This window comes from Chenopodium quinoa, unplaced genomic scaffold (assembly GCF_001683475.1).
Source record: "Chenopodium quinoa cultivar QQ74 unplaced genomic scaffold, ASM168347v1, whole genome shotgun sequence".
Lineage (NCBI taxonomy): Eukaryota > Viridiplantae > Streptophyta > Magnoliopsida > Caryophyllales > Amaranthaceae > Chenopodium > Chenopodium quinoa.
Genome location: NW_018743033.1, coordinates 1,219,497 through 1,291,585, shown reverse-complemented (window position 1 = coordinate 1,291,585; position 72,089 = coordinate 1,219,497). Strand labels below are relative to the sequence as shown.

The following is a 72,089-nucleotide window of genomic DNA, read 5'->3' as shown; positions in this document are numbered from 1 at the left end:
TTTACTTGACCTGTTTCTTTTATCACGCTTGTTGATGCATAACTTTAACCATCAATAACTTTATTTCTCTATAAGTAAAAATTATAACAGTTATAAATTGTGATAATACTTATTGAGACGATTCTAACAAGATCTCACATGAATATCTTATTCCTTACATATAATTCACAAAATACGGTCAAAGGAGGAGTGGTGGATAGTGTAAAAGTCAAAACGGATCAAGTAAAAAAGAACGGAGGAAATACTTAATAAATAAATAACTACTTTGTACGAAGTATAACTCTTAATAAAGTGAAAAGTTAGATTTGAGACAAGTACTATGAGAAAGGGAATGCACATAAATAAAAATGGACATTGGGTAAAATATAAGACGAATCACAAATTCTTGAAAAAGGTCGGCTTACATTAACTTAGTGTAAAACCGGCCCACTTCTCTCTTCTGGACTGGGTTCACACGTGCCAGTCCAGCGATTATTTTTTTTCCGTTTTGTTTTGTTTTTCATTTTAGCGCATCTTCAATTTATTTCTCTGTTGCTGCTCTGCAATTTCTCTCTCTTCTGTTCATAATTCTATGCAATTTCTCTTCATCTTTCCTTTGTTTTGTTGATTTTCTTTAGTTGACGAATTGAATTTTGGATTCTCATCGGTTTTTTAGGTTAGTTTTAAATTATTTTTGGTTTTAATCGCATAATTTTTGTTCATTAGTTGTTGTAATTGTTGATTTGTTATGGTTTTTCATTTTACATGTGTATTGTTAACATGTAATTCTCTACTTTATTTCAATTTTTAAGTAGAATTCTTTGTTTTTGTTGTAATTTGTTGTATTCGTAAGTATATTAGCTTGATTTTTGGTTTTTTTGTTTTTGATCGTAATTTTGTTCATATTTTATGGTTTCCTAGTTCAATGTGTTCCTATTAGATTGAATGTTTTAGGTGTTACTAGTTTTTTTTTTTCAGTTTTTTGATGCATTTTCATTCAATTTGTTGTTTATGTCAGTATTTGATTAATTAATCGTTCTTATTTTGAATTTTAGGGTTTAATTTCTTGAATTTGCGATGGTGAAGTTTAGAGGTGGTCTTTCGAATTTTCGAAGGAGAAGTGGTTTGCGATGCTATGTCGGTGGATCTGATGATGCTCAAGGTTTTACCAATTTCTCTATTTACAGTTACAATTTCTTGATTTTTGTACATTTGTTAAAGTTACAAAATTAGTTGTTATAGTTATATAAATGTTTGCTTAAGTTATGCTCTATGTTTTATTATATGTCAGATTGATTTATAAAAGTTATGTTTATTATAGTTATAGTTATACTATTTATAGTTGAAGTTATGTTAATCTTAAACTTCAGCATTAATTGTCAGCTTGTTATAGTTATATAAATGTTTGCTTAAATTATGCTTATGTTTCATCATATGTCTGATTGTTTTATAAAAGTTATGTTAATTATAGTTGTAGTTATACTTTTTTTACTTAAAGTTATGATTTACACTTTAATACTATTATTTTCTATAGGTGCTAATGATGTAAGCAATGAAGTTAATGTTGATGTGGAGAAGGGTGGAAAGAAGGGAGGTAGTGTAGAGGAGGCTGCAGTAAAGGAGGTTGCAGTAAAGAAGGGTGTTGTGAAGGAAGTTGCAGTAAAGGAGGGTGCAGTAAGAAGGGCACAGTAAAAGAGGCTTCAGTAAAGAAGGGTGCAGTGAAGGAGGCTGTAGTAAAGAAGGGTGCAGTGATGAAGGATAAAAGTGAGGATGAGGGTTCTGAGCAGGATGGAGGTGATGAGGATGAGGGTTCTAAGAAGGATGGAGGTGATGAGGATGAGGGTTCTAAACAGGATGGAGGTGATGATGAGGAGGGTTCAAAAGAGGGTGGAGGTGATAATGAGGAGGGTTCAGAAGAGGATGGAGGTGATGATGAGGAGAGTTCAGAAGAGGATGGTGGCCGGTGATGATGAGGAGGGTTCAGAAGAGGATGAGGGTGATGGTGAGGAGGGAAGTGAGGATGAGGGTGATGATGAGGAGGGAAGTGAGGAGGATTCTGAACAAGAAGTAAGTGAGGAAGAATCTGTTGAGAGAAATAAGAAAAAAAGAAAATTGAGTGTGAAAGCAAAGAAGCCAGTAAAGGATGATCGGCGTCCAGCTAAGAAATATCCAGCAAAGGATTATCGTCGTCCTGAGAAAAAGCTAGCTAAGGCATCCAATAATGCTCCTGTTGAGAAAAAACCAAAAAAAAATTATCGTCGTCCGGCCGAGAAGAAGCGGAAAATGGTGAAGGACAATATCTGTCCTGCTCAGAAGGAGCCAATAAAAGATGATCGTTGTCCGGCTGAGAAGAAGCGGAGAGTGGTTGACAAGGCTGTCAAAATTGAAAATAGAAACAGACCGGATTCTGATGCTGAAGAAGATGAAATTGTTGCAAGTATATCAGAGAGAGATGATTCTGATTCTGATGTTGAAATGTAAGTACCCTTTTATGAAGTTATTGTTATTATTTCTAAAGTTATGGATTATACTCTTAAAGTTATGGATAATTCCCTTAAAGTTATGGACATTGTGTTAGTAAGATAGATGTGATAATTAACTTATATGCTGATACAATATTTGTGATAAGTTTATGTAAAGTTATGGGTAATGATATTAAAGCTATATATTAGTACTTATTTATAGTTATAATTTTGTGTTTGCTAAAGTTGCATTTATTATTTCTAAAGTTGTATTTATTCTCTTTAAAGTTATAGTTGTTCATTTTATTTTTCCTTTCTTCTTTTTTTTTATTCAGATTGGATAGGTTTTTCAGTATCCATTGCAGACCGTACACATTAGTAGATCTTATGAAAGATTTTTCTGATGAGCAAGTTAAATCTGTTGTTGAAATAGGATTTGGTGGTTTGTTGGATTTAAAGTTGACTAGAACTGTTACAACTTTACTTCCTTGGTTGGTTAATCATTTTGATTATGTTAGTTGGATGTTTTCTATAAGTCCTGGGAAGGAATGTGTTATTTCTCCCTATGATGTTTATGATGTATTTGAGTTACCTTTGAATAATGGGATGAATGTTGTAGAGAGTACTAGAAGTACTGATCTTCAATTGAAACAAGAATGGAGGAGTATGTTTGATGTTGCTGGTAGTGCAGGCATACCTTTGCATAAATTAGAGGCTAGGATTGTTTAGTTAAAGGATGGTGGGGAGTTGTTTAAGAGACTATTTGTGATGGTTGCTTTTGCTACCTTTTTAGCACATGTTGCAAATAGAACTGCTGATTTGAGTTTTGTTAAAGCTCTTGAAAATGTTAATGAAATTAAGAATTTCAATTGGTGTAAATTCATGAAAGGTTGTGTAGGGCTATTTTGAAGTATAAGAAAAGTAAGAGTCAAGACAGTGTTGGTGGTTGTATTTTGTTGTTAGAGGTTGTGTATTTTCAGCGTCTGAAGTTCAGGAATGAGGCACAAGATTGTAGTTTGTCTCTTATCAAATACTGGACTGATAAGAAAATCAGTGATAGGGTGAAAAAAGAAGTTGAGGCTAAGTTCTTTGGTTGTGGTATTTTGGATACTATTACATACCCTATATCTCAGAATTTTGTGTTCGGAGATAGCTGCCTCTTTGAATTGCACCTGGAGAAGCTAAGCAAACTGCAGTTTCTCAAGTTGATAATGCTGATGATGCATCATTAGGAAAAAGGATCATTAATTTTGGTGTTCTTAATAGTATGACATCTGATGAAGAAATTCACTCTGTTGCTACTGATGTAAGTTAAAAGTTGCATTTATTAATGCTAAAGTTATACTTTTTATGTTAAAAGTTATACTTATTGTAGCTAAAGTTATCTTTCTAATTATTCACTTATTATTTTTCAAGCTATTCATGAGCAATTTTTGTTGATGAAGAGGAATATGGAAGTTGTTACAAACTATCATTTAAAAAAGGTTGAAAGTTTAAAGAAGCATGATGTGGCTCGTGCTTCTAATCGTTCATCTCCTATCTTGCAAAGTCAGGATTATGATCCAAGAATGTTTGAGATTATTTATGAAATTGTTGATATTTTGTTATCAGTGAAGAAATTGCCTGGAGGTATTTCAAATATTGCTTGTGATGTGAATGTCGGGGATGGGGAGAATGGTGGAAGGGTGGAAAATGATCCTGGGGGTGATTTTGTTAATAATATTGTTTAGAATGTGATGGAAAAGATTAACCTGGAGTATGGTGAAAGTTCTTTCTCATCTATAATCATGAATGCTTTGGGTAATGGTAAGGCAAAAATATCTGTTGGATGTGGGCCATGTGATGTTGATGTTGTGTTTGTTGGACATGTGATGAAAAGCAATCAGAATTCTTTGAAAAAATTACCAAATTTGTATCAGGAGATTGCTGATTATTGCTTCTTAGATGATATTCAAGTGCTGAATCCGTAAGTTATTTATATTTTAGTTAAAGTTATATGTTTTTTGCTTAAAGTTATGTATTTATTTCTTAAAGTTATTGTTTTATTTATTTATTTTATTTTATTTTTAATTTTTAGTTGGTTTTTGTTTATTTAGGGAGTGTTTGGTGTGGTTTGATCTTACTCATAGTGTTCCAAGAGAAGATATGGTGTCTTTAGATGCTAATTTGGAGATTTTAATTTCCAATCTGTTATTGAGTGTTGGGCAATGTTGCTGAATGAGAATGAAATAATGCGCGACGGAGGTCCTAAAATTTTTTATTTTGGTGTTGAATGCAGTGTAAGTTTTATGTAAAGCTATATGTATGTTTCTTTTAATTGATGTTTATATAGTTAAATTCTTAAGGATTTCTTTTTGTCTTATTGTTATTTAGGCTAACTTGGTAAAGCTTTAGGATGATGAAAATGATATTGATGTTATGGATCAACTTCAAGTTTGTTGGAAGGAATGGATTCAAGTCACAAACAACAAATTTGATATCAGTGTTGTTGATTTGGTAATAATTATTTCTACTGTTGTGTATTTTAATTCACACGAGTCATCATTTTTTTTAATTTCTAATTCTCTGTATTTTAATCAAATGATAGGTTTTTGTTCCTATTTATGCGTATCACCACTTTTGGGTTTTTGCGTTGAATATGAAGAAAAAAAACCATGCAATTATTGGACAATTTGGTTTACGAAGAAGCTACTATGGAAACAATTAAGCATTTGTCTGTAATATTGGTAATTGTTTAAATTTTTGTTAAAGTTATACTTGTTTTTGTAAAAGTTACACTTATTTTGGTTAAAGTTACATTTTTTTTATTATATGTTTAATTATTGTACTTTGTTCTTCCTTTTGTAGTGTGATAATTTGAGCACATTATTCAATAGTCTTAGTCATCCTGAATTTAGTGAAGTTAGAGATTATGCAATGGAGGAGGTGATGTTCAGTTGGAAGAATAATAAAGGATATGATCAAGATTGTGGAATATATTCTATGATGTGTATGTTGTTGTTTGAAGGTGCTGCTTTTAGTTGTGATACGTTGATGCGGGTTAGTTGCAATTTTTTTAGTTAATTTGTTTTTTTTTTTTGTTTTTTTTACCGTGATTACATGATACTAATATATATAGTTCTTAAATACAGACAAGTTCAAGAGTTGTACTTCGAGCAGAGATATGTGCAACACTGGTACTGTCTAATATGAATGATGGCAGACAATTGGTGTTGAATTCTTTATGCAATTTTAATCCGCGTCGATTGGAGCTATCACTTGAATTTGCTAAAAGGAGAAAGCTAATGATGCAACAAAAAAGGAAAGAGGAAAATGCGGCAAAAAAATTGAGTAAAGAAGTCAAAAAGAAAGATGCTAAAGAAAGAAAAATCTGCCAAGGGGAAGTAAATATTTTATTAGCAACAGTAGGATTTGTTAAGGGGAAGCTAATGTAGTTAGAACTTACAATAATTTCATGCTTTTGTAAGTATATACTGATGCTTTTTTTTTTATGTCTATTTTCTAATTAGAAATTTTGGTTTGGTTAATACCATGCTTTTGTAACTACATATTTATTATTTTGTCTATGAAATGGATGGATATTATGGTAATTCCGTTAAAGTTAATGTAATTCCATTAAAAGTTATGGCTAATTCCCTTAAAGTTTTAGAAATTATTTTTATAAACAGGAAGGAATCAAGATTATTAAAGTGTTAATATAATAGTTATGGATATTTCATAAAAAGTTATGGTTAATGCCATTAAAGTGGTGGAAACTTTTTTTTTGTAAAAAGAAGTTAGAATCAAAAATATTGTAACAGTTATGGTATTTTTATTAAAAGTTATGGATAATGCAAATTAAAGTTAAGGATACTATTATAATAGTTATAGTAATTCTACTAAAAGTTATAGTTTTTTTTAGCAAAAGTCATCATTACTTATACAGTAAAAAAAAGATCAATATATTGTATTTAAAAGTTCAAGAATAATTCAATAGTCTCAAATAGTCTAAGATCAATGAATATAGTTCAAAATTAAAGAACAATGTATCTAAGATCAATCAAAATAGTCTCAAATTAGGGGTTATAGCTCCAAACTCAAGTGGTGGTACTGTAGTCTTCTTTCTTTTCTTCTCCAGTAGTCCTCGTGGCCTTTTGTTCCTTCCTTTTGTTGTTGTACGTTCAGGATCTAATATAAGAGGTGCCTCAGTTGTTGTACTTGATGATGTAGCTTGGTTAGTTTCTACTTCAGTAGCTTGGTTAGTCTCTACTTCAGTATCTTGGTTGGTCTCTGCTTCAGTCGCTTGGTTAGTCTCTGCTTCAGTATCTTGGTTGGTCTCTGCTTCAGTCGCTTGGTTAGTCTCTGCTTCAGTATCTTGGTTGGTCTATGCTTCAGTCGCTTGGTTAGTCTCTACTTCAGTAGCTTGGTTAGTCTCTGCTTCAGTAGTGTTGTTGATGGTTGTAAGTAGTTCTTCTACAAGAGAAAGGCTAGCAGCATAACTGTCCTCGATAAGGGTTCTCGCCTTTTCATTCAATTGACTTTTCAATATTAGATTATAGAATTTTCTAGCCATGGTTTGACGCCAAGGTGTGTATTGATGTTGTTCAGGTTCTTCATTGTCACGTCTTTCCCAAATTGATGATTTTGCAAACTTTGTCCATCTCTTCTTTATATACTGATCTGGTATTCTCATCACTGAATGTAAGTGTAATATTCTGATGCAGTGGTAGCATAACCATCCAGAAGCTTCAAAGTTCTTGCAAGTGCATTTAACTTGGTTGCTGTCAGATTCAAAAGTGACTTTTTGTTGCGACCAAGGTTCACTTTCAATTGTCACTAAATAGAACAAGGTACTACCATTTTTCTAAAGCAATTTTGTGGTAGTTGCAATGGAATACCCAAATTCTTCTTCAAAATCTGTGAATAAAGACAAAGTGTAGAATTCTGATGCATATTTCAGCAGACCAAATAATGGTATTGCTGATGATGCAGTTGATTTACTACATGAGAACTCATCATGTTTTTCCGTGCTTCTCCAACGCTGTATACAAGCTTTGAAAATGCTATAAAATTAAGTCAAGCTTGTTGATCTATTTGCTCTAAACCCAATTGCATGATTGATACTTTCACTTCGTTGGGAAGAGAGGATACCAGCTGAGAAGAAGTCTTTGTTTAGAGCTGGACACCACTTTTCTTTTAGATCATAAATTCTTTGGAACCAACTATCTTCTTGTAAATTATACTTCTCAATCATTGAGTTCCATACAGTTTCAAACTCAACTTCAGTTACACATCGTTTCAAACAGTAGGAGAATGTTCTCTTAAAATCCTTGTCTCGTTTCAATGATCCAAATCTTGTAATAGCATTTTGTTCCAAATGCCATATACATAATCTATGTCTGACCTCTGAAAGACCTGAATTATAATCAGATATATTTTTAGAAAAAAAGGTAACTACACAATAAAAACAAGGTAACTTTAACACCTTTATGTATAACTTTAAATGTTACCTTCTGTATTGCAAAGCACATTGCTTGATCTTGGTCTGTGAAGATTGAGATTGGGAATTTCCCTCCTATTGACTTTTTGAATGTCTCAAGAAGCCATACAAATGATTCAATTTTCTCATCTCCAATAAAAGCACACCCAAACATGCAATTTTCCAATGGTTATTAATTCCAACAATAGGAGCACATATCAAATTGTATCTATTTTTCCTATATGTACTATCAAACACTACAACATCTCCATAAATACTATAATCTTCTCTCATCATCGAGTCTCTCCAAAATATTTCTCTAAACTTGCCTTCTTTATTCAATCTAAATCCAAAGAAAAATTCAGGATCATTAGCAAGTTCCTGGTACATTATTTCAGAGACTGCTTGTGCATCACCACCTTCAATATTTTTCATTTTCAACCTTTTCCAATAATTCAGATGGTCTTTCTTTGTGTGTCCCAAGTTTTCTTCACCTCCAGCTTCATTGCACATAGCTCGATATGAGTCCATAGTTGAAAGTCCTGACTTTTGCAAGTTTTCTATTACTTGTCCCTTTTCTTCTGTCATCTCTCTTTCAGATCGATGAAGATAGTGCCATTGTTTTCTTGTGAGTTCATGATTATGTACCAAAACATGTTGTACTACTTTAAACAATCCATCCTCATTCGTCTTGACTCTTATACAAGCTCTACAATCTGTTCTTGTGATAGGAACTTGCCTTGGTTTTCTTTTCTTTTTCTTTTCTACATTCTCCACAATTGCTTCTATTTTTTTCTTTTTTCTTTCCCCAGTGTTTGTTTTACCTTGTGTAGAACAAACATAGTATTTCTCTACAATAACTTTTCCAGTTTTATCCCTAGTCCTACCTGCATGTTTCCTTACTGAAAATCCTACAATTGATGCATGTTTTTTTGTAAATATCATGCATTTCTTCTAAGGTTTTTGTTCTGATGCCTAATAGTGTTCTCCCAACATCAATATTGGTTTCAATGACTGCAATTTAAACAGTATAGTAGATTTAAGTTTTATGAAAAAAGTATAATTATAATTCAGTAATACAGTAACTTTTAAGCCATATCAGGTAACTTTGACAGTGTTATCACTAATTTCACTATTTTATTAAATTATATAATATAACTTCTAAGCCATATTATGTTACTTTAACAATAATAACTGTACTATAACTTTTAAGCCATAAACAAAACAACACTTATATTTCTTAAAGTTACACTTATGTTTCTTAAAGTTACACTTCTATTTCTTAAAGTTACATTATAAATTAAACAAGCTAGTATGCAACTTCAATTTTACTTGTACTTTTCAATATTAAACAGAAACTTCAATTTAAACAATTCCGCAACTGTTCAAAAGCTTAATGTTACCTTCAGAAATTGAATCTTCATCCTCTGAGATTTGCTCTTCATCCACCGAGACTTGCACTTCATCAGCTGAGATTTGTTCTTCATCGAGATGAACTCCATTTTTCATATGAATCTGCATTGATTGTAATTCATTCAATCACCAGTTTTCCTATTTTTGGTAAATTTGTACAAATTCATATACAAAATTACGTACCTAATTTGAGGTTTTGGTGCATTGCATTGTCATTTATTTCCCAATTTAGGTCAATATTATTGCCACATTGCCTGCAATTTAGGGTTTATTACATAGAATCGTTGTTTAAATCAACATCAATTGCATAATCAACTTCAATTTCTTCTAAAGTTTGCAGATCGTTTGAAATTGGAGCTCGAATTTGTTTTTGAGATTGTAATAATTTGTGAATTAGGGAATCCATCGATGTTATGTAAAGAATTTGCAGAGAATTTGAGAGAAGAAGAAGACGACGTTTTGCATGCAGAGAATTAGAGCGCTATTTATACTCTAATTAGCACGTGCGAATTAGGCCTTACATTAAGGTTACTGTAAGCCGGTTGTACGCAAGAATTTTTGTATGGGTAGGGACTAATAATCCATACTTAAACTAGTAAATCACCTTGTCTATTACTAATTTAATTTAGCGCAACCTAGTGAAAATTTATCAATTGTACAAGTCAAAATTAGCACAATTTTCTAAAAGACTAGCAAATTTGTTCAGACTCTTTTCTTAAACATACTTGCATTTGTCTGTCAACTTGTATATGGTTAGACTTTAGCACAACCTAGTTTAAATTTATCAAGTGCACAAGCCAAAATTAGTACAATATTCTAAAAGACTATCAAATTTGTTAGTCTCTTTTCTTAAACATTCATGCATTTGTTAAAACGGATTAATTAATCTTATTTTTTTAGTATTCCCTTGAAACATCCTCCAACATAATTAATTTCCATTTAAAAAAAAAGAAAAAAACCTATTTATATAAAACGTATCACATTCATACATTTTAAACAATTTTCTTATATGTTCATATTGTTCTAGATGTATATTTTAAATTAATAAACCCATAAAAAAACTAATTAAAGCGTCTTATGATAGGTTATTGAACTTACACGGAAAAAGACATTGATGAGATTTCATTTCTATTCAAAAAATGACCTTAGTCAAATAATTCAAAAGAAATGCCTAAATTCCAAGTCATGCTACAACTTGTAATTATTTCTTAACGAAGTACAAATAATATCTTGTATCTAGATACATTAGACATAATGTGCGTAAGGGTAAATTTTCATTTAGATTCTCTATATGAGTGTTATATTGAAAAAAAAAAAAAAAAACCTCTTAGGTACACATTAGTATTGGTATAAGGGAGCCACAAAGGTAAAGATGTAGACAAGATTTGATCCCACATCTTAAGTACTACTACCCCTAAGACTTAACCAACTAGATTAATAGATATCAACGGGTATACATATTTTTACTTGGATACATAATAATGGTCTTCCAAATCAATTCAGCTGACCATAATAGTTCTAAATCCAATATCACTAGAAAAATGATTATAAATTCATGCATGAATTTCAACATTAATTTAAAGCTTCATTAGCACAAAATTGTGCTTGAATCATAAGGGGTACCAAGGATGTGTTAACATTTATGAGAAAGATGGCACAAAATCTTTCGATTAAACATCCCAATTTCCCTACAAATTTTCAGTGGAAGACAATACCTTTGTGATAATTTGGACCATTTACTAATCTTTCACATAGTAATGATGTTAGACAGGTTTTTCCTTCCTTAATTTCAGCTATTGTGGATAGACAAGATATTTAATTTGGAGCGTCTAAAGAACAAATTTTCACTCTAAAAAGTTGAAAGTTGATTTTTTTTTTTTGAATACTAGTTGAAAGTTGATTTTTAAATAAAACAAAGGCTTTATTTGGGTCCATCTCCTGCCCAGTGCCACCACTTATGCCGACCATTTCCCACGCCCTTCCATAATTCCATGCTCTATCAATTCGTAGAAGTACACCGTTACTTAGCTAGTGTTAGAATCGAGTGAGTTGAGACTTGAGACTGAGCTTTAAAGTAGGTTAATTACACTTTCGTTCGAACTTAAACCGAGTCAAAACCTTTGTCTTGCCTAAATTATCTAATTACCATAAAATTAAATTAATTTGATGTTGAAAGTTAGAGATTTTTTTTATGTTGTAACTATCTATGTGCTAATTTTTTTTATAGCTTCTCAACAATGTTAATATGTTATAATATATACAAGTAGAATAGATAATTCTAAAAAAAAAAAAAAAAAAATAACCAAGCATGTTCACAAGTTTCTCATGCCGAATTTGGCTGTGTTAATCTCTTTTGAAAATTTAAAGACATGTTGAATGGTTCATGTGATAAGTAGGTTGATTAACACCCCATCAATTAGGGATGGTCCAAACTAGATTAATGCACCAGATCTGACCACACCTAATAAATTGATTCGGTCTCCGAGTCGAGATATTTTTTTTTTAAATCTTTGGTTGGTCAATTCCAAAACCCTTTAAAAATTAGTCTTAAAATGAACAGTTTATTCCTTGAATTATGCATAAAGCGCTTAAAAAATGATTAAGATTATCCATAATAAGTTAATATAACTTTAATTTTATGAGCTTTTTTTGTATTATACTTACAAAAAAGAACACTAAAAAAATTATTATTCCTTTATTATTTTCGAATGTTTCATAAAATTATTTTTAAAAAAATTTATTCTTTCAAAAAAATATTCTAAAACTTGTCCAAACCAATCCAGACCAGATTTTGGACCCTTTTTTCCAATCCAATTTGGTTCCTAGCTTAAATGGTCCAGTCTCTGAATTTTCCAATTCTAATTTTTGATTTTTTTTTTTTTTTAATATAAGGAAAGGCAAAAAAAAAAATTTAGGATAATTCAAATTTTCGATCTTTGACAAGTGAAGAGCCCTTGGAAAGTTGGCATCATTAACATCAGACATTATTTTATGTTAAATTTTTATTTACTTGAAAAGATTACCTGCTATCCCCTTTTGTTTGTCTGATTGAAATTTATTATACTGGTACGACTGTCGCGTGTCTACCAAATATAAACCTAACTAAAACCTCCTAAAATGTAGTAGGGTAAGCTAGGGTTGATCCCATAGAGAATTGGATTTATCAAATTATTCCTTGCGAATGTTAGAAACCCCTGTTTTAAAGATGGACTAAAATGACCTAAAATATAAACTATGGACTCGAAAACAAAATGAGTACGGAGAAATAAAACTGACAAAGTTAAATGATCAAAATCAAGAATGACAAAATAGGGATCGGGAGATATATTATAGCATTGGAATATAAATTGTTCATCGAATTACATAAATTATGCATATATCTTGATGTTAACTAATGAACACCAACTAGTATTCAAAACTTCCCTTAACTGCAAATAAACCAAACTAGCTCTTGGAATATTGTCTAACTAACTAACAATCTAGAATAAGCTCTCTAGACTCGATTAATTAGTAGCATTAATAATTAGGAAGTAGCTAACTTAAGCCACAAATCTCACAAGCTCGGATTCGTGCAACTTAAAGGGTTGGTAATCATAAGCATCGGACAAGTTTTAGTCACCTATCAAATATCTAAGTGCTACTAAGGGGTATTAACCCGGACAATTATGAATCACAAGATAATACTCTAGCAATTAAACTAACAAATTATACTAAAGATGGCCGGTCTGTAATATAATCTGACAGTTCATACCAATAAAACTGAATACCAATCCAATCAAGAAATAAACATACTACTGTCAAATTACCACATTCTTATTCTCACAACGCAATCATCCAATGTATAATATATCTCCGTACCCACTAATAATCTAGCTTAACATACTGTAAAGTAAAAGTATAACAATGAAAGCTATATAAATCATATTACTTAAAGGAAATCAGGAAATAAATATAAACAAGTATGAATCCAATAATACTTGAAGTTACTTCTTAATCTACTACTAATGTTGATGAACAGAAATAAACTACCACCAAATCCAACTATTGAAATACACATGCAAGAATTGTAAACTAAAAAAAATAGAATCCAGAATACCAAATCAATGAAATAGCAACCTCCAATGAAGTCCCTTATTCTGCCAGCCCAAAAGACAAGAAAAGCTTCTTTATCCCTGTAGCAATCGAAGGATTACAGAGCAGATAAGTCACCTCGACTTCGTCGTCCTCTCCTTTGCTTCACCGCTGCTGAGCTACTGCACCGCCGCTGCTCTGCTTGACCGCCGCTGCTCTGCTACTTTGCAGCAGTTTCGCTAGCCCAGAAAGCAACTCAATCAGCCTCCTTCGGTGTTCTTCGCTCCCCTGAGTTTGATGTTGTTGTTTTCTTCTGATTTTTTTCCTCAATTCCTCTTCCCAGCCGCTCTCTAATCTCCTCCTTAAAAATCCAATTCTCCCCTCCGTAATTTGCTGCCCAGAAAATACGGAACTCCCCAAAAATACGGGACTCGATTGCCTTTCTTGTTTCGTTGCAGCTGATCTCCAGCTAATCCGAATCTCCCCCTCCAATTATTATCCAATTTCATCTTTATCTCTTCTTGTTTGACAATTTGATTTCACGCAAAAATAGCTCAAGATTTATTTGTGCCTTACTTGTAATAAATAGTGAGAGGAGTTCTCTTGCTCTTCTTTTTTTTTTTTTCTTTTGTTTTGGTTGAGTAACCAGTTGGTGTACTTCATGAGTTCATGGTCCACTTGGCTATTTGCTATGAAACATTATTGGGTTGACACACATGTGAGTTGATTGGGCTTGTGAGCTTTGCTTCGTTTAATCCGGGCGGTAATAAAATATCACTTTGATATCGTAATCTTCCTTCCTACAACTAAATAAATAAAATAGTAGTAAATTGTGTCTTGGGAAGAAAATTACTTAATATATCATTAAACCATTAAATATCAATATAAAATCGAGAGTTTGATAAAATTAAATAATATACTTTCATGATTCTATCATATACCTTATGTCCTTATGTGGTGATGTGTGGGAAACATGTTATATTGTTGAAAGTTAGAAGGAATTTACATTATTACTTTTTTTAAACGATGTAGATAGACTATCCAATTATCCATTTCGTGTTAAAACAATGATTTGTGAATTGTGATACACAGTTAATGTTTAAAAATTTATTCAGGACAACTTAGCTATCTCATTCATGAGTGTAAACTATGGACAATTTTCAAATGGTTTACTTATGTGAGACTGTTGATGAAGTTGACTTTTACTTTTATTATCGACTAATGTGAAACCGTTCCTTTCTATTGACTAATGTGAAACTGTTGATGAAGTTGACTTTTACTTTTATTATTGAAAAACCACATTCTATCTCACTTTCATTCAGTTTTCACAGTTTAGTTATTTTTTCTTTCCCTACTCAATGTCGTGTGCTTTCATTCTTCTTATTAGCATATTTACCAAAAAGAGAGATTACCACCTCCACCATCATCATTATATAAGAATAATTGTTTCCATCTACCTACATGCTCATGATTTCATGAATATGCAGCTGTATGGGTAGTGTTTCAGGGTTTTCTGTGTCCCTCGGGAGAGTTACAATACCAAGACTAGATTCCGGACGCCTGTTCCTGCAAAACAACGGAGACTCCGGTTGGGTGGAGTTTCGCCTCCAACGGTCAAGTTAGAACGTGTATGGAGTAAGTCAAAAGTGCGGAAAGTAAGGTAGGATCCTCTCGAGTTCCGAGATCAGGTGGATTCTCTGTGGTGAGAATGAATTATCTAGCAATCATTAACTGCCTCGGTTTCTGAGTGTTTCTCTCTTTGATTAAGTGTGTTCCCCTTTTCCTAGGTGGAAACATCTCCCTTTTATAGGGTCTTGGGAGATTCGTGCCCGTCTTAGGTTACAGAAACCTAGGACTGATGGGCTGCCTAGGAATTTGGGCCTTAAAGGCCGTCTTTTTCCCAATGATTGGGAATGCCACGTGTCAGCCAAGGAGAGGTTCATTTTGAACCTCTTTTAAGGTGACACGTGTCACTAACTTATTGGGCCACGTGGCCTTGGGTATTTTTACCCAAAACATTTGCCCCTCACAGGTGTGACGTGGCGTGCCACGTGGCGCCTGTCACAAGTATCACATGCGGACGGGTGAACGGTATGTAACCGTTTACCTTTTGGAGTAAAGGTCAGGGGTGCCTCCTAAAATTCTACCCTTCTATATAAGGGTATTTTCATTCTCGCATATTCACGAAAAAATTTTCGGACAAAGAACCTTGACTTTTTTTGGAAAGAACTTGTCTGATTCTGAGAAAAGCACTTGCTGCCTGCAACCTGTTCGTATGTTTCTATAGTCGTCCCAGACTTTTTCAAGCGTCCACAGTACCTTCACACCAAAGGTAACCGCCTGCTTTTCTCTCTTATTTAATTTTGCTTCTTTTCTTTTTGAAAATGGTTTCCCAAAAGCACACGGCACGACCTAGGTTAGTGATCAGCCGGTCACCGGGGACGACTGAGTCTAGAATTAGGAGTGCTGACTGCCCCTTCTTGGACTTCCCTTTGCGAACTTCCCGAATTCGACTGTCTTTGTGTCTGTGCAAGACACATGGCCAGAGTTAAACAAACATCCAGGCAGCAAAATCCGGACGACTCCTTTAGGGCGATTGTTAGTTAACTCTCTGATTTGCCTCCTGGCACCCCAAGTACCCCCAATGATTCAATTTTACAAGAATCAGGGGAAGAGTTAGAGAGTGATGTCTCTGGCTCTATTCATCAGGCCCCCCAGGTGGACGTTAGGTCCAAGTACTTCTGGTAGAGTCTCTGAGGACTCTGATGAAAAGCACTCTCGGTTGGAGATAGCGAGAGAGTCCCTCTCCGTAGAAAAGGGCGAGGGATGGGTTGAGTTGTCTGCCAATCCCGAGAGAAGTTTGCTGCTTACTATCATCATGTTCCCGCGGGCAGGCGGAAAACCATGGCTGACAAAGTGGGGACATTCAGAGCTGACCATGTCATGGAACATGGCTTTATTTTATGCGTCCCGGATGCTGAGGACACCGTAGTTTGGCCAGAAGGGTCAAGCTATGGGGACGAATGCTTTGGCTGTTATGAGGCGGCCATTCAAGCTGGTCTCAGATTTCCTCTCCATCTGGCTGGGAAAAATTATGGATGGATGCCTGCTGGGTATCTGGCAACTTGCCCCCAACTCTTAGGTGAATATTCTAGGGTTTGTTGCCGCTTGTGAGATGCTGGATTTTCACTAAGACTTAATTGTTTAATTCATCTTAACCATTTGCAACTTCTTATACAGAAAAAGCAATGGAGAAACTCTCGTCCTCCAAGAAGCCGATTGCCTACTACCGCTCCCTTTTGGGCAAGCGAAAGACCGAGGAACTGGATGTAGCAAATACGCCCAAGGTGAGCCATACTCTTTAATTTGGATAGGTTGAACTTATTTTTTCCGCCTGCTTTTTACTCATTCTGTTTTATGTGCAGGGCGATGTATCCAAACCTTCTCCTTCTTCTTAGCCGGACCCGAAGCTTCAAAAGCAGACGGCCGGTGATGTGAGGACTCTTGGCAGGGCCAGGAAACATGTGGCCCAGAATACTGGGAGGACCACCCTCCACCAGCCGGCCTCGAGGGAGGTAGGCCTCCAAAAGACCGAGAGGCGGCCGGTGGGAGCAAGGCCGCAAGAGAGAAGGCGGTCGCTGAAGGTATTACAAGTTTTAATCCCTTGCCCTACCCTTGTAGGGTCAAGTTCAATCAACAGTCAACCAGCACCTCTGAAGACAGCCGGTTTATTGGTCGTATTTACGTCAACTACTTACAAAGTGTTGAATGTGCAGATGTCCCCCAAAGGCCAGATATTCAATAGATGGAAAATACCATGCCGAGGGCCCTTTCCCTCGAGGATAGGGAGTCTGTTAGAGGAGTCGACATCCTCAAATTTGATGCCATCCTCGCCCTCCTTGCTGAGCTACATTAACTTGTTATTTTTTTTCTCTTTCTTGCAATTATTCGAGTCGATTGATATTAATGTTTGCCCCTTTTCCGGATTCAAGCTATGCTGCGGGTGAACGGCCTTAAAAGACCGTTCAACGAGAAGACCAAAGAGGTAAAAGCTGCGAATGCTCGGACTGCCTCTTTCTAGATACGGCCATGTTTGAGATTGCTCAAAATGAAAAACTGACCACTGATATACTATATTCTCAGGCGGCAGCCAATCTGCAGGTCAAGGCCAATCTGGACGCAGCGAAGGGGCGGATCTTCGAGCTGGAGAAGGAGGTTAAAGACCTCAAGGCCAAGCTCGAGCTCCTCCAAGAGGCGGATGCTAAAGCAGACGGACTCCGCACCCGGGTGGAGAAACTCAAGACAAGGTTGTAAAACCAGGAAGTCTAACTCGCCAAAAAGTATACTTTAAGGGTTGAGGAGGAGAAGGAGTCCCTGGTTAAGCAGATGATGGACGACTACGACACCATCATGCGGATGACTTGGGAGTCCCTCTTCCTAGATGCTGGCTATGACGGGTGGAAGAATCAATTTGAGGCAGCCTCCTTTGAATACAATGATAAACTTTTGAACCAAGTTCAAGAGGAAGAGAAGGAGGAGGAGTCGTCTGATTCTGCCGAGGGGTTATTCGAGGGGTCTGATCATGAGGAGGAGCAAGAAGGTGAAAAAGACCGGGAGCCGAATGGGGAGGAAAAGGATGCGGCTGTCGGTAATAAGAAGCTCCATCCTGATGCTTAAGCTTTGCTGTTTCTGCGGCCAGATGGCCATGTATTTTCTCCGGCCGGCGTGGCGTGTATTTGTATCTTTACCGACTGTGGAGTCGTGTATCTTTGACAATTCTTGCTGGTTGTACTGTTTAACTCTCTTTTTTAGTCGAACATGGGGTCGGCTAAGTTGATTTATGAATCATCCGGCCATCTGGCCGGTTTTGCCACTTTTGCACTTGCTTTGAATTTTTGAATTACATAGATTTTAGCTAACTATTTAACTTGCGTATTTTTTTTTCTATGAAATTTTCCATTTTTTCATTGTACCGACTGTTTTTGCCCCTAGACGGTTGTGCGCTTGGTTTCAAAGGTAAAGTGATTGCCCCAAACCAAGCGGAGAGTCGACCATTCAACAGGCGGGTTAGTGTTCAATATTAACCAGCCATTGGCCTCATCAGACTATTCTAAGGCGAACAATGCTTAGATGCTAAGTTTTTTGACTTAGCTATTTTTATTATTTTGAATAAATTATGCCGCCTGTATTGCCCCTGTACAACAGCAGGCGCTAAACGGGGTATCCAACCAAGATAATAGCCAGTTACCGTTTGTTATATTACAGGCAGTAACTTTTAGTTATCTTGGTCTCATTAATCTAAGTGGGAATAACGGCTAGATATCGGCTGGTGTCAATGGGACATGCAGTTTTGTCCATGCCGTTTAGTTTCCATTTTAGATTATTCAGGTCAAACAGTTGTGAATTAACCCTTATTGGGTTAATCAATCTTAGCCACTTGTTTTTGAGTTTATAGAGCAATGTACCACCCGGATAGGAGATGCTCTTTACGACGAATTTACCCGAATGGGCGTCGCCGGTTGTCTACTCATGTTGAAGCAGACGATGGTTTTTAACATCATTCGTCCATTGGCCTTATTAATTTCATTCGGCCGTTGGCCTCATCAAGTGGTTCTAAAACGAACAGTGCTTTAGCCGCTAAGTTTTTGGACTTAGCTTATATCTACTCATGTCGGAGCAGACATTAGATTTTAATTAAATCGTCTGCACATCGCACAGACGGTACTCCCATTGGGAGGTGTACATAAAAGCAATAGAAATCATAGAAAATAAAAAGCAACTTTTATTGATGCGCTCTTTATTTACAAAGATTTTACAAGTCTCAGAAGTAATACTTTTTTAAGTTATCTACATTCCAAGTTCTGGCTAGCTGCCTGCCATCTGGCGTTTCCAGGCGAAAGGTGCTGCCTCTTACTTCTTCATAGATCCGATAAAGGCCTTCCCAATTGGGAGTCAGCTTTCTCTGCTCGTTGGCCCTACCGGTTGCCTACATTTTCCGTAACACAAAGTCCCCTACTTTTAGGGGCCGCTGTGTACTCTCTTATTGTAGGCTCTAGTCAATTTCAGACGGTAGATTTCATGGCGCAAGGCGGCATTGCCCCTGCGTTCCGGGAGTGAGTCCAATGCTAGCTAGATGGCCTCCCAGCTTGCCTCTTCATCATATAGCATGACTCGAAGGTCGGCTCATAGTGCTCAATAGGCAAGATAGCTTCAGCACCATAAACCATGAGAAATGGGGTTTCGCCGGTTGCCCCTTTTTCAGTTGTTCTGATGGCCCATAGGACATGAGACCACTCATCCGCCCATAAACCGCCAACTCTTTCAATTTTCTTTTTAATGCCGTCTGAGCTTAGCTTGTTGAAGGCTTCAACCTGGCCGTTTGCTAGGGGGCGGCCGATTGATGCAAAGCAATGAGAGATCTCTTGATCTCCCAACCAATTCTTGAGGGTAGACGTGCCATTGTCAAAGACCATAGACATAGGTACTCCAAACCGGGTGATAATATTTCTCCACATGAAGGAGATGACATCCTTTATCTTAATGCCTTTGACCGCCTCTGCTTCTACCCATTTGGTGAAGTAGTCAACAGCAACTAGAATATATCGCCGTCCGCCTGTAGCAGGCATATAAGGACCCAGAATGTCCATACCCCATTTAGAGAATGGTACTGGGCTGTGAATGGCCGTCAGATCAGTGGCCGAACGGTTTTTAAGTTTGCCAAATCTTTGACACTTGTCACATTTCTTCACCATTTCCATGGCGTCTGCCTCAAGAGTGGGCCAGAAGTAGCCTTGACGCCTGGCACTCTTTGCTAGTAACCTACCGCCTATATGGGAGGCATAGAAGCCCGAGTGCAGATCCTGTAGAATCTCTTGCCCCTTTTTGGGGTGATGCATTTCAAAAGAGGTTGTAGATAACCCTTCTTGAAAAGTTTTTCATTATGAATCTGAAAGTTGGCCGCACGTTTTTTCATTGCAACCATCTCTAGGTAAGTATCTGGCAAAGTGCCGTCTGTCAGATAGGCCCGGATGCCATCCATCTAGGTTGAACTTCAGTCTAGTATTCCAATGGGATCTTCTTCAATACTTCTCTTTTCCATAACTTCCCAAAAGACTGACCGAGGTGTATCACAGGAGGCGGATGATGTCAGTTTAGAGTGAGCAACCGCCTGATTGTTCTTTGATATGGGCACTTGACTTAGATGAAATTCATCAAGTGTCCTTGCCTCTTCCTTGGCCGCCTGCAAATATTTGATCATGGCCGGATGGGTGGCTTAATAGTCACCATGGTACGTACTGGCTAACGATCAATTGTGAATCAGAGCAGACGTCAGTCTTTCTTACCCCTGCCGCCATGCGCATGCAGATACTGGCTAATAGGGCTTCATATTCAACCTCATTATACGAGGCCTTGAACTTGAACCGTAGTGCATATTCATACTTGTCCCCTTCAGGAGACTGACATATAACGCCTGCACCACAACCGTTCATAGTAGATCTCCCGTTTACATACACTTTCCAAATCTGATCAAGATTTTCTGGCTCAGCCGGCCTCGTCATTTCAACAATGAAGTCGGCAAACGCCTGTCCCTTCACTACTTTCCTTGGTTTGAAAGAGATTTCAAGGCTTTGTATTTCAATAGCCCATTTGATCATTTGGTCGGATGACTCCATGGTTGTCATTGGCCGTTTGATAGGTTGATCTGTGGATACCACAACCGGATGTGCCAAGAAGTAAGGTTTTAATTAACTTCTTGACTGCCATGAAAAGAGCAAGGCCAAACTTTTCAACCATAGGGTACCGTAGCTCAGCATTTCGAAGAACATGGCTGATGAAGTAGACCGGGAACTGGGTGCCGTCTCTTTCAGCAAGGAGAACAACACTGAGAGCATGATCTGAGACGGATAAGTACATGTAGAGCACCACTTTTGGCAGAGGGCTAACAAGCCTCGACAATGAGTGCAAGTGTTCTTTCAATTTCTGAAAGACCGCCTCAGCATCCTTCCCCCATTCAAACATAGTCTTCTTTTTGATAGCTTGGAAAAAATAGAGGCACTTGTCACCAAACTGGCTGAGGAATGTCCCCAATGCCGCCAAACAACCTGTTAATTTCTAAACTTCTTTGATAGTGCGAGGTGACTTCATGTCAATGACCGCCTGTATCTTTTCTGGGTTGGCCTCTATCCCCCTTTGGTCTATCAGAAATCCGAGAAACTTCCCAGACTCAACACCAAAGACACACTTCTTGGGATTGAGCATGACCTTGTGCCGCCTGAGTGTGACGAATGTTTCTCGGAGGTCAACAAGGTGATCTGTCTGTAGCTTGGATTTTACTATCATGTCATCAATGTAAGCCTCTACATTCCTCCCAATTTGATTAATGAAGACTATATTAATCATTCGTTGGAAGGTAGCAGACGCATTTTTTAAGCCAAACGGCATCACAATATAGTAGAATAACTCCTGATCGGTGACGAATGCCGTCTTCTCTTAGATTTTTTTTCCACAAGGGTATCTGATGAAAACCTGAGTAGGCGTCCATAAATCTCATCAAAGCATGGCCGGCTGTAGAGTCGACCAAACTGTCGATCTTTGGAAGTGGATAACTATCCTTTGGACATGCCTTGTTCAAGTCTGTATAATCAACACACATGCGCCAGGTACCATTCGACTTTTTTTACAAGAACAACATTTGCAACCTAGTCTGGGAAGTAACATTGCCGAATGAACCCAACGTCTAACAGTTTTTTTACTTCTGTAGATGCCGCCTAACTTCTCTCCTAGCCATGGTTTCTTTTCTTTTGCCTAACCGACTTCTTTTTGGGATCCACAGCGAGCTTGTGAACAGCTAGATCTGGGCTGATGCCTGACATCTCTTCTACTTCAATGGCAATAAAGATGTCTTTGAATTCCTTCAGCAAATTGTGCAAGTCTGCACCTAATTTCGCAAAAGCAACCGTCCTAACTTTAAAAGTTCGCTCCGGACGTGTGTCGTCCAGAGCAAAATCTATGTGGTCACCAGCGGGCTGGGGACGGAGTTCGTCTGACCGTTCCCCAGTCAGTGCTTGTTGTTGCTTCTCTTTTTTCATGGCCACTAACTGGTCGACCTTTCTCTTTTTGCCGACTGCTTTAGGAGCAGGCACGGCTTCCTTGACTTCATCAAGGTCTATTGGCTCTTCATTTTGGCCGGATACGGCCACTATGGGCTTGACGTCTGAGAGGTAGCACTCTCTAGCCGTCTTCTGGTCCCCATTCAGGGAGCCAACAGACCCATCACCCTTCTCAAATTTCAGCAGCATGAGGGATGGAATAATGACGGCCTTGGATTTATTTAGACTCGGACGGCCCAAGATCAGATTATAGGCGGTCATCTCTTCCACAACTAAGAACCGGACTACCATGTGGCATCCCTCTCCTTTTTCCCCCAGCCGGATGGGTAGGTCAATCCGTCCTACCGGATGCACAACTCACCCCCAAAACCAACCAAGGGGTGAGATACCTTGTGCATGCTGCCGGGCTTGTACTTCAATTTTGTCAAGCACTTGTGGCTGATAAGGCCAGACGAGCTACTGGTGTCAATGAGGATCCGGCCTACATTCTGGTTGGCCACTTTGCACTCAATGATAATAGGGTCTTCATGCGGCCGCCTAACCTTGCCCCTGTCTTTTTCAGTGATGATGACCTTAGGAAAAGTGTCAGTAGACGTTTGGCCCTCATCAACTGAGCTGACATCTAGCCGCCGAACATGGTCCTTGGTGCCTCTGATAGTTAGACCCCTTCCAGCAAAGCCGCCTGCTATTGTGTAGATCGGCTCTTCGTTAGTGTCCAAACTACTAGCAGGTTGAGCCTTCTTTTTGGACGATTGCCCATGCTTCGTCTGCAGGGTCACCTTAGACCTCAAAATATAGGACTTCAGCACCGCTTTATCAGCAAGACGGTCCAACAGCCGCTTGAGACTATAACAGTCGTTGGTGTCGTGGCCAATATCCTCATGGAAGTGGCAGTACTTGTTTTTGTTCCAGTTTTTTACGGAACCTTTCATAGTAGCCGGCTTCTCAATGGTCACTCGATCTTTAATCTCCATGAGGATGGAGTAGCAGTCCTTGTTAAACTCGTACTTTGGGACGTACGGTTTAATCTCTTTCTTCTTCTTCTTCTAGGATGGCTGTTCAGAACCATCAGCCACCCAGATCTCTTTTTGATGTCTTCAGTTTTCATAGCCGGCTGAGCTTTCCGACTCTCTTTTTGGTCAGACTTCTTGGAGTCCGACTGCTTACTGATGGAGCAGAGTTCAGTCGCCTGTATATAGGCTTCCGCCTCCATCAGAGCTTCTTGGAGGGTAGCAACCCTCTTTCTGACGAGGTTGAACTTAAAGGCCGACCCGTCCTTCAGACCCTTGAAAAAGTCTGTATAAGCCACTTCGTCAGACAATCCTTGAATCTGGATTCTCACTAGATTGAACTGCCTGACATATGATCATAGCCCTTCCATGTCTCCCTGCTGTACTGCACCCAAGTTAAGACTTGTTTTCTTAGCAGGGATATTCATAGAGAAGTTTGAAGCAAACAAGTACGCAAGTGTCTTGAAGCTATTGATGCATCCGGTTGGAAGGTTGCCAAACCATTGTTGGGCTATGCACTTCAATGTGGCTGAGAAACATCAGCACCAGGTGGCATCATCCAACCCCTTCAAATACATGAGGTTGGTGTAGGCCATTAGGTGATCTTCTAGGTTGGTGGTACCATCATAAGCACCCACCATTACATTTTTAACCTTGGCCGGCTGTGTCGCCTCGGTTATTTCCTTGGAGAACGCAGAAGGTTGTTCTCTAAGTTTTAGCAGACGGAGCTGCCAATCCAAAGGTTGGACCTTTTGCGTCGCCTGACCCCCAAAGAAGGTCGGCTGCATGTAGGGTTGTCCATACAGCATGTATGGCTGCTGAGGCACATACGGGGCCGAATGGATTATCTGAGGGCCAGTGTGGACGGACAGGCCGCTTGACTGACTCTCTCGGTTAGACTCATTGAGGTATTCTGAAAGCTGTCTGGGTAAGTCGATGTTGAAGCCGAGTCTGACAGTTGCTGATTTCTCTTCTACTCGATTAAAAACCGGGCATCAGAGTATGTCTTCTTTGAGCCATTCGGCTGGACATGCCGGATGGTCTTCCTTTTCCCTGTTTTAGAGAATCGGATTCTTGAAAGATTGATCAAAGGCCGGTTCCCCTCTTGATTTAGGATGCGGAGTAGGAACTCGCTCCTCGACTGGTTTGTTCTTCTCAAAGTGAGAAGGCTTATTGGCCGACTGACCCCTGTTGGAGCCAGCCGTCTTCTTGTTGATCAAATCAGTAATCTCCCCCTTTAAACTTGTCATGAATTTCATGAGTTCGTCTCGAGTAACAGGGGTTGTATCTTTTGTCGCCTGGTTTTGTCCAGACGGCTGTTCGGTTGGCTCACTCGGACCGACTTGATCCTCGCCTCGTTCCCTTGTTTCCATGGGACGGGTGCGTTTAGTTCTAAGTGACCCATCCGTGGCCATATAGGTTTCGACGTCAAAGTCGTCACCACTGTCTTGGTCCGAATAAACCTCAGGTTCGGTTGTAGGCCGGTTCTCATTAGGAGGCGGTACAGACTGATGTGAAGCCATCTTAGAAGTACTCTCCCCACAGGTGGCGCCAAATGTTTTGGGGTTTTTTATGTCCCTCAGGAGAGTTACAACACCAAGACTGGATTTCGGACGCCTGTACCTGCAAAACAACAGAGACTCCGGTTGGGTGGAGTTCTGCTTCCGACGGTCAAGTTAGAACGTGTATGGAGTAAGTAAAAAGTGCGGAAAGTAAGGTAGGATCCTCTTGGGTTCCGAGAACGGGTGGATTCTCTGTGGTGAGAATTAATTATCTAGCAATCATTGACTGCCTCGGTTTCTGAGTGTTTCTCTCTTTGATTTAGTGTGTTCCCCTTTTCCTAGGTGGAAAAATATCTCCCTTTTATAGGGTTTTGGGATTCGTGCCCGTCCTAGGTTACAAAAACCTAGGACTAATGGGTTGCCTAGGAATTTTGGCCTTGAAGGCCGTCTTTATCCCAATGATTGGGAATGCCACATGTTAGCCAAGGAGAGGTTCATTTTGAACCTCTTTTAAGGTGACACGTGTCACTATCTTATTGGGCCACGTGGCCTTGGGGTATCTTTACCCAAAACAGGTAGTATTATGATGCGATCGGAAAAAAGCCCTCTACATGAAGTTTGCGGTGAAGACATAGGTCTTAAGTTATATTAGGTCAAGGATCATGAAGACACCATTTATTCATAACAACCACTTTGCATTTTGTACATCTGAAGACTAAACCCACCTGAGTGTGACATTAAAATAACCTTCACCCTTCATAAGAGGCAATTTGATAAATATTATATGATGCGATCGGAAAAGAACATTAATCCAAATATCATCATGGCTAAGCTAAGCCAATTAAAGCAGTAGTAATATATTTGTGCACGAATAAAGAATTTTGCTGATATCGAAAAATTAATCCGTAATTAAGCATACAAATCTCTGCATGGCTCCCCTTCCGAACAATTCCGACATCGAAAAAAAAAAAAAAAAAATTCCGACATCGAAACTCAATTAAACACTCAATTAATGTAGAAAAAGTGAAATTAAGGAGAATGGACACGAAAAACATTGAACAAGGAAAGAAAAGAACTAATTTGTAACAACTGAATGAACGTGGGTTAGAATGTGGGATTTTTTTTATTTTTTTTTTTAACATTTTTCAAAAATCAAAATAAAAAGTCAATTAAATCAACGGTTAAAATTAATCTATAAAAACAAACGGTTGTAATTTAATCTAATACAATGTCTATAATTTTATTGTGGCCAGTCAAAAGTCATCCGTAAATTACCTGTTGTTAATTTGTTGTTTGGGTAACTATAGTAATGTTTATTTTGCATATAAATTTTGGTCAATTAGATATTTAGATACTGAAACTCCACCCTCTTTCTAAAAACACTTAACAATAGATGGACAAAAATGATAAATGATTTACAATCTTTACAATATCATGACCTTGCCGTATACCGTTTCTTCTAAAAAAAAAAAAATACCTACACCAAAATAACCAACCTACACTCAAAATATACTAAACTTTTTTTTTTTTTTTGAAAGAAAATATACTCGAAGTTAAACCTTCATAGCCTTTTTTTTTATTTATTTATTTTTTTTTTTTTTGAGGAAAACCTCCATAATAAGTCCAGCTTAAACATGACCCAAATTCAAGATCAACCAGACTCATACATATTTGACACAATAATAAATTACTAGTAAAATAATTTTTGAGGTTATGTAATAAAAAACTTTACAACAGGTAATAAGTCAAAAGCCATCACTACCATGAGAACCACCACTTCTTTATTCCAATGAAAACGAAAAAAACCATCACTTTTATCTACCTCCCACTATCACATCATATTTCTGAAAACACTAGAAAAAGGCAAAGGTATGTCCCAATATTAGAATTTAAATACAACAAAAAGAAGAAAAGAGCACTAACATAAAAGTGGCCTACAAAAATAATGCAAGTATTAATAAAATTACTATAAATAGATAAATAAAAATTTGGCAATAGTACAGTACAGATTTGTATCACGCTCCTCATTCAAAACTGACACCTAATATTATCACATAGCAGTTGAAATATGACAAAATTCCCACCCACTGAAATACAACTAAACATTCTTAACCTTTAGACAGCATTTCTTGCTTGTTTGATATGCAAGAAACTTCAAAACTTTAGTTTCTTCTACCAAAATTTCATACCTTTGAAAGATGGTGCAAAGAAAGGTGGTAAACAATAAGCTTGGAATTCAAGCTAGTACCCTCAAAACAGATAAGAAGCAAGCCATCATAAAGCCCTCCATCCAAAACCATGATGGCAAGACCAAAGGAGCCGATTTGAAGGCCGTGAAGATGAAGAAATCGCGGTCTGTTAAAAGGTCCAGCGTCGATATTAGTCATCACTCAACACCGGAAATCCAGGAAGTGGCTCGGCAGCTAGGAAAGCCACCTCAATTTGTCACACCGGTGAAGACTCCGAGCCCCAAGAAACCTTTGCCATGTAAGTCTCCTTACATATCTCCGAATTATATGAAGAGTACAAGCAGTTCTGAGGCAAGAAAAGAGAGAAAAACAGCTAAGGAAAGCAGCAATACTAGCATTTCTAAGCTTCATAAAGTTGCAAAAACATTAAACAAGTTATCTAGTTTGAAAAAAATGAGGGCCTTAACAAAGTCACCTAGCTTTAAACACACAAGATCAGGAGCCTGTAAAAAGCTTGTTTTATGTCAGAATGATCTTGATGTACAAAGAGCTACTTGCTCATCAACCTTGAAAGATTCTAAGTTTCCTACTTACCTTAAACTCAAGCCCGGGGCAACTGAAGCCGAAGGAAACTCGGTGTTTAAGGTCTGCCCTTATACCTATTGTTCCCTTAATGGTCATCACCATATCTCTGCGCCCCCCTTGAAGCGCTTCTTGGCTTCAAGGCGGCGGCTGCTGAAAACCCTGAAAGTTAGACCAGAAGTTCTTTCCCCTCATAAAGCTAAGGCGACTGAGAATAACAAGGCCATAGAAGGGGATTGTAACGAAGATTTCTTTGTCGAAGTTCATGTCCCAGATAGAGAGGTTGCTAGTCTTGCTACACAGGTCTCTGAAAGCATATCTGATGGGCCGTGCTCTGAGATTGACTTACAGGATGATCTTAATCAAACTGAAGACACCACTTTTTCAGGCATAAATTTCAGTCTTGAAGATGTAGATTTTCCACCAACTCCTCTTCAGACACAAACATCATTTGAGAGCCAGAGCTCTCCTAGTGAGTTCTTTGGCGAGAACTCGGATATGGAGTGGGAAGAGGGGCAAAGTCCTGCCAGCCATGACAGGTATGAGGATTATGTTCAGACAGAATACAGTAAAGATCAAGATGAACCAAAGTTTGAATCAAACAATGGTTCTAGCAAGTATTTGGAGTTCCTAGCTGATGCATACACACCATGTTTTCATGACGAAATTGTAGAGTGCCTGAGTTTCAGTGATACAGACTCTCTGCCAGATAACGAGTCGACCCAGACAGGTACTTTCTTCGCACTATAAACATATGTCCAGTGTTTACATCCTAGATCAAAGTTAAGCTACACTTGATCATTAGTTTGTCATTAATGATACTCTATAAAAATGGAACATGAAGGATCATAAATCTAGAGTTTTATAAGATAATTTTTATTATGATTTCACTGATATATCTAAAGTAAAAAACTATGGATGTACATTCCCATAGATCATAAAGATACTAATTTGGATAATTATGTAGACATAGTATTGCAACCGAGCCCTACTTCATACAGTGTTCACTACTGATTAGATCAATATTACAATACACTACTACTAGATAGAATTATGGTCAAAATCTGTTCCAATGATCATACATATATAAATTTGGACAGTTATGTAGACATTGGGTCGCATTCAAGCCCACCTCAGATAGTGTTAAGTACTGATTAGATCAATTTTACAAAATGTTGTTGGACATAATATATAATTGCAACCTGACTGTGACATCTGGTGCAGATGATAAGCACGTAAAAGAGCTAAATATGTTCATAGATGATATGAATTTTGAACCAAAAAATGAAATTACTGAAGAGTCTCACCTAGGTGATGAAGCTGTCTGTGCTGCAAAGCTAGAAGATGAGTCCATGAACAAACAGGGCAAATCTTTCTTTGACCTTATTGAGGAATTTGCTGAGGCTCAAAATGAAGAACTTGAATCTTATGAGTTTGAAGTAGAAACAGATGCTGACGAATCAAATGAAGGAAACTACACAGTAGGAGGTATCAGAGAAGAAGATGTTGCTGACTTTGTCTTGGAAGAAAGAGAACCAAGTGAGGAAACTATTAGACACATATCACCGATTGCTGATGATACAGATTCTTCTTGTACTAAGGTAGATTCTGAAACTGATCAGAGTGGTTCAGGGAATGAAGCTGATGCTAGCCATAGCATTACCGATAATGGAAATGTCTTGCCAGAGAAAGATTTTGCAGAATGGGAAAGGATTGAAGCTGACAATTGCGCGAATAAAAGACCAGCAAATTCTGAAGAAGAAGAAGAAGAGGAATATTCAAACAACATAGAGCTTCGCTCAGATGAGAAAATTGATGATAAAGTCAAAGAATCAGAAGCACAAGATCACAAGACAGAAGAAGCAGATGCATCTCCTGCCATCAGAAAAAATATGCAAGAAGCCAGAAAACACATTTCCAACAAAAGAGAATCTGATTGCAATTTAGAGCTCCTGGATAGCTGCAGCAAATTAAAGAGGTTTTTGAGATGCAGGAAAGCAGATGAGGACATTGAGGATGAGAAAGAATTCAACGCTAGAGGACCGAACTTTCTTACAATTGAACCTGAGCCGGAAGCAGAGAAGGTAGATCTCAGGCACCAAGAGATGGATGAGAGAATAAATGCAGACGAGTGGATGCTCGACTATGCACTTCAGAAGACAGTCAACCAACTAGCTCCAGCTCGAAAAAGAAAGGTGGCATTACAAGTCGAAGCTTTTGAATCAGTTCTGCCGATACCAAAGTTTGAGTCGCATATGAGGAGAAATACATCGGGTTTCCCCAATGCAAGACCCATTCAAGCTTGCAGATAATATATTTTCTTATAAAGGTAATCCTAAACCACCTATTTTAATCGCTCTACAGTTTGGTTCTTAAATTATTCCCCTAGTTAGATTATGATACATTTGTTTTTTCATCCAGAAAGAAAATCTGCAGCTTAGCAGTTCTTTGACAATGCATAAAAAAGGTAAGGAGATGCAGGTTACAAGCAACTATGCAGGTAATAGATGTACTGAAGATGAACTGCTGCTCAGATGTATGCTAATAGGCAATCAGAACTCCAAATACAAACTTTTGTATACTGAACAATATACCTGAGGAGGACGTGGTAGCAAATTTAAGTTAGCTACTAGCTAGTGATAACTTAAGTTTTAGTGGATTTGTGTGACGGACTGACAGATGTTCTTGCTTCTGTTTTCTAGGCTTGTTCTGCAGTAAACTAGTAGTGTGCCGTTTTGCTTCACGTCTTATGATTTAGTTGTATGGTATTCTGGTGGTTTAAGTTATGTGCTTCAGTCACACAACTTTTGATTGGTTCATTCTCTGTTTCATTGGAACTTGTCACTGTACTTTAACCTATGTTATTCGGACTCTTCATTTTACCTCAAGTACCCGTGTCGGACCCTCAACACCCGGACATGGGTGTGACAGTTGGACACTTCTTTTTTATGAGAACCATGACACTTGGACACTTCATTTTACTTCAAAATCATATAAAATTTTCACAAAATAGCCGAGTAGGCACTTGGACACGTACTTGTGTCGGACATGAGTACCCGAGTCCAAGTAATATAGCCTAACATAGTATGGAGTAAAAAACTTACATTTCATCCTATTCAGGTATACTCCCTCCGTTTCGTATTAATCGCAGCAGTAGGCCTTACAGAAAGTTTTAGGAAATTTATAGGGTATGGATCATAGGGTGAATTTTATAATATAAAGTATAGTTAGTGGGAATATATTTTATTGTTAGTAGGAGAGAGAAATAATAATAAAAAAAAAAATTAATATAAGTGGGGTTTGTAAGAGAGAGAAATAATTAAATATTTATGCAAATGAAAGTGGGGGAGAAATAATAAAATAGTAGTGAAGTGTTGCAACTATTATGAAACAGATGTAGAAAGAAAGTGTTGCGATTATTACGAAACGGAGGGAGTATATGGATAACTATTAGTCTATTATTCATTGTCCATCCTTAAAGCCACCTTTAACTAGTCTAATGCAAATACAAGTCTACAACCTTGAGCCACTTTGTTTATATTCAATTCCAACTGCACATTGACCAAAAGAAGATTCGTTCAAGAGTAACTCCAGCTTCTAAAAAAAAGTTTTCAAATCATATCCCAAACCACTTGATCATTGAGAGAAGAAGAATCAAACTCAACATTATTTCTTTACTTTTTTTTTTCCTGATTCTTGAGGTGCTACAAGGTATACCTAGGAACAATATAGAGGTGTTGCTTTTTACAAAATCCTAGTTATTTTCGGGTGCACTTACTTCTAAGTGTACCCATGAGTGATTTTTTGCTCATATTATCACTTCGCTCAATAAAAACACTCCAAATGAGCAAAACGAATATAATGAGCAAAAAAAACTCGGGAACAAGAAAGAGGTGCTGAATTGTTGATCCTCTTAGCCAACTCCCCATATCCAAACCATCACAATAACCACTAAAATATAAAACCCGGATGAAAAAAACATCTTATGCAGTATCAATTCGAGGCTGTCTGAATCTATAATTACTCTTGTCATTAATAACAATAACAAGTGTATGTTGGTACTTTTATAAATCACACGCTGGTACAATAATTATAACAACATAAGGTTTAAAAATACCAACAAAGCTGTTTAGGATGGAAAAAATGGGACCTTCATCAGATCCTTTTCAAGGGGGGAGGCTGGTCTCAGTCCAAGTGACAGCTAGGCCGAGGATTTCCTGCATAGCAAACACACGTAAAACTGGCCTCGGGGGTTGTGCCGAGGAAGGCCCCTCCGATGCCAAAGTCAGTACAGTGTTTAAAAGAGAGAGAGAATGAGCTATGCAAGAGATTTTGGTGCTTGAGGCTGATTGTGAATGAATGTAAAATGAAGTGAATGCTAGCTTTTATACCTTTGCTCAATTAAAGGACTAGGGCCCTTGGAGCCAAGTGGGCTTGCCACTTTGACCGGACCATCGACTGACTTGGCACTAGGCTGGAGAGTTGAACCTTGCTTTTGGGCTTTGAATTATATCATTTGTGGACCAGGCCCAATTGAGGATTAATTGGACCCAAACAACTTGCCCCCCTGACCCGATTTGGAAGAGTAACGGATCGGGTTTTGATTTGCAAAATTGGAGGGAAGCAAATGATGATAACTTTAATTAGGAGAAGTTTGAGAGGTTACTGATGCTAATAACCGTTAATTTGGAAATAACTGGAAGAGAAGATTAGTGGGTCATTAATTGGAGGAGAACACGAACAGTCAGTGAGTAAAGTGAGATTAATGGGGTTATTAGTGGCGTGAATTCCGAAAATCTTGCTTCCGGAAGATACTTAAACCACTCGCACCATAATCCTTGCTCACCTTACTCATTTTCGCACAAGCAACCCAGTTCTTCTCTAAATCTTCCTCTTCACCTGAATCTGTTTCTCACATATACCCAACAATCCGAGGCTTTTAAGTGAAATTCATTGCTCTGAACTCAAAGATCGGCAAATTCCGCATGATAGAGGTAATTTTTTCTGAAATTTCCTCAGCTTTCTTTGATTTTTGAACTTCCTTCTTTTTTTTTTTGCTTTTTCGAATTTCCGTTCGATTAAAAATGGCCGGCGACCGGGGATAAGGACCAGCTATGTCTGAATCGAGCACCGGGGAAGAAGAGGAGGAAGTGCCGCAATTAATTTTGAGGCGGAATCGTCCTTTGGCAATGATGCCTTTCCTCAGCGGCCGGAACCGTAATGCTAGGACTGGGCCAGCCGCTGTCTCGAGGGGTGCTGCGCTGAGTGTTGTGCCCCTAACTAGCATTCCCCCTGCAGACTCATCCGAAACCAGTACCTCTGGCCGAAGAGAGACTTTGGCATCAAGGTCGTTGACTCATGAGGAACGGGAGTGGACTGATGTTAGAGAGAATGAGGGCATAATGAATGTTGCGCCCTACTCATGGTGGATTGAGAATAACGCCAAGTACTATTTTGCCGAGCAGCTTGAGATCGATTACGGCATCATGGAGGAGGACGGTTATTGGTGTCGGATGCTCTGTGCCAATGATAGGATCCACCGACCCCGCCTGGGTATATCGGGGTTTATACTCGGCAGTTACAATACGGGCTTCAGTTTCCGGCCCATTCCTTCGTCATAAAGTTGTTAAATGGATACAACATATCCTTGGCCCAGTTGACTCCCATGAGTATCCGAAGGATTATGACCTATCTCTGGGTCTGCTTATTTTACGGGTTGGAGCCGAGCGTACACTGTTTTCGCTGCATTCATAAGCTCATGCCGAACACCCAATCTAACAAATGGCATGGCCCTGGGTGGTGGCAGATCGAGGATGAAAAAGGGTTTCTTTCATCTTATTCGAACGACACTTCGGATAAGGATTTGAAGGGGCAGTGGATCTAGATCCGAGCGCCCTCAGACGAAGATCATTCGAACTTTTTCGGTGGTCCCCGATATCTAAGGAAACTAGATCCCAAAATGTCTGGTATCGGCCCTGATGAGTTCACCGATGTCGATCGCCGCCAAATGGAGTTATTTGGCCGAAGCCGTATGCCCGGGGCTACTGGTCGAATGGCGAATGTGCCGAGTACCTGGTTGCCTTGCTGTCATTACACTTCCAGGAGAAGATTCTCGCTGTTGTCGGCCTCAGACGAAGATACCAAGGCTATAAGGGATTTGGCTGGGGCCGAAGGCTTTTTAATTCTTTATTGTTCTCTGATTTATGATGCCTAACTCTTTCAGCCGAACTAATTCTTACTCTTTTTGACTTTCCAGAGTTGTACGAAGAGAACTCAAGCATTGACTACGAAGTGCTTGGGATTAGCCAAGAAAGGAATCCGATCACAAATACGCTGAAGATCATCGAGTCCGAAGATCGGCCCCTTTCCCTACATCAAAGGAAACTTCAAGTTGTTTGCGCTTTTGAGTACCAGAGGAAGAAGCCTTGGTATAAAAAGATTGATCCCTTCTTTCTCCATTCTGCTGAAGAAGTCACTGCTGCTACTGTTGCTGTTGCAGTTCCTCGAAGCGGAGCTTAGCCCTCTGCCTCAGCTGCTAGGCCGAGAGAAGAAGAGGATTCTGAAGACGAGCGTTTGTTGGAAACTTCGGTGAGTTTTTAATGCTTTTTCAACTTGTGAAAATTGTCTAAGTATAGAACTTCGGTTACCTCGCTTTTTCTACCTAAACTTTTCAACTTGTGAAAATTCTCTAAGTATTAAGTTTCAGCTTGAAGAAGTTTTTTTATTTTTTATGCTTATACTGGTCCCTGCCCCCCTTTTCTCTTTTGCTGCAGTTTGACGAAGGAGAAGAGAGACAAGGAGACCCAACCAAAGCATATCCTATTCCTGAATACTCTTCAGACGAAGGAATGGTGGCGAGAAAAGAAAGAGGCAACTTGTTCGACCTGGATAGTTTCGGGACCCAACTCTTCCCGAGAAAAGGCCTCGGCTTGAAGATAACAAGCCGGAGGAGACTAAGGAGATTACTTCTCCGCCTCCTGAAGTCCCTGCCGAGGGGGTAATTGAGCTGAAAACTCCCCCACCATCTCTGGGCCATGTGGCTGAAGATTTCTTCGAAGAGGTTCGGAGAGAAGCCGATGCGTTACTCGTCAATGCTGAGGACGAAGCGCTTGTTTTAAGCAAGGGTGGTCCAAAGGAGGCCGAGGTAGAAAAGGTAGCTGAAGAAGCTAAAAATACCGAAGTGACATCTACCTCAGCTGCCGGCTCCTTTAGGAATTTTCAGTCCTCTGAGATGGGGTTCGGCTCAGCCCCCTTAGTGCCTGTTCCTGAGCATGCTCGAAACCTTTTTGAGTCCAAGCGCAGTTCGGTAACCGAGTTCTTCGGCGACACCTCAAACTTGCCTCAGCTGGACAAGGCTCGAGCTTGGATGGTAGGCGCGACATCTGGGGCATCCGAGCCACTTGCTAAAGTGCCGGACCCATTTTTAGAAAATCAAAGGTTGCTGATGCAGGTGAACTTTTGTACTTAGTTTTCTTAAGTTTTTCATTCTTTTTTGCACCAAACTTCTGATTTCTTTGCGAAAAAAATATCTTAAGTATTGAACTTCAGCTTACTTACTTATTTGATTTCTTGTAGGTCGTTCATAACCACTTCCTGGCTGTGGAAATGAACGACGAACTAAAGGCGAAAGCTGAGAAGGCTGAAGAGGCTGAGAGCCAAATCAGGTCTGCCGAGCTGAAGCAGCTGAATACTGAGGACGAGGCCTCGACTCTTAGGGCGGATATGCAGACTATGAGCTCCAACTTCCTCTCCTTCTGCCAGGGTTTGGAGAAGACTGTCTTCCCATGGCTAGACGAAGGTCATGCTCTGACATAAGAGTATGGGGCCGAAAGCATCTCAGACTTCAAGGCCCACATTGAGGAGAGAGTGAAAAGGGAAGTTGAGACTCGACGCCTCTTGGTTGAAGACTACCAAAGCCAGATTTCTCTTGTTGAAAAATAGGCTAAGAAAAAGCAATATGAGCTGGAAGCTGAAAACCAGAAGCTGAAGGATTTTCTGAAGGCTGAGAGAGAGGAGAGTGCCAAAGCCAATACTGAACTCAAAGCTGCTCAGAAGCTGTTGGAGACTCGGATATATACTGAGGAAGAATATGCTGAGGGCTTTGAGAATGACTTCAAAACTGCTCGGCGGCTGGCCTTCCTTGTCGAACCTGCGATTAATTGGGATTTAGCCGAGGGCTGGTCTATGGATCCTGATGATGCCCATATGACTGAGGCCAGCCCAACTGAAGTGGCTTTCCTGGTTCGTCAAGTCGAAGCTGAGGCTCGGGAAGAAAAGAATGAAGAGGCTAAAAAGCCTGAACAAGAAGTTGTCCAGCCTGCCTCGTCTTCAGACGGAGCTGCGCCTTCTCAGGTTCCGAGTGCTAATGTTGACACTGAAGCATAGGAACTCGGACAGCCGTCTTTAGAATCTTGCGGATCGACTTGTGCTTAATCGACGGATGCTGCATCTGCTTTTGCCTATGTTTTTGCTTTCGGCTTGCCTTGAATTTGTACAAACTTTTATATTATTTTTTTTTGCACTTTGTACTTAGTTCGACACCTGTGCTTTCCGCTTTGTGGGTGGTTGCCGATGTTAGAATTTCTTCCTTGTTTTTTGACACTTTGAAATCCTCACTTTATGCCTATGAAGTACTTTCTCAGTTTTCTTCTCTCATTGCCTGCTTTTCTGTTCTTTGTAATTTTAGCTGTTTTTTCCAAACTTCTTCAAAATTTGGTTAAGTGTAGAAATTAAATTCGGCTTGGAGATATACTTGGCTGAGAACTTCTTTATCTGAGAGTGCACTGTCTCTGCTTGTATTCCTTTTACCTCACTCTTTTTACTCAGATGCTTCAACTTGTGAAATTTTTTTCCAAGTACTAAGCTTCGGCTAGGAATTTGCCAAATGAGTGCCTCTTGCCCCCCCCCAGAAATCTGAAGATGATGTCTTTAGGATTCTGTGATAATTGCTTTGACTTCCCCGGTGCAGCCGAGGGTTTTGCCTTGGTGAAATTTTTACAATATTCCAGCTTTGAAATTTCAACCCATTTTTCTTTTTCTCTTCTATTTTTGTTTTCAAAGGCTCTGATCCTTGCTCAAGAGCCATAGACTTTGAGAGCAATACTCTTGTGACCCCTTTTAATTCATCCGAGGTAACGACTATCCGAAACACGATGCCGGGGCAACGATCTATCCGAAGTACAATGCTTTAGAAATGCGATCATTACCCGGAACTGATTCATCCGAAGTACAATGCTTCATTAGGCGATACTTCAGGGCTTTATCAGTCCCTATTTTTTAGGCAGTGTTTAAGATGCGCCTATGTCCTCTTTGCCCGGGGGAATGGGTTCGTCCGAAGTACAAGGCCTCACTAGGAAATACTTCGGGATTTTAAAATTTATCCCCGTCTCGGCAGGCTTTGCGGCTTGCCGAAGTATGATGCCTCATTAGGCAATACTTCGGATAGCGCCGAACAAAAACCTTGAATTTTTGCAAAAACCATAGAAGACAGAAAAAATAGAAACATAGTTGAATTTGAATAAATGGTGGCTCAAAGGCCTTTCATTAATTAAAGAGAATGTACTTACATAGATTGTTCTTCCCCGACGGGATTTACACATGATCTTTTTTAGTACATCAGCGGTCCAGTGATTTTTTTGTTCAGTACCATCCAACTGTCGAAGTCGGTATGTGCCTAGCTGAAGCTCATCATATATTTCATAGGGTCCCTCCCAAGTGGCTAAGAGTTTACCGTGAATGCGGCCTTTTTGCACAGCAGCAACATTCTGAAGAACTAGGTCCCCGACTTTGAGAAGTCTTTGATGGACTCTTCGGTTGTAAAATTTGCTGATTCTCTGCTTATAGGCAGCCATTCTGTCTCGAGCTGAATGTCTGATCTCATCCAAGAAGTCAAGGGACTCTTTCATGAGTTGCTCATTTTCTTCGGCTGAGAAGAGGTTTACTCGCAGACTTTCCGAGCCAATTTCGGCTGGAAGCACCGCCTCGAATCCATAAACCAATTCAAAGGGTGAATGTCCCGTTGTCTCTTGTTCTGTTGTCCGAAGTGACCAGAGAGTTTCGGGAAGCTCCTCTATCCACTTGGATTTTTTATCTTCAACTCTCTTCTTGAGAGCGTTGAGGATTTGTTTATTTGTTGCTTCGGCCCGACCATTACTCTGCGGATGACAAACTACAGAATATGCCAGTTTAATGTCGAACTGATCTGTGTACCACTTCAGCGGCAGATTATCAAATTGCCTTCCATGATCAAAGACAAAAACTTTCGGAATCCCGAAACGAGTGATGATGTTTTGCCATATGAATTTCTTGATAGTTTACTCTGTAATGTTCGAAGCAGCCTTGGCTTCGATCCATTTGCTGTAGTAGTCTATGCCGACTATCAACCATCTTTTCTGATAAGGAGCGTCAGGAAACGGTCCCAATATATCCAATCCCCCTTGAGCGAATGGAAGAGGATTCAGGATTGTCTGAAGATCTCGGGATGGCCGATGGATAACTGGTGCGAATTTTTTGCATTTCTCACATTTTTTGACTAGGTCCTTCGCATTTGTGATCATGGTTGGCCAATAGTACCCAACCCTTAGTGCTTTATGAGCTAAGGTTCTTCCCTCTATGTGGTTTCCGCAGATACCGAGATGAATTTCCCAAAGGACGTAATCTGCATCTTTTGGACCCACACACTTCAATAGTGGGGCTGAAAAGGACTTTTTCAGAAGTTCCCCTCTAAAGACAACGAATCTTGAGCTGATTCTTTTTACCTTAGAGGATAACTTTCTGTCTTCGGGAAGTTCTCCCCGAAGTTTCTAAGCCAGGATGGGATCCATCCAGCTCGGTTCATGTGCAACGCAACATATGTCAATTTCTTTGCCACAATTCTTTCTCGGCGCACCTCCTCATATACGGATCGGTTCAACTCAGTTAAAGTTAAACTTGCAAGTTTGGAGAGTGCATCGGCTTGTGCATTCAGACCCCTTGGGATCAGCTCGACTTCAAAAGTTCTTAGCTTCGCAATAGCAGTCTTGATCTTTGCGAGGTAAGCTATCATTGAGGGCTCTTTGGCCTCATATTCACCTCGGATCTAATTTGCGACGAGTTGAGAGTCTGTCTTTAAACAGATGTGCTCGGCCTCCAATGCTATGCACAACTCTAAGCCAGCAATTGCTTCTTCATATTCGGCTTCGTTGTTCGAAGCTTTGAACGAGAATTTTAATGCATATTCAAAGCATTTGCCTTCGGGAGAGGCTATGACGACCCCTGCCCCCGAACCATTCACGGTGGGGGATCCATCCATGAAAACGGTCTAAACTTTCTTTCCTTCGTCGAGCGTCTCTTGATAAGAACACTCGGTTAGGAAATCTGCTATGGCTTGCGCCTTGATAGCCGCCCTCGGCTGATAATTGATACTGAACTCGGTGAGCTCGAAAGCCCACTTTGCTAGTCTACCAGATTTTTCCACCTTGTCGAGGACTTTTTCCAGCGGCTGATCAGTTAGGACTATTATTTGATGGGAATCAAAGGAGGGCCTTAACTTTCGAACGGCTACCAATACTGCGTATGCAACTTTTTCGAGTAGGGGGTAGCGTGTCTCAGCATCTGTCAAAGTGTGGCTGACAAAATAGATCGCCTGTTGAACTTTTTCTTCTTCCCTTAGCAACACCGCACTTATTGTACCACATATAAGTATAGATTTTCTCCTTTAGCTGGTCTTGCCAGTGTTGGGAGTTGAGCCAAGTGCTCACGGAGTTGCTGAAAGGCTTGCTTTTGCTCGTCTTCCCAGATGAGCTCTTTTAATTTTGGGAGTTTGAGCGCTTTGAAGAAAGGTAGCCCTTTGTCTGAGGATTTAAAGATGAATCTAGACAAGGTGGCCATTCTGCCAATTAAGCGTTGTACATCCCTCTTTGTCTTCGGCTCGGGGAGATCAAGAGCAGCTTGTACTTTGGCGGGATTAGCATCAATCACCCTTTTACTGACCATGAAGCCGAGGAACTTGCCTGACTTCACGTTGAAGACACACTTCTTCGAATTTAGTTTCATTTGATCCTTGCGAAGGGTGGTGAAGGTTTCGGCCAGGTCCGTAACATGGTCCTTTTCTTCCTTGCTTTTGACGATAGAATCATCAACATAGACTTCCATGTTAAGGCCTTTTTGCTTGGCGAATACCTGATAAACAAGCCTTTGATATGTTGCCCCCGCATTTTTCAATCTGAAGGACATCATTTTGTAATTATACACCGGAGTTTGTAACGAATTTCGTTTTTGCTCGGTCATCGGGGTGCATGAAGATCTGATGGTACCCAGAAAATGCATCCATGAAGCTAAGCAAGGCATGGCCGCTTGTCGAGTCGACTAGCTAATTGATCCTCGACAAGGGGTAGGAGTCCTTCGGACATGCCCTATTTAGATCCGTGAAGTCAACGCACATTCTCTAGGTGTCATTTGCCTTCTGAACCATCACCACATTAGCCAGCATTCCGGATATTGACAAGGTTCGATGAACCTTGCATCCAAGAGCTTTTTGACTTCAGCTGCGATGTCTTGGTTCTTTTATGCGGAGTAGTTATGCCTTTTCTGCTTAATAGGCCGACATGCCAGGTCGACATTAAGCTTATGAGAGATGAGGTTCGGATCAATCCCGAGCATTTCTTTTGCCGAGAATGCGAACACATCTTTACTGCCCCGAAGGAGTTGGATTAGCTCAGCACGAACGTTTGGTTTAAGCCCCAGTCCAATGCTTACATATCTTTCAGAGTTTCCTTTGGCCAACTCTATTGACTCTTTCTGGTTATCCAGTTCCATAGCTTTGGCACTGGATTCTTCGGATTCAGGCCTGCTGTCAATATCAGCAGGCTTCCTAGACTCTGCATGATCTTCTGAGTCTTTCGGCCCGAACGAAGAACTAGCCTTTCCCCCCCCCCAAAGATTTTTCTTTTGCTGGGGTTCCATGCGCCAAAGCACTTAAGCCTTTAGGCTTTTTTGCGCAATGGTCCCGCTCTTTTTCCTCCTCATCATCCTGGTCGTCGCGGCGACCCTTGGATGGCTTGATGTGGTTGCATCTTCGGGCTTCCTTTTGGCCACCTTTTATTTTTTCAGAGTGTCCTTCGTCCGAAACATATATCATCGTTTGATGATACGTCGAGATAACTCCCTGAATGTTGTGAATGAGGGGTCTCCCCAGGATCACGTAATACACAGAGGGGGCATCCACAACTAGGAATTCAGTCATGATGCTCCGCACTGCTCGGCCTTTGCCGATGATGACAGGAAGACGGATCTTCCCATCTGGATATGATGAAGAGCCATTGAATCCGGATACCGGGTAGGGTATCGGAGTTAGGTGCTCGGCCTCCAATTTCAGCTGGTCAAATGCACCCCGAAAGAGGATATTCGCCCCACTGCCGCCGTCGACGAGGGTTTACCAGACGTTGTGGTTTACAATGCCCACTACTATCACCAATGGGTCATCATGGGGGTACACCACCCCCTCACAGTCTTCGGCTGTGAACAGGATGTTCGGCACCAGAGACTGAGGCGCTCGTAGCTCGGCATGATTCACTTGGTAGGTTAGACCCCTCAAGTGGCGTTTTACTGCACTCTGAGAAGGTCCCCCGGAAATGGCAAGAATATCAAGGGTGTCCTTGTCTTGCTGCTTGTCTTTTTTCCGGAGAAAATCCAGATCTTGCCGAGAATCTTTCTCGGCTTTTTTCTCCTCGCGACGATCCGCGAGGTATTTCTTCAGATAGCGTTTTTGAACCAAATCTTCGATCTGGTCCTTCAGCTGGAGGCAGTCCTCAGTGCGATGTCCAGGAGACTCGTGGAACTCGCACCATCGGTCCTTGCCCTTTTGCTGATGCCACGGTGGCAGCGACCGAGGCTTTTTAAATCTCCCCTCATCTCTGGTTGTGCTATAAATTTTAGCATGAGAAAGAGTAAGGGGAGTGTAAGAATCGTATCTCCCCGCATAGGGGGCAATCTTTTCTTTCTTCGGCTCGGCAGCCGAGGACGTTTTGAGGCCTTAGCCTTCCCTTTCCTCGATGCCGGGCCCTCGGACAGTTGTGCTTTAGCTTTCCCAGCCCCTGATTGAGACTGAGATTTCTTCTTGTTCCATTCTTCGTCTTGTTCCAAAGCTTCTTCCAAGGTCTGCGGGGGATGCATGACCATGAAGTCAAGGAACTTTCCAGCTTGCAGACCATTCCGCAGTGTAAATACGGCAAGGCCTTGATCCAGACTTGTAATTCTTGACGACTCGTTGCTGAAGCGAGTTAGATAATCGCAGAGGATTTCATCCTCGGCTTGCTGCAGTTGTCTTTTCTCGGCGGTTATCCGTAGAAAACTTGCTCTTGAATTTGTTGGAAAGGTCATTCCAACTAGATATAGAGCCTTCTTTCACCCCCTTGGAGATCCACGATTGTGCAACACCTTTGAGGGTTGTTGGAAAATACTTGCACCAGGTAGCCTCGAACCTGGGGTTGAGGTACATGTGCCCCTCGTAAGAGGCAATGTGATCCTTTGGGTCTGAGGTACCATCATAAGTAATGTGCGCCGGTATTTTAAATGTCGGCACATGCTCTTCTAATATCCAACTTTGGAAGGGTGAGCTTGTAGGGACCATTACCACCTTCCCCCTTTGCTTAGCCGAAGGGACCTCGCTTTCCCCTCTTAGAGAGGTGGAAGTGATTCTCGTCCCTGGCCGAGACAATTCTGGATATGGCCCGGTCTTTTCTGGGAAGGTGAGGCGGCTACGCACGTCCACTTCCCTTGAGCCTAAGCGTTCATGAACACTTCGGCGAACAGACTCCTTATGAGTGGAGGTAGTATTGCTGCTTCGGAAACTAATTGAGTCCCGTGTTATGGAGTGATGAAAGAAGTGAGGGTTCTTCTTCCTTTCCCTATCGATGTTCCATGTGTCCTCTTTCCGTTTTCCCCCGAGTTCCTTGTAGGGTGGAACTTGTCCACTTTCCTTTTGACCGATTCTCCTTCTCAGGTAACTCGGTTGAAGAGGTGAAGACTCGTGAGGCGTTAATGGGAGTTGACCCCCTTGGGCCTTAAGGAATTCCATGCAAACCGCTGCGACCCTAGCCACTTCCTCCGTAGAGGGCCCCGACAGAGGGGTTTCTTTCGGCTGGGACCGAGAGTGCAGACTATTCGGTGGAGGACTCCTCGCATTTGACCCACTCGGCCTGGGTGAAGTTGTTGGCTGGCGAGTGTGGTGTGAGGAGGAGTCTCCTGAAGCCTCCCTTTCTTGAGAATTGGGAGCTTTCGAGGAAAGAGAAGATGGTTCCGGTGACGGCGAAATTGGTTGATTTTCCCTCACCGTGATCATGTCCCTATCCTTTCGTAAGGGGGTAAAACCACCCTTCTTTCTAGCACTTTTGGTGCTTTTGCCACTCTTAGTTTTTCGCTAGGAGTGATTGATTTTTGGCTTGATTTTTTGTATCTTCCCCACAGACGGTGCCAAATTATTTCAGATGAAAACAATGGGACCTTCAGCAGGCCCTTTTCAAGGGGGGAGACTGTTCTCAGTCCAAGTGACAGCTGGGCTGAGGATTTCCTACACAGAAAACACACGTAGAACTGGCCTCGGGGGTTGTGCCGAGGAAAGCCCCTCCAATGGCGAAGTCAGTACAGTGTTTAAAAGAGTGAGAGAATGAGCTATGCAAGAGATTTTAGTGCTTGAGGCTGATTGTGAATGAATGTAAAATTAAGTGAATGTTAGCTTTTATACCTTTGCTCAATTAAAGGACTCAAGCCCTTGGAGCCAAGAGGGCTTGCCACTTTGACCGGATCGTTGACTGACTTGGCACTGGGCTGGAGAGTTAAACCTTGCTTTTGGGCTTTGAGTTATATCATTTGTGGACCAGGCCCAATCGAGGATTAATTGGACCCAAAATAAAGGCTATAGATACTTTTAGATCTAATGTTGGTACAATATTCATACCAACATGAGGTCTAAAAATGACAATGGACAAATATTATTATCATTTAAGACTACAGTAATTGTTGGCGTGAGCTTCCTTGCATTATTGGACAATTATAGGTTTTGGTTGCATCAATGGACGAAACCAATGGACAATTAGATGCTTTCAACCTTTAACAGGTATGTAAATCAAATCCAGACTAAAATTAATGCAATTCTAACCTTTAAAATTTAGAATAAAATGTGTAATTGTTTCAATAGAAATAGCAAAGAAGATACCATTGGTGTTGATGGCTAACCGTTGAGGAAGAACGACGGACTGCACAATACTGCAATAAACGATTGTCGGAAGGTTGAGATTGCGAAGTTTTGCTTCTGTTGCTGGTAACGGAACAATTTCTCTAAAGTTTCCTTTGCTTTTGAAACTACTTGGCTCATGTAGGACAGTAGGTATTATAGAATTGGCAATTTGGATGTTCGGGTCAAGTTATGTCATTACTCATTATATCAGCTATAGCTCAAACAATTCTGATTCCGACTAGGTCAAACAACGACCTTTAAGGTTTGGGATGGTATATTTTAATGTTTGTACAGTGTTAGTTTGTATTGGGTTTAAGGCATTACCAATTTTTTTTGTCTAGTTAATACATGCTTAATTTGGGTTTGTTTCGACCATCTATTTTTATTTTATTTTTGTTAAATTAGTTGGGTTTGGACCAACTTATTTCGGATTTGTATAAATTCATTTCAAGAAATTTTCATAAAGTAGCTTTAGGTTCGAGTTAAATCAACTTTTAATTTAAGTAGGTAATCAATTGACCTACTTATGCAACCCAATTAGATTGCTAAAGATTTGCCTCGGTCCCTCAAATAAATCATTTACTTAGGTGTAGTTTATGAGAAAAATTAATTAATATAGTAATGTATGTTTACTCGTCTTATAGACTTTACACTTTGTACTTCAATTTGACCTTTTATAGTTTTATATCCTTAACAACAGGACTATCATCAGAGGGATGTATTTCTGGTTAAAGTAATGTTTGGTGTAAAAGCGAAAAACACTATATTACGTGTACAAAATAGATAACCTTGTATTGATTTTGTTATCATGTTGATAACTTTAATAAATTGAATAACATACGTAGTACTATATAATCTCCAAAAGTAATGACGAGGTCCTCAAGGAAATAACTAGTTTGTTTGTAAAAACCATACTACAAAAATTAACCCTTTACAAATGCACAATTATAAAAAACAATTATATATTACCTATTATACGTTACTCTTTTTGTCTCTTAAAAATTGCTCTAATAAATTTTTTTTTTTTTTTTTTTTTTTTGTTTTTTGTACCTTTGAGTTTTTCCTCATTCCTTTTTCATTTAACTTGGTCCCCATAGTCTCTCGTTAATAGTATTTTCTACCTCACATGTTAAATGATAATAATACCTACAAATTCAACACAACTTTTTGAAAATCGATAGGTTAGTTTTGAGACAATTAATAAGGACAAAAAGAGCAAAAGTTTATCCCGAACTTTAGGATTAAAAATAAAAGAAGACAAAGTTTATTTAGTAGTGATATATTGTACGAATATAAGACAATAACATCATCTATGTTGCTTAGAGTATACCCAATGGTTAGCCACAATTATTGTGGTTATCATTTATTTTATTCATTTCTCTATCTTCCACCTCATTTGTAACCACTTTTATAACCATTTCATAACCAATATATCCCAATACTTGCCCATAAATTTTATTCAATAAGTGGAGAATCTTGCAAAAGTGGGTGAATATTTTATTCAATAACCATGTCACAATAGCCTGGTTAAAGCTTTAACCAGGTAATTGTTTTATCTCTCCTTCTTTTTCTCTCTCTACATTTGTTTATAATATTTTTGCACTCCCTCACCTAATAACCACCCTAAATGGTTAACGGCTAGCTATGCTCTTAGTAATATTGTGATCCTTGTGAAGTTGTGAGTGCCCTGTGCCCAAGATCAGTATCCTAGGTAAAATCTCACCTTGAAAGTTTGTAATGGTTAAATACATGACTTGCTTCCTTTTTAATGAATTTCAATTGTCCTTCTGTAAGGTGCATGTAAACAATCCAATCACCATTTTCGGTGCTACTAACCATTGGTATAACATACCCTGCATTACCATCCCATGGAAAATGATATAATCCGAACATTGGCTTACCCCAACCAAAATTGACCTTTGATATAGGAAATCGCTGTCCGCATGACATTACAAATGTCGGTCCATCATCCGTCCCTCTACTATAGATCTCCGCTAGACATGACTCAGGACGATGGACTTCTATCCAATCGATCAAGTCTGGAAAATGCACATTGTTCACCGCCTTCTCCATAATTTTCTGGACTTCTTGAGCCACCTAATTTAATGGTTTAGAATTTAAATCACATATCCTCTTCTCACTAAAGGGAGTTGAGAGCACATTTCCAAAATAACTACTAATTAGTCTTTTTTGCTTGTTACAATTGCCCTTATTACCTAGTCTTGTTCTACCATCCACTACAATGCCCATTTTACACATCTTGGAACTTCCAATACTCGGGTTACCTTCCGTTATGCTAGCATGTTTCGATATTAACTTCCACATGAACGCACTAAAGGATTCGAGTTTAGTCCCTTATACTTGAGGTTGAATATAATCGATTTCTTTGGCATTGACATGGTATATACGGCTAACAAGTGGTTCATGTTTGCTTGATAATAGTTCATTTTTCCCAGGAGTCAAGGACGAAATAGGTACGTACATTTCGTTCAATGAGGGATCATAAAAACAAGGATATCGAGCATTGAGGAGTGATCTTGTAAAAGAGGGTACCATTGAGGTTGGCTTTGAGTTAGCTATCTCAGCCCAAGATACTACGAACATGTTAGTTGAGTAAGCATCAGTTACACGATGATCAAATGTGCAACCAACTAATATTCCTCCACATTTTAGCTCCGTAGCCTGCATGGTTAATTTGTGGCAAGCAAGGAAAGTTTGTCAATTGGTATTTTGTGGTATTGGGTATTGCATATATAATCTACAATATAATTATGTGGGATTTTAAAACTTACTAATTTTTTTTTTAAATAAATTACTTGTAAGATTTATTGACTTTTAACATCTTTTAAAAAAAACGCCGGTTTTGGATACATATATGTGGTATTGGGTATATACATATATGTATGTATATATATGTATGTACATACATACATACATATATATACATACATATATATATACATATATATATATATATATACACATATATATATATACACATATATATATACACACACACACACACACACACACACACACACACACACACACACACACACACACACACACACACATATATATATATATATATATATATATATATATATATATATATATATATATTGCTTTTGGCACCAAAAATTACTTGTAAGATTTCCTTTTGCCACCAAATAATTGGTTTCGTCCTTCAATCCATTAATTGGTGGCAAATTTATTTTTTTTTTAAAAAGATGGTACGTAAATTACAAAATTAATATCTTAAATTGATCAAATAAAGTTTTTTCATAATTCTTATTGTCTATCACTCTCATTATCTATGAATCTATCATTGTAATTGTTTGCTGTATTATAAGAATTTTTGGGTCGTCAAGTTTGTGGGATTGTTTTGGCTAATTTGGTCTGAAATTTAAGTTTAAGAAATTAAGGATTTTGAAATTCTGATTTGCATGCACAAAAACTTGATTTATAGTAATTGATGGCTTTTCTGTTTTTGATAGATTTACTTTGACGAATGGGCCGTGAGAAGCTATGAATTTACAATCCCAATTGTCACAAATTTCTATCCAATTGTCATAAATTTCGTAAAAATTGTGAATATCATGCAGAATTGTTGTGGTCAATCTAATCATACTTTATCTTTGCAATGTTTATCCTTTTAAAAATTACATCTTTTCTAGTTTAATGAAATTCACTTTCAAAAGTTTTTATATTTCTAGGGATTGATGTTTAAATAGTATTGTTGAATTTTTTAAATTTATGATCAGAGTCTATCGATCACTAAATCACTGATACGGAATACGTCATAGTATCAGTTCAAAGCCAAAATTTTGGGAGGATTTATTTTTAGAATATAAAAAAGGTTTAAATTGATAGACTTTATTTTTACATTGCATTATGTAAATTTTAATTATAAGTTGATGACTGGGTTTCGAAATATAACAAATTTTCACTCCCCGTGATTTATAATCAGATAGCTACATTTCCAATAAATATAAGTAAAAAGGATTAGCATCTATTAATACTTGTTCAAAAGGCACAATCACCCAATAAAGAGCTACATATGTGGGAATGTGGGATTTAATTTAGAATTATGCTTCAGTTGTAACCTATTACAGTAGACAATTTGGGATCATCCAAATTGTTCGTTTGGAGAAGTATAGTTGAGTATAATTAGACAGTATAATATTTTCTATGAAAGTTGTTGAACTAGTAATGTGATAAGATGCAATTTTCATGTATATTTACATGAAGTTAGATTTTGCTTTTAGGTACATGGGGTAGCATTGTTGTGAAGGTGTTAGTTTGGATTCCTCCAAACTCCAGAGTATGGAGATGTAATCGTGCGCGTGCAGGAGGTAACTATAACTACTAGTGCATTCAGATGAAAGAATCAACACTGCTACTAACAATTTATACAGTGTCTTTTTGTGCATCGGTTGTTCTTTCCAGGTATTACTAACAAGTACTACGTAATATATATGGGCATACCTTAATCGGCATACAATATATTTAAAGACCAAATTTTATGGTGTAATCATGTCCTATAGAGGTTTTGTAAATTATAATCATTACTAATGACATACATAATTAAAATTGGACAGTATCTTTTGTTTATAGTCGTTGTCTGTACTATGGTCAAATGACAATAGCCTACTAGCTCAATTGGTAGAGCATTGTGCAAATGTACAAAGGATGTGAGTTTAAATTCTACGTAGGTTTATGCATTAGCTAAATGGTAGAGCATTGATATTATGAATTTACTTCTTCTATTTTTTTAAAAACCAACACACGTTTTTGGCATGCATTTCGAAGAAGAGATTAAGCAATGTAAACAGTCAAATTAATCAAAATAATTTATACACATAGTATCTAACCCATATATAATCTTGTGCTCAAATTATTTTGATTAAGTCGCTTATTACCGACTCTAATAACTCCTTAAAAAAAATGTAAAAAGGAGGGTTGCATTTGACACATATTTTAGCTTACATCCAATCCAAAAGCAATTTATGTATCAAAAGAACAACCCTTCAATAAAAAAAAATTAACAAAAAGTTCAACCCATGCATGGGCTAAATACTAGTTTTGTTTCAAATATAACTGTTTGGGTCCAATTCAGTCATCACTAATTGGGCCAGTCCAAATGATTTAATTACAAAAGTCCAATGCAAGGTTCAACTCTCCAAAAGCATGCTAAGTCAGCCAAGCCCACTCAGCATGACAAGCCCATTTAACTTCAAAGGCCCAGTTCTCCTCTATTGAGTAAAGGTATAAAAGCCTTCATTTGTCTCATTTATGATACATTCAGAAATATTCACAATCAGCCTCAAGCAATTAATTCTCTTGCATAGCATTTACTCTCACTGAACTGACTAAAGCATCGGAGGGACCTTCCTCGGCAACCACCCCCGAGCTAGTTTATGTGTGTTTACTGTGCAGGAAATCCTCGGTCCAGTCACAACTTGGACCGAGATCAGTCTTCTCCCTCGAAAAGGATCTGCCGAAGGTCCTATTATTTTCATACCATCAAATACAATTTAACCCCGTCTGTGGGGAATATACATTAAATTAAGCCAAAAGTCAACCAACCTTAGAAAAAACATGACTAAGAGTGGTAAAAGCGCCTAGAGTGCAAAAAAGAATGGTCCTTCGATCTTCTTCGAGGAAAGACCTAATTACGGTGAGGGTCGTAACGGTCTGCATGGAATTCTTGAAGGCCCAAGGAGGCCAACTCCCATTAACACCCCATGATTCCTCACCTCTTCCGCCGAGACACCTAAGAAGGAGAATTGGCCAAGAGGAGGGTGGACAAGTTCCGTCCTTCAAGGAGCTTGGGGACAAGTGGGAGGAGGACACCTGGAGGACCGAGCGGGAAAGGGAAAAGAACTCTCAGTTCTTTGACAATTCCGAAACCTAGGACTCTAGGAGCTTTAGGAGCAGCAATACCACCTCTACGTGGCAAGAACCTGTTCGCCAAAGCGTTCATGAACATTTAGGCTCAAGGGAGGTAAACGTGCGTAGTTGCCTCACCTACCTAGAGGGAACCAGGCCCTACCCCGAATTTTCTCGGCCGGGGACAAATTCCATTTCCACCTCTCTAAGAGGGAGAAGCGAGGTCTCTTCGGCTAGACAAAAAGGGAAGGCCGTAATGGTCCCTACCAGCTTTCCTTTCCAAATTTGGATATTGGAAGAGCATGTGCCGACAGTGAAGATACCGGCGCACATCACTTACGACGGTACTTCGGACCCGAAGGATCACATTGCCTCTTACGAGGGGCACATGTACCTTAACCCCAGGTGCGAGGCTACCTGGTGTAAGTGTTTTCCAACTACTCTCAAAGGTGTTGCACAAGCGTGGATCACCAAGGGAGTGAAAGAGGGCTCAATAACCGGTTGGAAAGACCTTTCCAACAAATTTAAGAGCAAGTTTTCTACAGCAAACCGCCGAGAGAAAACAATTGCAGAACTGATGAGTCTGCAGCAAGCGGAGGATGAAAGCCTCCGAGACTATCTGACTCGCTTCAGCAACGAGTCATCCAGAATTACAAGTCTTGATCAGGGTCTTTCCGTGTTTGCACTATGAAATGGCTTGCAAGCTGGAAAGTTCCTTGACTTCATGGTCGTGCATCCCCCGCAGACCTTGGAGGAAGCTAGCATGGCGCCGTCTGTAGGGATCGAACCCACGACAAGTTTGTCCGAGCCGAAGAATGGAACAAAACAAAATCCCAGTCCTAATCCGGGGCTGGGAAAGTAAAAGGACAACTGTCCGAAGGCCAGGGATCGAGGAAAGGGAAGGCAAAAGCCTTAGAATTGTCCTCGACACTTGAGCCGATGAAAGAAAAGATCCCCCCGTACACGAGGAGATACGATTCTTACACTCCCTTCACTCTTCCTCGTGCTAAAATCTACAGCACAACCAAAGACGAGGGGAGGTTTAAGAAGCCAAGGCCATTCTTACCGTGGCATCAGCAAAAAGGCAAAGACCGATGGTGTGAGTTCCATGAATCTTCTGGACATCGCACCGAGGATTGTCTCCAGCTGGAGGATTAGATCAAAGATCTGGTTCGAAAAGGCTATCTGAAAAAATACCTTGCGGATCGTCGCGAGGAAAAAAGAGCGGAGAAAGATTCTCGGCAGCATTTGGATTTTCTCCAGAAGAAAGACAAGCCGTAAGACAAGGAAAACCTTGACATCCTTGTCATTTCCGGAGGAACCTCTCGAAATGCACTGAAACGCCACTTGAGGGGCTTGACCCATTAAGTAAATCATGTGGAATTTCGAGCAACTCAGTCTCCGGTGCCGAACATCCTGTTCACAATCGAAGACTGCCGAGGGGTGGTATACCCCCATGACGACTCGTTAGTGATTTTGACGGGCATTGCAAACCACAACGTCTGGCGAACCCTCGTCGACGGTGGTAGCGGGGTGAATATCCTCTTTCGAGGAGCATTCGACCAGCTAAAGTTGGAGAGCAAGCACCTGACTCCAATACCTTTCCCGGTATCTGAATTCAATGGTTCTTCATCATATCCAGATGGGAAGATTCTACTTCCTGTCACCATAGGCCGAGGCCTAGTACAACGGAATATTATGGCCGAGTTTTTGGTCGTAGATGTTCCATCTGTGTATAACGTGATCATGGGGAGACCCCTCATTCACGACATCGAAGGAGTTGTCTCAACGTACCATCAAACAATGATCTATGTTTCGGACGAGGGACACTCCGAAAAAATTTGGGGCAGCCAAAAGGAAGCTCGAAGATGCAACCACCTCAAACCATCCACAAGTCACCGCGACGATCGGGATGATGAGGAGGAAAAAGAAAAGGACCGATGCATAAAAAGGCCTAAGGGCTTAAGTGCTTCAGCCCAAGGAACCCCAGCAAAAGAAAAATCTTTGGGGAAGGAAAAGGTTGGTTCCACAGCCAAAGTCTGGGAAGCCTGCTGATATTGACAGCAGGCCGGATTCCAAAGAGTCTAGTGCCAAAGCTATGGAGCTGGACAATCAGACTGAGTTAATAGAGTTGGCCGAAGGAGATACTGAAAGATGTGTCAGCATCGGACTTGGACTAGATTTGAGCATCCGTGTTGAACTTATCCAACTCCTTCGGGACAACGAAGATGTTTTTGCTTTCTCGACAGCAGACATGCTCGGGATTGAACCGAATATCATCTCTCATAAGCTTAATGTCGACCCTACATGTCGACTAATTAGGCAAAAGAAGCGGAATTACTCTGCTCAAAGGAACCAAGACATCGCAGCTGAAGTAAAAAAACTCCTAGATGCAGGATTCATTGAACCTTGTCATTATCCAAAGTGGTTGGCCAATGTGGTGATGGTTCAAGAGGCAAATGGCACCTGGAGAATGTGCGTTGACTTCACGGACCTAAACAGGGCTTGTCCGAAGGACTTTTATCCCTTGCCGAGGATCGATCAGCTAGTCGACTCGACAAGTGGCCATGCCTTGATTAGTTTCATGGATGCATTTTCTGGGTACCATTAGATCTTCATGCACCCCGATGAACGAGCAAAAACGGCATTCGTAACAAGCACCGGGGTGTACAACTATAAAATGATGCCCTTCGGATTGAAAAATGCGGGGGCAACATATCAAAGGTTGGTTGATTAGGTTTTCGCCGGGAAAAAAGTTCGTAACATGGAAGTCTATGTTGATGATTCCACTGTCAAAAGCAAAGAAGACAAAGACCATGTTACGGACCTAGCCGAAACCTTTGCCACCCTTTGAAAGCATCAAATGAAGCTGAATCCAAAGAAGTGTGTCTTTGGCGTGAAGTCAGGAAAATTCCTTGGCATCATGGTCAACAAAAAGGGGATTGATGCCAATCCCGCCAAAGTACAAACAGCTCTTGAACTTCCCGAGCCGAAAACAAAGAGGGACGTTCAGCGTCTCACTAGAAGAATGGCTGCCCTCACTACTAGAAATAGGTCGATTTCCGACAGACACGTATTTCCGTCGAAAAATTCAGATATTCCGACGGATTATTATTCCGTAGGAAATTTTCCGACGAAATACAAATCCGTAGGAAAATATAGGCTTTCCGACGAAATATTCCGTCGGAAAGTTAAAATTCCAACGGAAATAAAATCCGTCGGAAGTTTCCGACGGTATAATCCGTCGAAATATTAAATTTCCTACGGAACTAAAATCTGTAGGAAATTTCCTACGAAATATACCGTCGGAAAATTAAATTTTCGACGGAATTTTTAGCTTATTCCGACGGATTTTGGCTTTTTATAAAATAAAAAAAAATAACTACTTAAAATTTCCGGAAATAACTACTTAAAACCCTAATTTCAGATCCCTTTCATTTCTCTTTTCTCTTTCCTCTCTTCCGCCTCTTTTCACTTTCCCTCTCCTCTTTCCTCTTCTCTTCCTCCTTCATTCTCTTTCTCTCTCCTGTCCTCTTCTCTCTCGCCTGTCTCTTCTTCTCTTTCTCTCTCCTCTCCTCTCCTCTTCTACAACAACAATTTACTCAACATTGTTATATAGCTTAGCATGGCCAACCACCGTGAACAACAACGAGAGCACCGTCAACAACAACAATCAACGTAAACCGCAACAACCACCGTCGCCAGCCATGTGTTTCAAGGTTTTTGTTTTCGTAGATCTTGTAATTTAGGTTAGTTAAAGTGTAGATGTAGTAAATTTTGTATGTAATTGTAATGGTAGTTTATAAAATTTATTTCAAAATTGTGTATTTATATATTTCGTTTGATTTTCGATGTTTAATTTTTGGTTTTTTGATTTTCGATGTTTAATTCTCGTTTTTTTTATTTTCTATGTTTAATTTTCGTTTGATTTTCGAAGTTTAATTGTTTTTGGTTTTTTTGGGTTAATTGTTGTTTTTTGTTTGCGTTTATTATGTGGGTGGTGGTGTGGTGTGGTGGTGTCGGTGGTGGTGGGGGCTGGTGTGGTGTGGTGGCTTCGGTTTGGTGTGGGGGGATTGTGGTGGTGTCGGTAGTGGGCTGCTGTTGGGGTGGTTTCGGTGGGGTTTGGTGTGAGTCTGGTGTGGTGGCGTCGTTAGTGGGTTAGGGGGTGTCGGTGGGGTGGATTAGGGTGTTAAGCAGGGGAGGGGGGAGTTGGTGGTGGGTTGTGGGTATTCGGTGGTGGGTTGTAGTGGTGGTGGGTTGTGGGTAGTTGTAGGTTAGGGGGGTTTTGTGGGTGGGGATCTAGGTTATAGGGGTAGGGGGTGGGCTAGTGGGTAGGGATCTGGGTTGTAGGGCCAGGGGGTGGTGGGTGGGGCTTTTTTTTTCCTATTAAATTTTCCGACGGAATTTCCGATGGATTTTGCGGTACCTGAAAACCTCTTCCAACGAAAAAATTCCGTCGGAAAACACTGTTTCGACGGAAATTCCGACGGAAATGGCCGTTTTTCCTACAAAGGGTCTTCCGACAACACGTTCCGACGGAATTTCGGTCGGAACAATGTTTTCCGACGGAATTCAGGGTGTTTCTAACGGAATTTTTCCGTCGGAAATGACCTGTTTTCTAGTAGTGCCTGTCCAGGTTCATCTCTAAAGCCTCGAACAAAGGGTTGCCCTTCTTCAAAGCGCTAAAACTCCCAAAATCTAAAGAGCTCATTTGGGAAGATGAACAAAGAGAAGCCTTCAAGAAAATCCGTGAGCACCTAGCTCAACTCCCAACACTGGCAAGACCAGAGAAACCCTGTAATTATATATGGCAGTTAGCTCGGCCACTATAAGCATGGTGTTGCTAAGGGAAGAAGAAAAAATCCAGCAGCCGATCTATTTTGTCAGTCAAACGCTGACGGATGCCAAGACACGCTACCCCCTACTTCGAAAAAGTTACATATGCAGTATTGGTAGCCGCTCGGAAGTTGAGGCCTTACTTTGAATGCCATCTAATAGTGGTCTTAACTGATCAGCCGCTGGAAAAAATTCTTGGCAAGGTAGAAAAATCTGGTAGATTAGAAAAGTGGGCCTTCGAGCTCACTGAGTTCAGTATCCGCTACCAACCGAGAGCAGCTATCAAGGCTCAAGCCTTAGCAGATTTCCTCGCCGAGTGCTCTTATCAAGAGACGCTAGACGAAGAAAAGAAAATTTGGACCATTTTCACAGATGGATCCTCCACAGTGAATGGTTCGGGGGCAGGGGTCGTCATGACCTCTCCAGAAGGAAAATCCTTTGAAATATGCACTAAAATTTTCATTCAGGCTTCAAACAACGAAGCTGAATATGAAGCAGCAATTGCTGGTTTAGAGTTGTGCATATTCATTGGAGGCCGAACATGTGTGTTTAAAAAAGACTCTCAGCTTGTCGCAAATCAGATCCGAGGTGAATATGAGGCCAAAGAGCCCTCAATGATAGCTTACCTCGCAAGGATCAAAACGGTTATTGCGAAGTTGAGAACCTTTGAAATTGAGCTAATCCCAAAGGGCCAGAACGCACAAGCCGACGCACTCTCTAAACTTCCAAGTTCAACTCTAACTAAGTTGAACCGATCTGTATATGTGGAGGTACGCCGAGAAAGAAATGTCGACGAAGCACCTGACATATGCTTCGTCACACACGAGCCAAGCTGGATGGATCCCATCCTAGCTTACAAACTTCGGGGAAAATCCCCCGAAGACAAGAACTTAGCCTCTAAGATGAAGAGAATCAGTTAAAGGTTCATCGTCTTCGGAGGAGAGCTCTTGAAAAAATCCTTCTCAGCCCCACTATTGAAATGCGTGGGTCCAACAGATGCTGATTACATCCTCCGGAAATTCATCTCGGCATTTGCGGAAACCACATTGGGGGACGAGCCTTAGCCCATAAAGCATTAAGGGCTGGGTATTACTGGCCAACCATGATCATATATGCCAAGGAATTGGTGAAAAAGTGCGAAAAATGTCTAAAGTTCGCACCAGTCATCCATCGGCCATTGCGAGATCTTCAGCTAATCCTGAATCCTCTTTTGTTTGCTCAATGGGGGTTGGATATTTTAGGACCCTTCCCTGATGCTCCATATCAAAAAGATGGCTAATAGTCGGCATATACTATTTCAGCAAATGGATCGAAGCCGAAGCAGCTTCGAACATTACAGAGCAAACAGTCAAGAAGTTCATTTGGCAAAACATTATCACTCGCTTTAGGATTCCAAAGGTTTTTGTCTTTGATCATGGAAGGCAATATGACAACTTGATGCTAAAGCGGTACGCGGATCAGTACGCGGATAGTCAAGCCGAGGATGCGAATAAACAGAACCTCAACGCTCTCAAGAAAAGAGTTGAATATCAAAAGTCTTAGTGGATAGAGGACCTTCCAGGAACTCTCTGGTCACTTCGGACAATCGAAAAAGAAGTAACGGGGCATTCACCCTTTGAGCTGGTGTATGGATTCGAGGCTGTTCTTCCAGTGGAAATTGACTCAGAAAGTCTATTAGTGAATCTCTTCTCAGCTGAAGAAAATGAACAACTCATGAAGGAGTCCCTTGACTTCTTAGACGAGATCAGAGATTTAACTCGAGATAAAATGGCTGTATACAAACAGAGAATCAGCAAATTTTACAACCGAAGGGTTCACGCAAGACTTCTCAAAATTGGGGATCTTGTTCTTCGGAATGTTGTTGCTGTGCAAAAAGGCCGCATTCATGGGAAACTCTCGGCCACTTGGGAGGGAGCTTATGAAATATATGATGATCTCCAACCAGGAACATACCGACTTCGGCAGTTGGATGGTAGTGAGTTGAAAAATCACTAAAATGACGATGTACTTAAGAAATATCATGTGTAAATCCCTTTGGGTAAGAACAATCTATGTAAGTACATCTTTCCTAATAAAGAAAGGCCTTTGAGTCACCGTTTATTCAAATTCAGCAATGTTTCTATTTTTCTTGTCTTCGATTGTTTTTGAAAAAAAATCAAGGTTTTCATTCGGTGCAGCCTGAAGTATTGCCTAATGAGGCACGGTACTTCAGCAAGCCGTAAAACCTGCCTAGACGAGGATAAATGATAAACCCCCAAAGTATTACCCAATTAGGTATCGTACTTTGGATGAATCAGTTCCTCTGGGCAAAGAGGCCATAAGCGCATTCGAAACATTGCCAAAAAAAAAGGACCTAATAGACCCCCAAAGTATTGCCTAATGAAGCATTTTACTTCGGATGAGTTCCTTCCGGGTGGTGATTTCACCCCCAAAAATTACCTAATGAAGCATTGTACTTCGGACTGATCATTGCCTTGGCATCGTGTTTCGGATAGTCGTTCCCTCGGATGAATTATAAGGATCACAAGAGTATTGCTCTCAGAGTCTACAGCTCTTAAGCAAGAAATCAGACCTTTCGAAAACAAAGTAGAAGAGAAAAGAAAAATGAGCAGAAACTTAAGAGTTTGGATTATTACAAAAATTTTACCAAGGCAAAATCCTCGACAATATCAAAAAGTCGAAGCAGTCCCCTCAAAAACCTGAAGACCCCATCTTTAGATTTCTAAGGGGGGCAAGAGGCACTCAGCTAGCCAGTTTCTAGCCGAAGCTTAGTACTTAGAAAATTTTCACAAGTTGGAAAATCTAAGTAGAAGGAGCAAGGTAGTCGAAGCTTAGTACTTAGAAAAATTTTTCACAAGTTGGAAAATCTAAGTAGAAAGAGCAAGGCAGCCGAAGCTTAGTACTTAGAAAAAATTTCACAAGATGAAAAATCTAAATAGAAGGAGCAAAGCAAAAGGAATGAAAGCAAAACAGTGTGCTCACAACAAATAAAGAAGTTCTCAGCCAAGAACATCTCCAAGCCGAGGTTCAACACTTAGACAAATTTTGAAGAAATTCAACAGAAATAGCTAAAGTACAGGAATCAGAAAGATAGGCAATGGAAGAAGAAAGCTGAGAGAAACTTCAAATTCATTCAAATAGAGATTTCAATGTCAAGTACAGAAGGAAATCTTAGATCGACATCCACCCACAAAAGGAAAACACACCTACCGAAACTAGTACATAAACTTAAAAATAAGTAAAAATAAGTTTGTATAATGTAAGGCGAGTTGAAGCAAAAAGAAAGGCAAAAAAGGCAGATGTGGCGTTTAATCATTCAAGAACATGTTGACTCGCAAGATTCTGCAGACGACTGCCCGAGTCCCTATGCTTGAACCTTTGAAGTCTCAGCAGCAGCAGAAGATGAAGTAGGCTGGGTAGTGTCAGTCTCTTTAATTGCAGCCTCTTCTTCTTCTTCTTCTTCTTCTTCTTCTTCTTCTTCTTCTTCTTCTTCTTCTTCTTCTTCTTCTTCTTCTTCTTCTTCTTCTTCTTTTTCTTCTTTCTCTTCTTCTTCTTCCTCCTAGGCCTCAGCTTTAGCAAGGCGAGCAAGGCAGGCAACCTCGGTTGGATGAGCAGTCAGCAAGTTGGGATGGTTAGGAACCATTGACCACTCTTCAACCAGGTCCTAGTTGATGCTCGGATTAGCATGGAAGGCAAGGCGTCGAGCAACTTTGAATCCATTATCAAAACCCTCATCATATTGATCTTGGGTATAGATTCGGACCTTCAGCAAGTTCTGGGCAGCCGCAAGATCTTCCTTAGCCTTCGCAGCTTCATCTGTTTGCACCTCAAGCCAGGTCTGGGTTCCTTGCAGCTCAGTCTTGGGAGTCGAGAGATCAGAGTCCTTAGCCTTTAGCTGATCGCTGAGTCTCTGAGTTTCAGCCTCAAGATCAGCTTGCTTGGTTTTGAACTCTACAGCCATCATCTGCCGAATCTCTGCTTCTTGCTTCATTCTCTCCCTTTTCGAGCCTTGAAACTTGGAATATCAATAGCTCCAAATTCCTGGATCAAGGCATGGCCCTCTTCAATCCAAGGAAAAATGGTTTGTTCAATTCCTCGGCAAAAGTCTCGAAGGTTGGTCGCCATCTCATCCATCCTAGACTAGCTCACCGCAGACTCTTCCTCTGCCTTTTGCCATTTAAGCTCAGCCAGCCTAGCTCGGCAATCAGCTTCCTCGGCCTTGTGCTTCAGCTCCTTGTTCAAACCCGTAGCTATAACGTGGTTATGAACGACCTATTAAATTTGAAAACAAGTTAGCCGTGGAAAAGGACTTAGTAAAAATTCGAGCAAAATAACATAGAAGAAAACAAGCTTAATGAAAAGAAAAGTACTTAAGCCAAGGGTTTAAGAGAAGCTACCTATATTGGCAGCTTATGGTTCTCAGCAAAAGGGTCTGGCACCCTCAAAAAAGGCTCGGCCACTCCAGCAGCGGCTCGAGAAGACCAATTTTTTCCTATCTCTAGCTCAGACACGCCAGACATGTCGTCAAAAAACACAACAGCTAAGTTTTGGTGAGAGAGCAAGCTGTTCTTAACAGCTTTTGGAACAATCACGAGTGGGGAGGACTCAAACCCCATATTTGAAGATTGGAAGGTCCGAAAAGAGTTCCCAGTAGAGGTTGACGGAACGTCAAAGTTCTTAGGCTCAACAACTCTTTCCTCGGCTTCTTTGAAATCTCCTGGCCACCCAGGCAAAATATAAACGTCATCTTCCTCGGGATGCACGATTAGTGCATCGGCCTCTCTCTGAACCTCATCAGCAAAAGGTTCAGCCAAGTGCCGAGGAGATTGAGATGGGATGGGAGGAGTCATCTGTTTAACTTCTTCCTCCCGATGTTCGGGAGGAGGAGGAGTTTTCTCTTTGGCCACCTCGGCCTGGTCCTCATCCAGCCGAGGTCTTTTAGGTTGAGGCTCAAAAGCCTGGAATTATCTCAGATTTACTACAACCCTTCTTCTTCATCTCTGGCCAGCCATGTCTTCAGCCGAGGATTCATCTGAAAAAGAAGATGATTCTTTATCCTACTCTTTCTCGTCTCCTTCTTCTTCGTCAGACTGCAGCAGAAGAGACAAGGGGCAAAAAAGGATATCAGTATCATATAAAAGAAATAAAAAAAAAAAACTCCAAGCCGAAGCTTAGTACTTAGAAAAATTTTCACAAGTTGAAAAATCTAAGCAGAAGGAGCAAGGGAGTCGAAGTTCAATACCTAGAAAAAATTTGGAAAAATTTCACAAGATTGGAAATTCAAATGAAAATCTAAGTAAAAGGGGCAAAGCTAGGAGGAAAAGAAAGCAGAAAAAGCATTAAAGCTCACCGAAGTCTTCAGCAACAACTCGTCTTCGGCGCTGAGTACGTTGGGTTTCAACAACTAATGTTGTTTGCTTAACGTTTTGCTCGGAGCCCACAGCAAAGACTCCAACATCAATAGCGGTAGCAGCAGCAACTTCTTGTTCTTCGGGGCCCAATAGAAAAATTGGATCCCTCTTCAAATACTAGGGTTTCTGTTGGGAATATTTGGCGGGCTTGACTATTTCAAGTGTTGATGGACGCACTGACGGGGCCTTGGCCGAAGGATCGATTATAACAGGGGCGTTCCTCGTCACTCTCCGAGCAGCGCTAATGCCAAGTCTGTTATATTCTATGTCGTAATTCCCTTCGTGCAGCACTGAAAAACCGAAAGAAAAAGGTTATTCTGCATGAAAAGGGAAGCAAATAAAAACAGATGGAAAATAAAAAAGAAAAGCAAAAGCCTTCGGCCCTAGCCGAGCTTCTTACCATTCTGGTATTTTCGACGAAGGCCAACAGTAGCTAATACATTCTCCTTGAAGATATAGTGATAGCAGGGAAGCCAGGTTTCTGGCACAAAGGTCATTCGGCCAGTGCCCCCTGGATTTTTGTTTTTGCCAAAGAGAGTCAACAACTCCCTCTCTTCGGCTGTGAAATCATCAGGGCCGAGGACTTTCATTTTAGGATTTGGCATTCTCAGATGCCTCAGCCCCCCAAAGAAGTTCGGATGATCCTCCTCAATAGGAGCGCGAACCCAAATCCATTGGCCCCGCCAATCTTTATCAGATGTGTCGTTCGACCAGGTGGTTAGATACTCTCTTTGGGACTCGATCCTCCACCATCCAGGGCCATAGTTCTCGTCCGGCATCAGCTTATTATACAATTTATGAAAGACATGAATGCTCGGCTCGAATCCATAGAAGAGACAGACCCATAGGAAGGTCATAACTCTTCGGATGCTGACCGGAGTTAATTGGCACAACGAAATGTTGTACCCATTTAGCACCTGCACAATGAATGGATGCAGAGGAAATCTAAGTCCAAATTGAAGTTTCCTGGTATACACGCCGATGTAACCAGGTGGGGGCCTATGAATTTTGTCCTCGGCTACAGGCGTTTGACACCAATACCCGTCTTCTTCCATAATTCCATAAAACACTTCAATTTGCTCGGCGAAGTGATGGAGGGCATTCCCTTTGACCCACCTTCATAGGGAACAGCAGTCATCAACCCATGGTTCTCAGGTGGGTTATGCCATTTTGTGGCCCCTGTTGGTATCTCCTCGACCCATGTGCCAAACCACTGCTGGAGGTGCTAGCCTCCTCCCAACCTCGGTTCACCGAAGCCAGTGGAATTGCAGCAATGGATGGGTTCTCATCAAAAACCCTATCTTCCCTCCTAGGAAAGAAGGTTAGATTGCTCAAAGGTGGTATCTGCCCAAGTGGTTGATGGCGCCTGGCCTCTTGCCGAGGAGCTTCCTCTTCTTCAGTACCCATGGGTCTTTTTCCCAAATCTCGTACCATTTTGGTGTAAAAATCAAAGAAATCGAGGAAAAGGGAAATTGGTTAGAAAACAAGAAAATCTGAACAAGTTTCGAGAAAAATTACCTTTGTCAAGCTCGGAATTCGCCGATCTATTGACTCGGAGCAACAAATTTCAGTTTAAAAGCTCGGAAATGCGGAGAATAAGGAAAGAGTAAAATCGGGTTCTCAAGGGAGTTAACGAATCTCAGGTAATGTGTTTGCAAAATGTGCCGGAAAAAGAGTGGTAAGGGTGGTTTATATAAGCTTGCTAGAATCAAGAATTCCAAGAGTCTAAAACCGCCAAAAACCCCACTAAATTCCACTTAAACACAACCGTTAAACACGTCCCTAGGTTAACTACCCACTAAACCTTCCACCTTCCCTAGTTATTCTCCTTAATGACAGTTAAAACGTCATTAACTGTCTAAATTCCAGATTTAAAATTCAATCATTTGTTTCCCTCTATTTTGCAAGTCAAAACCCGACCCATCTTTCATCTGAATCGGGTCTGGGGGGTAAGTTATTTTGGTCTAATTCAGTCATCACTAATTGGGCCAATCCAAATGATTTAATTACAAAAGCCCAATGCAAGGTTCAACTCTCCAAAAGCATGCTAAGTCAGCCAAGCCTAGTCATCATGGCAAGCCCATCTGACTTCAAGGGCCCAGTTCTCCTCTATTGAGTAAAGGTATAAAAGCCTTCATTTGTCTCATTTATGATACATTCAGAAATATTCACAATCAGCCTCAAGCAATTAATTCTCTTGCATAGCATTTACTCTCACTGAACTGACTAAAGCATCGGAGGGGCCTTCCTCGGCAACCACCCCCGAGGCTAATTAACATGTGTTTGCTGTGCAGGAAATCCTCGGCCCAGTCACCACTTGGACCGAGATCAGTCTTCTCTGTCGAAAAGGATCTGCCGAAGATCCTATTGTTTTCATACCGAAACAATAACTAATTTTTATTTATTGTATACAAAAATATCATTCTACTGTATTAATTATTAAGTCAACTCTATAAATGGTCAAGATTTAATATTAAATTTTAAAGGTCCAGATTTAAAAATTACGATGGCTACAATATTGCCGTTGCAAAATTGTCCCTATTTTTGACATAATAATTGACATCGCTATCAAATAGTCAAAGAATCGGAAAAAGGTAACAAAGTCATCAGTGCCACAGCTTGGGCATTTGCAAACAAACCGATTCTACTCGAAGATTTACAATCTCACTACCCTCACTTGTTTTGTCATTCACTATCTTTCGATTCCTTCACCGAGTGGGGTATTTGTACCAAGTGCCCCAAGAAGTGAGTAGAGAATGGTTACCTGCTATATGGGGGCTAGGATTGTAGATTGGGAAACTTCACAGACGGTGCTACCTTTTTCTTTCCAAGGGATGGAGTTAGAGTTTATAAGAACCTCTTTTTTAAAGATGCCCGGGAACAACTCCTAGGTCAATTAAGGAGAAAATGTTGGAACCTCATAGGTAAGGATAAGGTAATGAAATTGATAGAAAAATTCATAGATCTAGGTGGGAGTGGCTTTCAATCTTACTAAGCTTTTCAGCCGTAGCTTGCTGGTTTTTCCATCATCTAATCCACAACAAATCGAATGAAACCTGGCGAAAAAGAAGTGAACACTTTGCTGAGGTTTTTATTCGTGTTTGTTTTTCTTCAAACCCCCAATCCGCTCTCGCTCGCCGCTACTAACGGGGTCTCGGTTGATTCCTAATACACATCCTTAATACTTTTTTCTAATCAAACACCATACCTCCTTCACGAGCTTTGAATACTCCTAGCCAATCTCGAAGTTGCCTTTGACCTCGACGTGAAAGGTTGATACTTCTGAGGGTTTGGTCCCAAATCTATATTTTAATTCTTATTTGATTTAATCTTTCTTGAAGTGTACTAACGTGTGTATTGTCTTGATAGAAAAAGATACGAGGCATCAATGTAAGTAATTCGATTACTTAATTGTTCTTTTGATAGATTTCATGCTTAGGATATTATACCAATTCCTAGTATCATATTAGGATGTTGATTTTGATTCCTAGTATCATGTTTAGAGTGTTTACTAATATATTATAATATCATGCTGATAGTATCATGTTAAGGTTAATGCTTTGATCATGATTATTATTAGTGACATGCTAGGATTTGTTATTAATCCGTCTAGTATCATGCCTAGGATCTTGCTAATCATGTGTTGATGATTTTGATTATGATGGTGATTGTTGTGTCAATCATACGTTGCTTGATTATTCATGATTGATTATTATTGCTTGATCATACCCTTTCTTACAGGTTTAAAGGGAATTTGTACTTGAAATCACGCCTAATAAGATAGTTGATAATTTGATTTTAGGTTAATATAATTTTAATTCAAGTGATCACCAATATTAGATTTATTTGTGCATTATTAATAATCAACTAACGTAGGTTAAACAGGTTTAGGGCTAATTTGATGTATGTATGTTGATTGGAAAGCGCACATGAATATCATAAGAATTAAGTAGAGGCTGATTTAGGGCGGGTTCAATCTCTTTTAGGTTAGATTCGTACCATCGTCCCTGATCATAGTCATGGTCCCGGACCACTATGGAGTTAGCGATCTCCGTGATCGTGAATGGGGTGTAACCTTCACACCCGTGAACGGCTTATAAGTTCCTAAAACTTGTTGGCGACTCTTTTATCTCTAGTTTCCTTCCCTTTGGACGCTACCATGCTTAAAAGCATGATCACAGTGGGGCTCAAAGTTGAGTTTGAAAAATTCCCTATAGAGATCTACCCGTGTATTAAACATAAATAAATTGGAGGTCTATCCCTATAAGAACATAAAATAAGTTAAAGAGTCACAATCCTATGTCATTGCATAGACAAACATCACACACACACACACACATAATTATAAAGCTGGCTGTCTAAAAAAATAATAATTGTAAATCAAATAAATTAAGCGAACAAACATATAAGTTAGCTCTCTATGCCCAATTACCCATGCTAATAAATTTTTTAAATTGATAATGCCTCAAGTAGTTATGTGTTATAGGAGGACATCCTATCACATTACCGTGAAGAATTATCAAAATCTCTACCATGACATTTTTGTAAAATTTGAAGTATTACCATTGTGTGGTCAAATTATACCATTTGCTATCCCAGTGGTGGTATACATGCTAGTAATGGTATTTAAGTTTATTTCAGTGGTACTCTACAAGCTCTTGGTGGTACAATAAAAATGTGGTACAATCACATGTTGTCTTTTTTCCACCATAAATAATAGTTTAAATTGTTTGGCATAAAGTGTGCAGGGTCCACACCACTTACATATCTCTCCTCTTTTCTCTCTTCCCTTGTGAGACATTTGTTAAATCAGCTCACGATGAGCCGATTATACCTCCTCGTGTTATAGTAAGTGTAGAATTGCACATTTTCGTGTGCTTGATCGGGAGGCGACCCCGGCCAGTTGATCCTTTTGGTAAATTTCTTCTGTTTTATCTAATGACACTATTGTAAATATAAGCAATATATACTTATGTTTTATTGTTTTAATATTCCTTCGTTCTTCTTCATTCCTCTTCTCCTTTTCTCAACAACAACGACAGATTCTTTACCAACACCTTATACAACGCCCCGATACCACCATTTTTGGCGGCAAAACCGCTAAATAAAACAAGTGCTTAAAAAATGGTGAAATAAGAGCGTGCTTAATTCCAGAGGGTATGGGTTGATTTCTCCATTTTAGGTTAAGGTCTTTGAATTCAAGTGATGGAGGAGCGAGAATAGAAGTAGAACAACAGATGGAGCGAAAAGAATGGGAAAGACCCGTGAATTACAATTGTACCCCCATCTTATAACTTAGAAAGACGAATATTACCCTTGATAAACTTGTATTTTCCCGTTGATTGGTACCCAACTCTACCTAGGACAAATGTTAACTTTTTGTTCCTTCATTCAGTGTGTATCACCAAGCAAAACTTGGTGTAGTCTGTAGTGGGTAAGTTTGCTGTTTGCATCTCACAACTAAGAGGTTGTGAGATCAAATCCCATTAGAGGCACTTTAGGGTGGGAATCCTTTACCCTTCCCCCCACTTTTAAAGTGCCTAGCCTGCTAACCCGGATCGGAAGGACATGTGAGAGGTGACCCCCAACTTTTGCTACGCACCAACGGTGACCACCCTTTTTTTCAATTATACAAAATGACCTTAAAATTTTCATCCCACTCATAACCTTATTTCATTAAATATATTAACTATAGTTAGATTCATATAAAAAAAAATTAAATAAAAAAAATAAAATTAACCCAACCACCAAAAACAGCCACCCCCACCTGCCAGCCACCCTAAAATCCCTCCCTCCACTCGAAAAACACCTCTCTCCCCTCCCGCCGGTGCCCAAACCCCATCCCCTGCGCCAACAAAGCTAATTCGCCCATCTTCACCCACTTTCCCCCCTTAACCACCATCCCCGACACCCTAAAACCCCAAAATCGAATTCCCTAAAATCGAAACCCTAGATTTCGATTTTAGGGTTTTTTAATTTGGGTTTTGGCGTGGTGGTTCTTGGGGTGGAGATGGCAGTGGGAGGGGCAGGGGAGATGGCATGGGGTTCGCCGGCACGAGGAAGGGTGGTTATTGGGGTTTCAAGGTGGGGTGGGGTCTCTAATCTACGAGATAAAAGTTTTAGGGGTAGATTCGTTTCATCGACGTTCAAGGAGGAGGACTGTGCCAACGCGATAGGGGAGAGCGCCGGAGGAGGTGGGTTGCTCGATATGCGGTGGGAAGGGAGCCAAAGGGGTCTGGATTGAGAGTGAGGTTCAGCAGTGCAAAGGGAGAGATAAAAGGGGGTCAAGGTCGGGGTTAGGAGCGGTGGTCGGTGGTGGGGAGTGATCTATGGTTGTCGGTGTGCTAATGTGCTGTGGGGATAGTGGTCGGCCGGTGGGGGTTGTAGGGGTAGAGGTTGGTCTACGGCTGGGTTTTGGTGGGGGTGGTTAGGCAAGTGGGGTGGCTGTTTTTGGTGGTTGGGTTAATTTTTTTAGTTTTTTTTTTATTTTTTTGTTAAATATAAATTTAACTATAGTTAATATTTAATGAAATAAGGTTACGAGTGAGATGAAAATTTTAACTTAGGTCATTTTGTATAATTGAAAAAAAGGAAAGTCATCGTTAGTACGTAGCAAAAGTTGGTTTCACCGTTGAGAATATCCCAAAAAAAAAAAAAAAAAATAGTGTGTTTAGCTAAAACTGTAAAACTCTAAAGGGCGCAACAACAATGGCGAAATTCTGGAAGCCTGGAACCGAGAAACCTCGACTGGTAGAAGACGAAGATGGCGGCGTTCTCTTCTTCTACTCTTCCTCGTCTTCTTCTTCATCTTCTAGTTTCGGATACGCCAACAACATCCAGCAGCAGCGCCAGCGGCTGCCGGTGCATAAGCGCAGAGACGCCATTCTCTTTCTAGTTGAAAATCATGCTACTACCATTGTTGTCGGCGAAACTGGCAGCGGAAAAACTACTCAAATTCCTCAGGTTTTCTCATTTTCTTCAATTTTATTGTTTCGATTGTTAATTTATTTTGATGAATTTTGTTTGTTTTTGTTGGAATTTCTAGTATTTGAATGAAGGAGGATGGGCTGATTCTGGTCATGTTATTGCTTGCACTCAGCCTCGCCGTCTCGCTGTTCAGGTATTGTGTTCTTAATCTTTCTAATGTTTTCTACTTTTGTTTTGTGCTTCTTTGTACTCTCTCCGCCTCTTATATTTTGCCCCATAGTGTAATGTTACTTTATTAAGTTTTGGTTGAGAAAAGGTGATGGGAGAGAAAAGTGGTGGGATTAATGGGGTGGTTGTGAGAGTAGAAATGTGGACCCATATGTCTAAAAATAGAATGGGGCAAAATTAAAGGGACACACTAAAAAGGAAATTGGGGCAAATATTAAGGGACAGAGGGAGTATATTACTGTAATAAGTTCTCCAGTTGATGATTTCGATGGCGAATGTTGATAATGTGGTGTTATTGATGTTTACTTGTTGCTGTAATTGTATTTCTTATGTGCTAAAAAGCATATAATTTGGTTTGTTAGGTTTAAGAAAATGTATGTATTCAACAAGTTCCATATAACTAGGTGTTTGGTAGCAAAGTGCTCATAGAGAAACAGTGACTGATTGTGTAATTTAAAGTCATTGTCAATTGTCATGGAAAATTTTTACATTTTTTATTCCGGCTATTGCGAATTTGGGAGAAGTAATATTAGTTTTTTTGCTGCTTAATAAACCTAATTTCAGAATTTATTTTAGGTTAATTTATCAATTTGAAGGGAGAGAAAAGAGAGCCTGGTTTCTAAGTTGAGAGTCCGGCTGCATTTTCGTGTTTTCCTTTTGTTTTTTTCCCGAATAAATGGAAGTATGGTTGTCTATGTTTACAGTAGCTATTGAGCTTCGTAATCTAATCTTCGATTTGGTCTTTGGACTATGTACTGTGATTCTAAAACATGTGCTTCAAAGGTGCCTTTTCCTTTCAATTTGCCCTGCAGTGTTTATGATGGTGAGCTCTAGCATATGTAACTCATGTTTCCATACTTTGGTGCCTTATTTTCTGTTTTTTTGTATTTCTCATAAAACCATAGTTTGGTGTCTTGATATGCTATATCTTTTTATTTTTTCAGAAATAAAATATAGATATGCATGCTTCAAAGTTGTATTCAAAAGAGTGTATCACTCTCATTTTTGCGCTACAATAAATTTGGGGGGGGGGGGAACTCTGGCATGGCATATATTAGGAATGTTAGCTAGACCTATATTTTGTTGGTTTTCTGCTAATTGTATCATATACAATAAACTCTTTTATGCTCTTCCATTTTAACGAATGAAATTTCAGTCAGTTGCTTCAAGGGTTGCTGAAGAAATGGGTGTTAAACTTGGAGAGGAGGTTGGATATGTAATCAGATTTGAAGATGTGACAACTCCGGTAAGACCCTTTCACTGGCCAATTCCTATTTCTTACTCTCATTTATGTGCATAATTTTCAACTTGCATTACATGCAATTTGTGCAGTGTGTTTTACTTGTTTGTAATCGTTGTGGAATGATATTGTTTTGCCAGCACAGGGTGTTACCAAAATTAAGTTTCTTACTGATGGAGTGTTGCTGAGGGAAATGATGGATGATCCTCTTCTGTCCAAGTACAGGTACTGAATTAAACGATTCTGTAACATATCTGAATTTATGCAATAAAAAGAGAAAATGGGAAAAGGAAAGGTGAACAGATTTAGAAGTTCTATTCATTGTAATTATGTATCGAACTCTGACTGTTTTGTACATTACTGTCAGCTGTGGATTGTACTGGTAATGACATAGAATTCAGCCTGAACTAATTAAGAGAGTAAAATCTGATGAGGCAAAATTTATAGGAGGACCATAGTCTGTACTCAGTTTAACTCAACTATCTTTATAAAAAATTGGTAGCTTATTGGCAGATGTACAACAATCTTTAGTGTTTTTAGACCTTTATTTTCTTGTATGGACCTTGTAGTTACTCTCTTATCTGTTGTTTCAATTAAGCAACTAATTTGTTCAAAAGTCAGCTTTGATGTCTTCTTTGGGTTCAAATATTTTGCTTCCTGTATAAACATGAATAGCTTTCATGCTTTTTGTGAACTTTTGTTGAGAAACTTTTTTGAGTCTTTCCATTTTTTGCTTCTTGGCTTCTCAGTGTTGTCATGGTAGATGAAGCACATGAAAGGTCTATTTCAACTGATGTTGTACTTGGTCTCTTGAAAAAGGTATTTCTTAAATTGCAGTTTATGTTGACTTTGAAATGTTGCCATGCCGACATCATTTTCTTGTGCTTAACATGTTGCCCTTGTAACCAAATTTCAGATTCAAAGGCGTAGGCCTGAACTGCGTTTGATTATATCATCTGCCACTATTGAAGCAAAATCCATAGCTTCTTTCTTCAGAGTTAGGTAATATATCATTTATTACCTTGTTCATTCTATTTCAAGGAGTTTAAGAAAGCCTATTGTATTCATTTCATCAATAGTATGCAATTTTGTCCTATTTTGATAAAAAAAATATAACAGGCGTTTTGTTATGGCAAAATTGTAACCAATGTATGTATTGAAAGGCTTGAGGTGCACTGAGCCAATGAGGCGTTGGGAATCTTCAACAACATTTTTTGCTCCTCAGTGTGCCATGGTGTGCCTTATTGAAATTGCCTCGCCTAGACAAAAAAAATTCTTGGAACCCTAGTGCCCAGGTGCACCTTTTACACACATCATAACAAATATTACCCTGACTCTTCATTTCACTTAGTGCTTGTGTCAGATACTCATGATATTGGTATGACACTTGAACAAAAATATGTACAAATTTTATAAAATGATTGTGTTTGACACCTGGACTCATAGGATGTGGTGGCTCATGGCATGACTCATGGTTCTAGCTAGTAGTCAAACTTTATTGTGTAGAAGGTTTTAAAAGAGACTAGATCCTACTAGTGAACTAATGCAAGTAATTGGAGAAAAGCATATGGGGGATGTTTTATTTTTAAATAAAACAAAAACGTCAACATCAAATAAGTAGTCTAGGAGAATAAAATCAAGGAATTATTCCTTCTTAGATTTAGAAACTCATATGAAGTTGTTAAATTAATCATTTAGAGGAAAGGATGTCTACCAATGGAATTAAAGAAAGTTAAATATAAGAGGAACTCTAATTTGGCCTTGCCTCAAAAGAATAATAAAACAATGAGTTTTGAATTCTAATATTCATGTAAAGACAGAAATATAATAATCTAAGGGTCCAAGTGAAGTTATGTTGAGTATAGACTGGAATTCAATATACTTCCTTTGTTTTTTCTAGTTGCATCACTTTGCAAATTGCGGACTCCTAGGCAATTTTTGGAGATGAGAGGGATAGAGAGAATAAAAAATGTGGACCCATGTGATAGGAGAGAGATAGAGAGAGTTTATAAACTAAAAAGGAAAGTGATGCAACTAATTTAAAACTTTTGTTTTAGGAAAGTGATGCAACTAAAAAGAAACGGAGGAAGTTGAAGATTTAGTTCTGGTTTAGTCTATTTGTTTATCTTATTCATTAACCATTGAAACTGGCGTATTGTAGTTAAATAGATGAATGTTACCGTTATAATGCTGAGAATAACTAGTTTATTAGTCAAATTAAAGCATACTTACCTTTATACCCATTGTTAATCTAGTAAGAAGCATCGAGGAGGAGCTGGTGACGAACTTGGGCCAAAGACAGAACCTGCCATTATCTCAGTTGAGGTACATTTGGGATCCTGTGCTGGTCAAATATTGCTACTCTATTTATCTTAAGATATATTGAAGACATGTACAATAAACTGCAGGGAAGAGGCTTTACTGTCGAAATCAATTATGTTCAGGAGCCGGTTGCAGACTATCTTCGAGCTGCTGTATCAACTGTTATGTTGATACACAAACAGGTACAAGTGAGCTTTAGAGCATGTTAAGAAACTATTAAATCTTTATGTCAGAGAGTGATATGTGTAGCAGTGTAGGTGCTAGTTGTCCAATAAAGTATCTTGCTTGAAATTTAGCTCAGTGACTAGTTGGTGAAGAAATTTCCTAGTGTTAGTCGTCACATTATTACAGTATTTTTACACTTGATTTTTGTTTGGCTCTCCACATGTAATTACTAAATATCAACAATTTATAGGAAATGTAAGATGTTATACAATCGTCTACCAAAAATGAAGATGGAGAAATATTGTTGTCTGCCATTAAACTACTAACTTAATAATCCTTCCGTCCCCAAACTAAGTTTTCTTTTCTCTTGGACACAAGTACCTAGGAGACTACGAGAGAAATTGTATTGGGGTCTTGTTGTTTAAAGGTGAATAAAAAAAGAAGTTTGTGGGTATAGTTTAATATTTTGTATTTTGTGGTGAGTGAAATTGGGTTTTATTGATTAAAGTTCCGTTTGGTTCATTTGATTTTGTGAACTTATTTTATTTTATCTAGAACTTGTATTATTTTTCTGGACTGAGCTTTATCTAAACTTATTTGGTCTAAACTTATTTATCAATTGTTTGATAAAATCTGAACTTATTTGAAACTAACGTATTTTGTCTAAAATTGTTTGAAATAAAATTATAATTTTCCAAATAAACTTAATTTGTGCTGTTAGCTGATTAATTTTAATAATAAGAACTAGTTTATACTTCAATAATACGAACAAACTGATCATTACTTTGATAGTTGTAACTTGACGTTGCAGGTACATATTTTGTGTAGTGAAGCGGATTTCTGATAACATGGAACATACTTGTATAATTGATGTTTCAAGTACCTAATTTGTGTAGTGAAGTGGTTTTTGATAACAATTGGAGGAGACTTAGTTGTGTGAGTGAAATTTTACAACTTACTTTTGTAAAAATTGATCCATTTCAACAAAAATGATTTGTTTCCTTTATTAATTTTTAATATGAAACCATCTTTAGAATTGGAGCAAATTTTTTATTTTTTGACTTTGCCAAGACTTAACT

General features: G+C 39.5%; 2 protein-coding genes and 1 pseudogene across 2 annotated transcripts in view; 2 read left to right on the top strand and 1 right to left on the bottom strand.

The window, feature by feature from the left end:
* Window positions 1-26,975: 26,975 nt before the first annotated feature.
* LOC110730539 lies at window positions 26,976-30,631 on the top strand. Its single transcript, XM_021910346.1, has 3 exons — window positions 26,976-28,506; window positions 29,001-30,105; window positions 30,198-30,631. The coding sequence occupies exons 1-2, from the start codon at window positions 27,204-27,206 to the stop codon at window positions 30,086-30,088; spliced, it is 2,391 nt and encodes a 796-aa protein (XP_021766038.1). The 5' UTR covers window positions 26,976-27,203; the 3' UTR covers window positions 30,089-30,105; window positions 30,198-30,631.
* A 15,077-nt stretch (window positions 30,632-45,708) lies between these two features.
* On the bottom strand, window positions 45,709-51,551 carry LOC110730630 (annotated as a pseudogene).
* Window positions 51,552-66,128: 14,577 nt separating this feature from the next.
* LOC110730538 (probable pre-mRNA-splicing factor ATP-dependent RNA helicase DEAH9) overlaps window positions 66,129-72,089 on the top strand; it is a 24,204-nt gene continuing 18,243 nt past the window's right edge. Inside the window, exons 1-8 of the mRNA XM_021910345.1 lie at window positions 66,129-67,091; window positions 67,174-67,248; window positions 68,440-68,529; window positions 68,669-68,748; window positions 69,273-69,342; window positions 69,440-69,525; window positions 70,779-70,848; window positions 70,932-71,027. Of these exons, the coding sequence (XP_021766037.1) occupies window positions 66,837-67,091; window positions 67,174-67,248; window positions 68,440-68,529; window positions 68,669-68,748; window positions 69,273-69,342; window positions 69,440-69,525; window positions 70,779-70,848; window positions 70,932-71,027 (822 nt within the window). The 5' untranslated portion in view covers window positions 66,129-66,836. The remainder of the gene's footprint in view (window positions 67,092-67,173; window positions 67,249-68,439; window positions 68,530-68,668; window positions 68,749-69,272; window positions 69,343-69,439; window positions 69,526-70,778; window positions 70,849-70,931; window positions 71,028-72,089) is intronic.

Coding starts and splice junctions, on each gene's coding strand:
- LOC110730539 (XM_021910346.1), top strand. CDS start 27,204: ATGGTGCAAAGAAAGGTGGTAAACAATAAGCTTGGAATTCAAGCTAGT. Junction 28,507..29,000: donor TAACGAGTCGACCCAGACAG/GTACTTTCTTCG, acceptor CATCTGGTGCAG/ATGATAAGCACGTAAAAGAG.